This window comes from Panicum virgatum, chromosome 8N, assembly GCF_016808335.1.
Source record: "Panicum virgatum strain AP13 chromosome 8N, P.virgatum_v5, whole genome shotgun sequence".
NCBI lineage: Eukaryota > Viridiplantae > Streptophyta > Magnoliopsida > Poales > Poaceae > Panicum > Panicum virgatum.
Genome location: NC_053152.1, coordinates 2,966,290 through 3,027,237, shown reverse-complemented (window position 1 = coordinate 3,027,237; position 60,948 = coordinate 2,966,290). Strand labels below are relative to the sequence as shown.

At 45.5% G+C, this 60,948-nt stretch overlaps 1 protein-coding gene and 2 long non-coding RNA genes across 7 annotated transcripts; 1 reads left to right on the top strand and 2 right to left on the bottom strand.

The window, feature by feature from the left end:
- Positions 1–297: 297 nt before the first annotated feature.
- Positions 298–2,541, bottom strand: LOC120686332. Its single transcript, XR_005680141.1, has 2 exons — positions 800–2,541; positions 298–684 (listed from the first exon to the last, which is right to left on the bottom strand). It is a non-coding gene; the product is annotated as an uncharacterized LOC120686332 (long non-coding RNA).
- A 1,061-nt stretch (positions 2,542–3,602) lies between these two features.
- On the top strand, positions 3,603–9,139 carry LOC120686331. Its single transcript, XR_005680140.1, has 2 exons — positions 3,603–5,806; positions 7,701–9,139. It is a non-coding gene; the product is annotated as an uncharacterized LOC120686331 (long non-coding RNA).
- Positions 9,140–28,996: 19,857 nt separating this feature from the next.
- Positions 28,997–46,983, bottom strand: LOC120686425. Of its 5 annotated transcripts, none has more exons than XR_005680171.1 (5): positions 46,790–46,983; positions 35,985–36,427; positions 34,683–35,894; positions 33,841–34,591; positions 31,837–32,287 (listed from the first exon to the last, which is right to left on the bottom strand). XR_005680171.1 is itself a non-coding variant. In XM_039968630.1 (4 exons), exons 2-4 carry the CDS (start codon positions 32,279–32,281, stop codon positions 29,423–29,425), a joined length of 2,640 nt encoding a protein of 879 aa, XP_039824564.1. In that variant the 5' UTR covers positions 32,282–32,287; positions 33,841–34,036; the 3' UTR covers positions 28,997–29,422. The 5 variants fall into 5 exon arrangements, 3 of the variants coding, with proteins under 3 accessions (XP_039824564.1, XP_039824563.1, XP_039824561.1); XR_005680170.1 differs by having other exon boundaries at positions 35,985–36,424; positions 46,790–46,982; XM_039968630.1 differs by lacking the exons at positions 34,683–35,894; positions 35,985–36,427; positions 46,790–46,983 and adding exons at positions 28,997–30,478; positions 30,606–31,256 and having other exon boundaries at positions 31,349–32,287; positions 33,841–34,036.
- Between the last annotated feature and the right edge of the window lie 13,965 nt (positions 46,984–60,948).

Below are 60,948 nucleotides of genomic sequence, written 5' to 3'. Positions count from 1 at the left end.
TCATGTTGGTTTTCTACTTCAGCTTTATAGATCTTAAAGTAATGTAACGCCTCATCTTTCATTTTTAACAAATATACATAGCAAAATCTAGTACAATCATCTATAAAAGTCATGAAGTATCTTTTGCCGCCTCTAGTCAAATCGCCATTCATCTCGCATAAATCGGTATGAACAAGTTCTAATGCCGCTAAGTTCCTCGCCTCCGCAGCCTTGTGAGGCTTGCGGGGTTGCTTAGATTGCACACACGCATGACATTTAAAACCTTTGACTAGATTAAATTTAGGGATTAAATTCAGATTTGCTAACCGCGACATACAACCGAAATTTACATGACAAAGCCGTGAATGCCAAATATTCGACTCATTCGAAATTAAAACATTGTTCGCCACATTATTACAGCCATCATCATGCAAAGAAAAGCAGAACAAGCCTCCGCACACATAGCTTTTTGCAACAAATGTCCCATACTTAGAAAGTACACATTTATTTCGACTCAAGAACTATTTTAAAACCATCTCTACACAGTAGAGAGCCGCTAACTAGATTTTTCTTGATGGAGGGGATATGCTGTATGTTCTTCAGCTGCACGGTCTTCCCCGAAGCAAACTTCAGATTTACCATACCAACACCAAGAACACACGCATGCGATCCGTTCCCCATCAACAAATCTCCTGTCACGCCGGCCTGGTAAGAAGAAAACAAGAAAATATCAGAACACACATGTACATTAGCCCCAGTATCCATCCACCACTCAGGTGAATGACAGACTGAAAGAACAGTAGGTAAAAAATTACCATACCCCTATGTTCCTGCAGCCTCGCTAATCACCATGTTTGCTGATTTCTTTGGCTGAACATATTTGCCTGGGCACGCACTTGCCCACTGCTCAGTGCTCCCGCAAACAAAACAGCCCTCATTCTTTTTCTTGCCCTTTTACTTCTTGAACATGGTTGTTTGCTTTGGCTTATCTTTCTTCTCCTGCTTCTTCCTTTTATTATGAGATGCATTGGAATTTTTCTTCTGCACCACATTGGCACTAAAAGACTCGACGCCTTTCCCGCGCGTATCCTTTGCTCTCGCCCTCTCCTCAACATCAAGAGTCCCAATGAGATCAGCCACGCTGAACTCTTGCCTCTTGTGCTTTAGAGAAGTAGCAAAATCCTTCCAAGAAGGTGGCAGCTTAGCGATGATACCGCCAGCCACAAACTTGTCAGGCAACGCGCATGGACGGGTCTTGTCCATTTGTTCGAGTTCCTTTGCCAGAACTTGTATCTCATGAGCTTGTTCAACAACAGGACGGTCCCCTACCATCTTCTAGTCGTAAAGCTGCTCCATGAGATACAACTCACTCCCAGCATTAGAAACACCAAATTTTTCATCCAATGCATCCCATAATTCCTTCCTAGTTTTAAAAGAGAGGTAGGAATCAACATATTTTTCAGCAAGAGCGCTTATCACACCGCCTCGAAATAGGTTATCGGCTGCCTCGAACCGACTCTCCTCCTCAGGAGTGTACTGTTCAGGCTTCCCCTGTGCAACCTGGTAGCAGTTCATCGCTATCAACCACAGTATCATCCGAGACCTCCACCTCTTATAAAACGAGCCATCAAACGGTTCCAGTTTCAACGCAGCAGCAAAACCACTAACAGAAAAATGCCGATCAGGTTTTTGGATTGTTAGAAATTTAGGCATATTCATGTTAAATTTAATCCATATTAATCGGGAAAATAGCAGCAAATATGTGATGATAGTTTTCGCATTTTCTACGTTACCAGTTAACATCACAAGAAAACCGATAAATAGAAATAGGATCAGAATGTACCCTGCGGAGGGACCAGTGCCGAAGGCACCGGCGGCTCCATTCGCACCAGTTGCCATGGTACGTTGCTTGAAGTCGTCGTACAAATTCGGTGCAGGACGAGGTTCGCAGTGCAGTCCCTCGTACGAACACGCAACCAATGCAGGAATGCGTGCAGCCGATGCAGGAGGAACGCGCAGCCGATTGCTGTCGTAGATCAGGCGCGCGAAGAGGAGTCGATGAAGATCGCGATCGCCGGGAAAGAGCGAGCAGTCGCGCCGTGATACGCTCCCCAAAAACCTGATCGCTCGGCACACCCGAGCAGGTGTCACAGGCCCGGGCGTGGTTCCGGAGGCCTGCTCTCCCGATCCTCTGTGTGCGCAGAGGTCCGGGACGGGAAGAACTCAGAAGGCAATTCAACAGGGAAGGCTGAGATGCGTTCGTACTCGTGTATATGGCTGAAAAAGGACTCCTTCTTATAGCCTATGGAAGGTGAAGTGTAGAGGATGAACCTGGACGACATAAGTGTCCATTATTCACTAGTAACCTCTGCCTTTAGCATGGGGGTTACTGGTAACCGCAACCATAATGTAACTGTTACTAGTTCAGTCATCAAATACATTCAGACCACCATTTTATTGCACCTAGCAATTTATATAGCCTTTGAATTTATATGATTTAATTGAAAATAATATGGGCATAACCCACATTAATTCCAACAGCCCGTTCCCTGGTCAAAGTGCTGACGGATGGGCCCAGGAGCAATACAGGAAGAAAGAAAAATACATGGCCTGGCAGGTGGGTCCATCTACGCGGGAGATGTACAGAATGGCTTGGCTGTGGTAGATGAAGAATTATAATGGTGTTTTTCTAATTACATGAATTCCAGTGGCGTATTTCCAAACTTGAAGATTTGTAATGGCCTCTTTCCAATTCTCCCTTATTAGTAGTAGTGTTGGCCATAGATCTAGCTGAATCACGCTGGCGTCTCTCACCGGATCAGAATTTATCTTCAAATAAATTAACTAAGTAAGAATTTGAAAGAAAAGAATAGTTATCATGTATAAGAATCAAACGAGTAATTTTTGAAGTGTTTTGGAACGCCCCCTCATTTACCTCCCTCTCTCTCTCAACGGCGTTCTCAGGAGATTATTTTCATCCTCCACCACCTGAGATATATCATGGTTCTGATTTTCCACCATGTTAAAATTATTATCGTCTGGTGGTCCAAATAACCCCTTGTATTAATTTGTGATATATACTTCTATTCAGCATCATCCACTATTTAATCCCTCCTCTTGTTCTAATTTGAAGTCGCGTTGATTTGTATGTTTACCATTAGCGACCGAATGAAAATATTGACAATACATCTAATTAATATCTAATCCTGGTACAGCCGGCCAGAGAGCGATAGGGCAACCACCACTTGATCGCATCTTCGATTAGGAACTAATGCAGCCAAGAGACAGCGTCCATACCACGTCACGAGCCTGACCATGCAACAGTAGTAGGCACTATCGGTGTCACCTTGGGCCTCAATTCTACATTGAGGGCGACATTTCTACTGGGACATAGCTGCTAGGGCCTTGTTTCGGCCACTATCTATAGTACAAGGCCAACACATTTATTTACACGGCAAGTGCGCAGAAATTCCACCGGAGTGCACTGTCCTGTGGTTCCTTTCACGCGAGAGACGCCCGCGGCGCGGTGTGCAGGGATCAACTTGTCTGCAGCACTTGCTATCCATTCAAGTCAATTAAGGTGGAAACAAACCCCAGCTTACGACGGTTCATGTCTGCGTCTAGGTTTTGCCTGTTAAGAGTCAGTCAGTCCACAATGGCTGCAGTTGAGACTTGAGAAAGAGCAAAACAGTGGTGGAGACGATCAGGACATCACGAAAGCATGCCTTGCCCGTAGTTTGTCAATGTCCTTTAAAAATTAAGATCTTTATGCAATACTTTTTGAGGGGAGTGGTTTCAACAAAAGATAATTGCAAAACGCAATTAACAAGAGAGCAAAAAAATGCTGCTTTTGTCACAAAGATGAAATAATTAAACACCTTATCTTCAAATGCCGGTTTGCTGACGTTGTGTGGTCCGTTGTTTACGGCGTTGGGTCTTTCTCAGCCTCGTAGCGTGTCAAATATTTCTGGAAACTAGCAAATTACTACTACAGAATAACTCATTGCAAACGCCTCATCACCGTCGGTTCCAAAGAGGTATCACCGCCGGGTCATAATACGACCCGTTGGTGATGTGTTTGATGGACATCACCGCTGGGTTGTAATACGAACCGGCAGTGAAAGTGGTCATCATGGCCGGGTCGTAATACGAACTGGCGGTGATGCTCATCACCCTAATTTTTTCCATCTCCCTCCTCCACCTCTCATTTTTCCTCTCCCATCTTCTCTCTCCCGCGCCGCACCTGTTCTCCCGCTGCCTCCCTTCTCTCCTTTGTCGCCTCCTCTCCTCCCTCTTTCCCCGTAGCGCCCTCCCCTCCCTTTCTTCTCCCGCTGTTCCTCCATTCAATTCTTTCCATGTCACCGCTCCTCCCCCGCTGCTCTCTCCCTTCCGTCGCCACCTTCCCTCCCTCTTCCCGTGGCTCTCCTCCCTCCAACCCTCCCTACTGCCACCTCCGCTGCTCCTCCCCTCCAATCCTGCGGCGACCGACGCACAGGGCAGCCAGCATAGGGGAGCAGTCGTGGTCGGCGCGCGGGAGCCGCGGCCGGTGCGAGGCAGCAGTGGCAGCCACCGGGAGAGAGCAGGCATGGGGGAGCAGTGGCGGTCGGTGAGTGGGAACAGGTGTGGGGGAGCAGGGGTGGTCGGCGCGCGGGAGCAGATCCGGGGAGCAATGGCAGTCGGCGCATGCGAGCAGACAATGAAGGCGTGTGTGGCTACAGCGGCGCGTGGCTACTGGCGGGCAGAGACGCGGGCAGCGACAGGCATGTGGCAGCACGCACGGCAGCGGAGGCGTGCATGGCTACGGCAGCATGGCAGGGATGGCGGCGCGCAACTGCCGACCAGTGTGGCCGTGGCGGGGCGCGGGGTAGTAGCAGGCATGCTGGTGCTTTTTCTCTCTTTTTTTTAACGGACTGGTGGTGATGCCCCACCCTATCACGGTCGAGTTAAATCCAACAGGTAGCCAAACCATTGGTGATGCACATTTTGAACCGGCAGTAATGAAGGGTCCTGGAGTAGTGTAAGAGGTATTGATAATGAGTTAAAACTGTTAGTTTTGCTAGGAGCGAGTGGCGACTACATGTTCGGCCTTATAGGCAAAAAGATGTAATCTTCGAAAAAATATAACGATTATCCATTGCAGGTTATTTTTTAATTATATATTGACTTTGTAGGTGGATTATCTTATAAGTGCCTGCAGTTGACGGTTCTTAAGTGCAAAATATAGCCGTCAACTATACTCAATAATAAACGAAAACTATATATCTTACTCACATATTTGTATCACTAACCTAGTACCACAGTTGTTTTGTTCATCTAGCCATTTTAGGGATACAAGTCTGGAATAAGATGAAAGCATCATGCGACAAAAATACACAGAAGATTCTATCATGCGTAATACTTACAAAGAGGGCTCACCTGGCAGAGCAAACGGGTGCACCAAGAAATGTACCTGAGAGGATCAACACTAGAGCCCACATGTGAGCGAACCAGGGGAAGCAGAATTGGGGAGTGCCACCTGGGCATCGACCGACCCCCAAGGTCGGCCGAACCTGGACTGATTCCAGTCCAGGTGCATCTTGACATGGTGTGCCCCCTACTCATCCTCATCCCCGTGGATAACGTTTTCATGCTTAGAGATGGCGGGAACCGAGCCTCCAAGCTATAAAAGGGGCCTCACCCCGCCCCGCTTCACAACACACACCATCACATCAAGCCTCTCTCCCTCTCTCTTGCTACCTATAATCCTTAGGCTAGTGGAGCTAGGCTATAACTTTTTCTTAGTGAGTGCAAGTCATTCTCGAGGTCGGAGAGCAATCCTTGACATTTGGTATGGCTTTGTACTCAACCTGTCAGTAATCTATTCACAATATAGAGTCTATCCATAGTTGCTATGCTATCTCGATAGTTTATCAATCCATGCTTAGTTTTATCATGAGTTATGCAAAGTATATAGTTAGGCCAGAAAATCTCGATATGAATATCGGTTCTTTGTGCCTTTGGGCTTACCTTAGTGGTTTACTTGTCCATCCAAAGGGTGGGACGCTAGAGTAGTGACCTCATACACGGACATGGTGCTCGTGTATGCGGGATCCCTCAGATATAACTATGCTCCACGGTGTGACACAGGTAGACGACAAGTGTAGCGGCAGCCATGTCCGTCTGCCATGACAGCTTTGTCGTGGTTAGTGCACTCCCCGATGTTCGGGTACGGTGTAGGAGTTCTAAAATATGTAATGATCCTAACAGTACCCGGGTTGGGACATTCTCCCTTATATTCCTATTTTCTTAGCACCTGTAGCCCTAACCATGTGCGTAGTGTAGCCCTTGCTAACACGAATAGATACCTTAGGGCCTTGTTCTTTGCCTATGCTCCTGTAACCTTAGTGTTATTCTTTTATTCTTTATTTATTTTTTCTCCTTGAGAGTTGGCTGTGTGTGTCACATTACCCTGTTATCATTGTTTATGACTTAACCTTGTATGAGTTGCATCTATAGATTATTCACAACGACATGATTATGTACCAAGTAAAGTAACTTTACCACATGCCATCCTTTGGGAAAATATAAATAATGATACCCAAATACTCTCCAGGTGAAATGCTACAATGGTATATCTATGTGCTTGCGGATCCTTCTATAAACATTAAGACATACTGGGCACAAGCATTTTCTGGCGCCGTTGCTATGGACTAACAATCCTAGTGATGACGCTAAGAAATGCCAACACCGGCTTAACAGAACTTGGTTGTTGCGGTATCACAAGCTAAAATTAAGGACTGTTATGAGACCACATCATCACCATTGTATGAGTTGTTGTCATCATGCTACTCACATGGTACTCCTATAAGACAACAAAAAATACAATCCACTGTAAAGTTTGTAAGTCATCTCAAACTGATTTGTCATTGCATAAGACCGTCTATTAGATGGCTCTAATGTACTTGCCCATATATGGTGACTTGAAATGTATCCATAATTGAAAAATAGTTAGACACATGAAGGTCCAAATATATGAAAAATAAAAATATAATAAAAAGTGAAGATAGCCATGTCCTAAAAAACATTTCAAAAGGGAGACAGATTATATAAAGAGGAGTTTCCATACCTCTTCCATCCACATATTTTCCACACACTTGCACATCTTGATTAGAGTGTATGATTTGCTTCTCCTTGGGTCCAGTTTTTGACTTCACAACATATGCAATGCAAGTATGTTTCCTTTTCATCTCCTACCCTGAGCTCCACAAAAGGCGTTACTAGAAGTAGGGAAAGAAGAGGCCAATTAGTGCCTTGTTAAACCATACACATTGATTGATTTGAGAGAATCATTCAAGGAGAAAGTCTAAGTCTGTTCTGAAAATCTTTAGAAAACCCAATATATCTGAGCAACAGAAGTAAAGGTGGCTTGATTCTAATCCCTTCTATTCCTCAACTACCCAAGACTGCATGGTAGACACTTCAAAATTCATAAGTAAAAAGGGTAAGGCTTAGAATAACTTATATACATGCACCATACCACTTAAGGAGATGGCCCACATTAGTCCTCAAATCTTTACTCGAGGACGAGCAAAAGACCAAGTGTGGGGTGGTTGTTGGTAGTCCTGAAGTGTCATATCTGACCGTCAACTCCTATAAAAAATAGTGACAAAACAAACACCAAACTAGAAATAAGAGTTTAATTCTAATCATTTTCATGAGTTTTGGTGAATCACTATTTACAGGAGACCGTGTCTGCATACGGAGGAAAACCATACTCAAACAGAGGGAAAAGTAAATTTTAGAGCAATCTATGCATGCACGAGAATTGGAAGGGTCACACACCGAAGCAATTCAACCCAAGAGGCCAAGAAATGCTGGCGCATGGATTCAAGGGCCCATAAACAGGAGGAAACTGCCTACTTAACGCCAACCACCCCGTACCCACTTGAGGACTCACCTGGCAGTGTCCCAGATGAAAGGCGGCGCGAGAGGCAACATCCAGGGTTCAGCCAAACCTGATCCTTGACAGCTTCCCGTCTCGCTCATATTTGGTGGGAAGAACCCCCGCACTTCCCCCAAGATGGTTCATAATATTTCCATGTGTAACTCAGCCATGAACCAACCTTAGAGGAGTATATAAGGAGGAGAACCCCCATTCAAACACAACATAAGAGAAGAGCTCCACTCCAAGGCGAAGCCCTGCCTCCGTAGTGGCTAGGAAATAAGGAGAGAATGAGGGGTAGTTCGGGGGAGGTGCCAGCCTGTCAGTACTCGTCCTCGATCTTGTACCTCAAGGGATGCTTCCTTTCTAAGTGAGGATTCGAGATCTCCTATGGTGGTGACTCTTTTGGTTAAGTTCTATTCTTTACTTGCTTTCGGGATCATCGTCCGTTTTTATAACGGATGCTCTAGTAGAGGGCCCCTGATAGAGATGGGTAACCCTGATTGACGCTAGAGCCGCAATCGACAGCATAGATGTAGTATCTAGACTCCAGGAGGCTAGATTACCTTTGTTTGCCTCATGCCCATAGTATTGAGGGGTAGGCGTCAGGTGGTGACAGCCTTGTCTGTGCCTTGTACTCCCCCCTATTCGGGTATGGCGTAGAGCTATTGGTCGGAGGGTCCTAGCAAACCGGGGTCAAACTGCCGCCCGAAGTAAGAAAGTAGAGGTTGAACCTATCTTTACCAGAAATTCTTAACCTTAGAAATCCTCTCTATCCTCGCCTACCTTACTCATGTCTGTCCGTGGATGAATCAGCTAGAAGCTTAGTACACACATTCCTTGTGGATACGATATTCTTGAATACTCACGAGTGAAAGCTACAACAATATATCTGTATGCTTGCGGATTTACTCGTGAATGTTAAAAAATACCAACATTGGCCCTCATCAATGGCAACCTGGGAAGATCTTGTGGACCTTTTTCCACATGCACCAGCTTGGGGGCAATTGGTGTTTCAAGAGGGGGAGACTGTTAGCAGGCTATCGTCGATAATGGACCGTATCGCAGAACAAGAACAAAGAAGCCCAATGCGGCTGTGTCCGGGCTTGAGTGGCTCAGCATGTAAACTGGCCCAAAACATGAGATAGTATATGAGACTTGGAGAGCAGAGGGGAGAGGCAACAATTATTGTAAACATCAACTTATTCCTCAAGACTAATCTATCCTCTACTCTTCATCCTCGTGCTTGCACACTCCTGTCCCTGTTCCATTCCTTCCGATCTCTTCTTCCCCCGCTACCTGCTTCCCTCACAGAAGATGAATGAATTAATCCATAATCGATTTCGAGAATTTTAGAAAACCCTAAGTGAAGAATAAATTTGGGGAATCATAAAATTCATGACACTTTAGTAGGGGATTTGCTTGGGAGTCACCATTGTCATGCTCACAGATGTTCTAGCATGGATTCCCCCAAAAAAATTTGCCTGAAATCCCACGAAAAAATTACGGGAAAAAGTCACCCGAAGCCCAATAAAACTAGTAAATAAAGGGACGAACTAGTGTTCCAGGCCATGCGTATGCATGATGATGATCAACCAGCAATGCACGACATGATTTGTCACAAGAAAACAATTAAAGGGAAATAAATAATAACATCACTTGGCCAAGCAATATGCACACTGGCCTGGTGGGACGGTATTTATGTCATCAGACATGAAGTAGTCAAGGATGCGCAAGTCTTGCATGTCTATGGCCCTGTTTGGAGAAATAGCCGAGAATTATTTTGAGGGCTAAAGTTTAGCTTAAGAAAATAGCTCTTCAATAAAATAGCTCTTGACTTGTTTGTATCCAAAGGCTATTTGGCTCATAAATCACTTTTCCAATCATTAGACTGCTACTTTTACGAGAGAGAGAGTGAGAGATTCAATGGGCCCACACAAAATAGGCCCAAATAGCACCCCTTGGGGGATATTTTTTTGGTAGGCTATTTGCAAATAGTTCAAAAATAGCCCTCCTATTTGGCTCTCTTTGGGCTATTTGGGACTATTTGGGCGTGGACTAAGAAATAACCCATGGATCCAAACAAGACCTATGTTAGGACTGTGAATGCTCCCGTGGCCGCCATTTGAAGTTTGATGCGAACATAGCTATTCGTCCCCAGGCAGGTGAGCACTGCATGTTGCCGGGTGAATGAGAGATTTGGGTCTTCGTGTCCATCCACGATATCCTCACCCTTGCGGTTCGGGTGGTCGGCGAGAATGCGACGAAGAGTCATTATGAACCCAGTATATGACATCCCTTCATCTCCTATGGTGTACATTAATTCATGTAGGTACCAATTCCTCATCTGCAGCATGGGACTTTAATTATTAGAAGAAGGGGCCAGAAATGATAAATGTCCTCAACGTCTGGTGCAAGCGAATAGGTAGTTCTGTACAATCTCTTAATTATTTTGTTACTTCCTCCACCCTAAAAACAGTCATTTTAGAAAAATTCAGACACATTACCCATCCTAAGAAATGACCTTGTTACCTCTAATTACTTTAGCAGTTGTGATTGGAAGCTGTGTTGTTTATTTAATTTTTAAACTTTTAGATCATCAATAACGACATGTATGCACTGGAACTAGAAAAGTAGAAACTACCATGCAAGGTATTGCTTTAATTAGATGGATCTTAACACAAATTAAGCTAAATAAACACTTCAACTTCGCCACCATCAAAGTTTTTTAGAACGAAGAGATTACCTGTGGGATAGGTGGGTACTAGATGACGCTCATTTCAACTTTGCCACCATCAACCACATGAAATTGACTTGAGATTCCGTTGGCTATATAGAGTTCGGCTTCTAAATGCTTCATCCCCTGATGTGAATCTCTAGATCCACCTTTATGTGAATCTCCTTACCACAAGGCCCAGTAACCACACTCATAGCCAGTTGAAGAAGGAACCGTGAGTTGTTGACATGGGAGAAGCACTGCACCATCCCCTGTGCATTGTTGAAGAGAACTTTCCTGACTCCAATGTCATCGATGAGCGTGGCCTCGAAGGTGTTGGACATCATCGCATATGTGATCTCTGCTAACTTGTTGGCACCTGGAGTTAAAATGGTCTCATGGGCAAGTTTGTCAACTTGGTAAGCATATATGGGGTCACAACAATCCCATTCCCATTTAACAAGATCAGCGGCTGGGATGTCAATTCTGATGGCGAAGCATCCGTATGCTGAGATGGTTGTGGGCGTAGGGGCACACGCCCTCTTCATCCACCGCCATGCCTGCCACCATCGCCGGCCACCACCCACCAGTTGTCCCACCCCGCGCGACCATAAGCGTACCCATTTAACGGGATCAATGGCTGGGATGTCAATTTTGATAGCGAAGCATACGTACGCAGAGATAACTGTGGAGGGTCAACAAGTTGCGGATGCTTTACCATCTCGGCTGACCGGACGCTCCACAGCCATCTCACGTACGGATGCTTCACCATCAAAATTGACATCCCAGACACTGATCCTGTTAAATGGGAATATGATTATTATGACTCTAAGTATGCTACCGGCCGGGCTGGGTGGGATAGCTGATGGGTGGTGGCCGGCGTGGCAGCGGATGAAGAGGGGCATGTGCCCCTACGCTCATTAAATTCGTATTGGTGACATGGGCTTCCTCGAGCTCGCGGTGATCGTCTTTATCCTCCAGCTCTGGTTCAACTCTCCTCCTCGCCTACTCCTCCTCTCTCCGGCCTTCGAGTTCGTGGTTTATACCTCGGGGTCTAAGGTTCGTCACCCTTATGCGGTGAGACAGGTGTTGGATCGGAGGTGCCTTTTGCCATTCAGTTGGAACAAGAAAGCGAGTAGCGGAGAGGAGCGCCGGTGGAGTAGTCAAGTTTGGTAAGTGGACAGTGAATTGCAGGACTGGTGAACTGGCATTTGTCCTCGCCCAACTAAAGCAGGGGTAGCATCAGAACCACCCGACGACTGAAGCGATCATGCATAGGGCATAGGCCGCATAACTATCGTCGACCGCACTGTCGGCTAGCATGCGAGCGAACGAGAGTCTACGCGAGAACGGCGCTGATACAGCTGCGATCCCATCAATTTTTCTTAATGTAATGGCAGGGGCTCTGCCTTACAATTAAGAGATAAAGAGAATAGTTTAAGGGACAATGCGCGACACCTCGGCTGCGAATAGAAAAGAGGATCAACGTGAAACAGGGAACAGCCCCTATGCCCCTTCTCAGAAACTAAGACTAAAAAGTTGTGTTACTAAACGCATCCGTACACAGAGATAGCTGTCGGCATAGGGGCACACGCCTCCCTTCATCTGCCTCCACGCCTACCACCGTCGCTGGCCACCACCCACCTGCTGTCTCACCCTACCCGACCGTCAACGTACTTGGGGTCATAGCAATCCTACTCCCATTTAACGGGATTAGTGGCTGCAATGTCAATTTTGATGGCAAAGCATACGTACACCGAGATAGCTGTGAAGGGTCTACAAGTTGCGGATCTCGTCTGATTGGACCCTCCATAGCTGTCTCATTGTATGGATGCTTCACCATCAAAATTAAATTCCCAGCCACTAATTTTGTTAAATAGGAATGAGATTGCTATAACCCCAAGTACGCTACCGGCCGGGCAGGGTGCGACAGCCAGTGGGTGGTGGCCAGCGGCGGTGGCAGGTGTGGTGGCGGATGAAGGGGGGCATGTGCCCCTATAAGCTCATTAAATCCGAATTAGCAGCATGGGCTTCCTTGAGCTTGCGGTGACCATCTTCGTCCTCCTCCTAGCTCTAGTTCAGCTCGCCTCCTTGCATACTCCTCCTCACTCTGGCCTCCGGGTTTGTCGATTATAGCTTGGGGTCCAGGGTTCATCGCCTTCTTCCTCCTTTATTTCTCTTCCTTCCCTTCTCTCATTGGCTCTTTCACTCCTTTAGGTTGGTGTGGCGGCGCGGAGGGAAAAATAAATCCCCAGTGCATGGAGCGTCTTGGGCTAGCAGAGCACAGGCATCAGATCGGAGGCGTCTTTCTCCACTCAGCTGGAACTGGAAAGTGAGTAGCGGAGGGGAGTGCCGGTGGGGTCAGGTTCGGCGAGTGAACAGTGAGTTGCAGGACTGGTGAACTTGCGTTCGTCCTCGCCTAGCTAAAGCAAGGGCAGCATGGAAACTTCACCCGACGACAGAAGCAACCATGCATAGGGCATAGGCTGCATAGCCATCGTTGATCATGCTGTCAGCTAGCAAGCGAGTGAACAAGTTTGCGCAAGAACGACGTTGATATAGCTGCGGTCCCACCTATTTTTTTGAACGTAATGGCAGGAGCTCTGCCTTACAATTAAGAGAGAAAGAAAAGAGTTTAAGGTGCAACGCGCGGCACCCCGGTCGCGAACAGAAAAGAGGATCGACGTGAAACAGGAACAACCCCTATGCCCTTTCTCAGAAAACTAACACTAAAAGGTTGTGTTACTAAACACTGTTGGATTGCACAAGATCCTCTTTTATCTTTTTCGTCTTGTGCCGATTGGAGTATGTTTTCTAAAATGCGCCGATTCCGCTCTTTCCACAAATTCCACATAATGTATATCACCAGACCGTTGAAATTACAGTTCATTGAAATCGTGACGCTGGTTCTTATGCACAGTCTTTGCTGTTGCATCCCACCAATTACTGATGCAATCAAAATTTGCCGGATGGGTCTGTTGGGGAAGAGTCCAGCGCTCCCAAGATAGGACGACCTGGATCCAAACTGCCTTGGCAATAGGATAAAGTAAGCAGAGGAGCTGGCCAGTCTCCATAGGTCCATTGTAGGGAGCACAGGAAGCTTGATATGCCATCCCGGAGGCGTGAATTGTCGGCCGTTAGGATTTTGTTTTGAATGCGAATCTATAATACACTATATACTATAAAAGTTGAAGTGAAATCTTTCTCATCAAAATTAGGTCCACCCCTTATAGAGGTTCCACTTGTCAGGCCAAAAGGTTTGACGAAAGAGGGTGGAGGCCCATTTTTTGATAGAAAGAAAATGTTTCTACCAAAAAAATAAAGTTTTTTCTCCAAAGCTTCTGCATACCCATACGATATACCCACACTTTCCATTCCATTGTAACAAGCCATCGGACCCCTGAATTTTGGAAGCAACCAAGTGCTCTTTTTGGAAGTCGCCGCAATTTATTTTCTAAAGGTCCATGCGCACTGTTTTTATGGAAATATGGAAAGCAAATTGATTGGCCGGATGGCTACCTTCCCTCGTGCCTGGCGTTATGGCAAGGATTAGCTTCTTTAGAGTGGCACACGTCTCTCCCTGCCACAACCCGCCCTTGTCCACCTCAGGGTTTTTTTCCCGACCGGTTTACCCAAACCGGCGCCCTCCGGTTCCGGTAAACCGGACCGGTTTGACCGGTTACCGGTAGAAACCGGTCAAATTCAAATTTGAATTCAAAAAACTCAGTTCAATCGGTTCGTACCGGTATACCGACCGGTTAGACCGGTTTACCGGTCGGTTTGACCAGTTTACCGGCCGGTTTGACCGGTTTGAATTCAAATCCAAATTTAAAATCGCATGAGTAACCGGTTTGGACCGGTATACCGGCGACCGGTTTACCGGCCGGTTTGACCGGTTTACCAAGTGGGCCTTAATGAGCCGTCTTATTTTTTTTCCTTTTCTTTTTTGTTTTAACTTTAAATCCCCGAAAAGTATGTTAAACGAACGAATTTTTAAGAAAAATTGACACCATTAGATTCGTCGCACCTTAAAGTATTTTTAGAAATTTTTTAGAAATTTTTAATTTTTTTGAATTCAAATTTGAATTTTGAATTTGGGCCGGTTTGGTACCGGCCCAAACCGGAACGGACCGTTCGCACCGGTAAGGGAACCTGCGTGCACTGTTCTCCTGTCCACCGGTGCCCCTGTTCTCCTGTCCACCGGCGCCCCACGTTGTTTTTGTCGTTGCTCGCTGCTAGAGCCTAGAGGTAACGTTAATCCAGACTCCTTGTAGCCTCTTTGCAGCAGCCGGATAAGTATAAGTTGCTTCAAGAATTTCTGCAGTTGCGAAACCGTTGGTAGTTACAAAGCCAAATTTAAGCGCATCATACTGCAAAGCAGCAATCCCGCGTGCGGTCAGGATGCTGAACCTTCTCACGGTGCGAATCCCCGACGCGCCTTGCCCCCTTCCTGTTCTCGCGACGCCTGGGCCGCCTGGCGGGGCTGCGCTAGCGGTGTTCTTGCTAGAAAAGACGGGTTGACGGTTGCTTTTGCTCGGACGATCGACGTCGTCAGAGTTTTCAGTTCCGGAGGTTCTTTTTCCGGTTGTGGATTTTATGAATCATGATGTGATCGGCCTTGATCAGCTCTTGCATTTATTTCGACATGAGCTTTGGCGTGAGTATTTGTTTCCTGGTGTAGTTTCCCGTGTGCGGCAGTACTGTAGTTGAAAATAATTTTTTTTAGATAAAAGAATATTAAACAATATTCCGGCCTCTATATCAAAGAGTTATATCCGGCCTTTATTACAAACTTTAATAACTAAACAGAAAGCAAATTACAAGTCACAAAGTCTATTACTAAACTGCCACCCGTTCCGCGCAAAGATGTCCATCGCCGTCACTTTCAAGGCGCGACATGCATCTACAATCAAGTCTTTGTCCTCCACCTTTTGCAAAATCGTCCAAGTCCTGATAAGATAGGTAGCTTGAAAAGAATCTGGACAGTTTGTTTTTTTAGTATTATGAAAAACTATATAATTTCTGGATAATCAGATTGACCAGAGAAGCGCACATAGGCCCGTGAACATAACTTTTTTCTTTTCCCATATAAAACCCTGCAGCCATGACCCGAATAAATGCACAATATTATTGGGTTTTGTAAGACCGAAGGTGATGAAAATTATCCTCCAAAGTAACCTAGCCATATGACATTCGAAAAAGAGATGCACAATTATTTCATCATTCATACAAAAACAACATTGTTTGCTCCCCTTCCAATTACGCTTGGCTAAATTATCCTTTGTCATGATAACCCCACGGTGGAGTAGCCAAATAAAATTTTTTACTTTCAAAGGAATTTTCAATTTCCATACGGGCTTATTTATGGGTAGAGCTCGAACATCCAATAGAGCTGAGTACATAGAACGAACTGAAAATTGGCCACTTTTGTGAAGTTGCCAGATTCCTATGTCGTTATTATCTCCCAGCTGGATGTTAGCAACATGAAGTCCCAAATCCATCCAGTCCATCAGGTTATTTCCCGTAAGGTGTCTCCTAAACGAGACATTCAAAGAGTCACCATTAAGAACTGTATAAACGGTAACATGTTTGCGATGAACCAGATTAAACAAATTGGGATATTGATCTTTAAGGGCCGAGTTCCCCAGCCACTTGTCTTCCCAAAATCTGGTTTGTTTCCCATTTTGTACTTTAAACGTCATCCAATTAAAAAAATCTTGTTTTACTGACATAAGCCCTGATCAAAACTGTGAATCACCAGGTTTTTTCTCAACCTGAGTTAGGGCTTTGGATTTAAGGTATTTATTCCTGAGTATCTGCTGCCAAATGCCATCTTCATTAGTAAGTATGAACAACCATTTACTTAAGAGGCATTTGTTTTGGACTTTTAAATCCATAATTCCTAGTCCACCTTGTTCTTTTGGTCTACATAGTATATCTCATTTAGATAATCTATATTTTCTTTTGTGACCATCTCCTTGCCAGAAGAATCTAGATCTATAAAAATTTAGTTTTTTGAGAACTTTTTTTGGGATTTCAAAGAAAGAAAGCATATAGACAGATAGATTGCTTAAAACTGAGTTTATGAGAGTAAGCCTGCCTCCATAGGAGAGCAACTTGCCTTTCCATGTACTCAGTTTATGTTCAAACCTATAGAAATCTTCCAGTCTTTATTACTTATTCTCTTATAGTGTAATGGTATTTCCAAATAAGTTAGAGGAGTTTCCGCTACCTGACATCCAAAAATATTCATGTAGTCAGATTCTACCTTCTTTGCTTCACAAGAGTTCACTCTTATGGTAATTTATTTTGAGGCCAGATAACTGCTCAAAGATAGTCAGTATGAGTTTCATGTTCCTAGCTTCATCGAAATTATGATTCATAAAGATAATAGTATCATCTGCATACTGTAAAATTGAAATACCATCACCTACAAGATGGGGCAAAAGACCCGAGATTTGTCCATCCTGCTTTGCTCTAGCAATCATAACCGCTAACATATCTGCAACAAGATTAAAGAGCAAAGGAGACAATGGATTGCCTTGTCTGAGTCCTTTTTTAGTCTGGAAAATTTTTCCTATGTCATCATTGACCTTGACCCCAACGCTTCTCTTAGACACAAAAGATTCAATCCATGAGCTCCACTTCTCGGGAAAACCTTTCATTTTCAGCGTTTGTTGGAGAAAAGACCACTTTACCTTGTCATAGGCTTTTTCGAATTCCAGTTTTAAGATTACCCCATTCATCTTATTTTTTTGAAGTTCATGTAATATTTCATGAAGAATTACAACCGCTTCCAAGATGTATCTCCCTGGCATGAAAGCAGATTGTGTTGGTCGGATGACCTTATCCGCCACTTGCGTCAGTCTGTTAACTGCCACTTTTGTGAAAATTTTGAAACTCACATTAAGGAGACAGATAGGACAGTTCTGTTGAATTTGTACTGCATTATCCTTCTTTGAAAGAAGGGTTATAATTCCAAAATTAAGACTATAGAGAGGAAGGGTCCCATTGTGGAATTCTACAAACATAGCCATTAAATCATTCTTGATTAGATCCCAGAAGGCTTGATAAAATTCAGCTGGGAAACCATCCGGACTAGGTGTCTTGTTGTGTTCCATTTGGAAAATAGCCTCTCTAATCTCATTATAAGAGAACTTCGCTATTAATTTCTCTTTGTCATCATCTGTCACCTGCGGTATATCCTCCCTTCTACCCTCATCCATGGTCAAAGGAGAGATGTCAAAAGGGCCAAATAGACCGTGATAGTAATCAGTGATGTATTTCTTAAGTTGTTCATCCCCTTTAATGATTTTTCCATCATCTTCTAGCTAGAAAATTCTCGTTTTCATATGTTTCCCATTTGCAATAAGCTGAAAATATTTGGTGTTCATATCACCAAAAATTTGAGGGTCTGTTTTAGATCTATCTCCCATTGATTGAGTGTCTGGGTTTCTGCTTTTTTGTCCAACTTATCTAGTTTAGAGATGAGTTCTTTTTTCTCTTTTCTGTAGTGTCCACTTTTATTTTTGGCCCAACCTCTTAAGAATTGCCTTAGCCTTCTTATTTTTTTTTGCCACAAATCAATGGCCGTATTTCCTTCACAAACGGACGTCCACGATCTTTCTACTACTTCCCGGAAATCATCTCGAGTTAACCAACCTAATTCAAATCTGAAAATTGGTTGGCTTGCACCTCGTCTGTCACCAAAAGAGAGGAGTGGTGTATGATCCGAAGTAATTTCACGTGGTATGGCTTGAATGGTGGCCCGTGGAAATTTCAACTCCCATTCTGTGGAAACCAAAACTCTGTCTAACCTTTCAAAAGTAGGCTGAGGCAGAGAATTAGCCCAAGTGAATTTTTGGCCAGACAATTCAAGTTCTCTTAGATCTAGACTATTAATGACCGCATTGAACAAAGATGGCCATCTATCATCATATCGATCATTATTTTTCTCATTTGGACCTCTAATTATATTAAAATCACCCCCCATAAGGAATGGTAAAGACTCATTCTGACAACATTGGACTATCTCAGTCAAAAAGCTTTGTTTATGGTCATCTTGAGCTGCTCCATAGACTGCGATTAGATTCCATTGGAAATCAGCATTTTTATTTCTCAATCAAAATTTAATGTGGTAGTCACCTTGTGAAATAAAACCAATGTCAAAGATGGATGGATTAATACCCAACAGGATTCCATCGGAATGTCCCTTGGGGTCAATCCAGCTCCACAAAAAAATTTTACCACCACAAATATTATTTAATTCTGTATCCATAAAATTCTTTCTACAAGTTTCCAGAAGAGCAATGAAATCAAGGTTCTGCTTATTAGTAATATCAGACAAAAATCCAAATTTAGCCAAGTTCCGAAGACCTCTGCTATTCCAAAAAATGCCTTTCATTTAGGAACTTTATATTTAATTTTAATTTTTTGTCCCTTTCTTATGAACTGGGACCTCCAATATTTTTTTTCTTTGCTGGTCTTGGATTTTGGTGTCAACTTAGAGAGACAAATATCATCTAATTGACTATTGCTCTATGTCGGACCATCCACCAGTTTATCACAATTAAAATCCTTCAAACCGACATGGTCAAGACCATCATCTTCCAGTGTATCTAATTCATCATGATCTTTCATAAGATCTTGTTTAACTTTGGAATTAGATATCGGCGAATTGGCTATCCTACCATGTTCGAAATCTCTAATCTCCCTAGTCACCTTTTTAATTGCAAGATCATTGTTACCCAAAATTACACCTAGGTTGGTAATATTTTTAATAATGCGATTATCTGAAAGGCAGAAGAAAGAGCCTGAGCAAGTACCTTGATCAAGGTTGCGTTTTGTAGTAAGCCGTTGTGCCCTTGCCAATGAGTGCTCGTCAAGAGATCCCGCCCTTCTCGCGCTAGAGTGGCAACTAGGTCCCTGGGCTTGCAAGGAAACGCCTTCACTGGCGTCACCAAAGCCTCCTCGCGACCATCCATCTCGACGACACCCAACGAAACAGCCTCTGCACAAGACTCAGTGGTAGAGTAGCCCTCCTGGTCAGCCCCACCCACCTTGTGTATATCAGCCGCATCCATGGCCATGTCACCCACCACGTCTGTGCTCCCAACGATAACGTCCAACTGCTGCAATTGTGTAGGTGTTGCTGCAGGCGCAACTTTGAAAGCTACCGCCTCGCCAGTAACTCCCTCACAAGTGGTTGCATCCCTGCTGCACACAAACTTGCCATCAGCACCCAACGACTCCATCACTGAGCCTTCATTGCCATCATTTTCAGCCATGACCCTATTCGCAATCTCCTCAAAAAGATCACCTGTAACCATATCTAAAATCTCATGTGCCATAAGTTTTTTTGTTGGAAACCAGAGGTTTGGTTACCTGGCTGCTCCGCATTGTTACGTGTGTCCATATCAACATCAGAATTGTTTTTGGGGCCCGAACTTGCATTATGCTGCCTGTCCGTGGTATTTCTCCCACCCATCAGATCATCATCTCCCAATAGATCATCATTTTCATCATCATTGTTATTGTCCTTTCCCCCCGGATCATTAGATATCTCAACATATGATTCAACCCCATGAATAATGCTATCTACCTCGATCGGGAACTCGAACCAGCGATCTCCAATGACAACACCCAGTTGCTCCGGTATCGCTTTCGAGTCTAACACAGTAACAAGCACTCTACCATATGGAGAATTTTTAGAAGTTACCATGTCAACCATCTATGTGGCTCCCACCATCGAACCAAGAGCCCACAAAACAGAGATTTCCCGCAGCTTGCTAGGCACCTTGAGAATACGAATCCAAATTTTTGGAAGTAGAAGCCCTTTCTGTTCTTCTGACCAAACCTCGAAATTCAAATGAATTTTCTTCTCGTTAATGAAAAAAAACCCATAGCGAATAACCCTTTCCAGTTCGTCAGCAGATGGGAGGGTTACAATGAAATCATTCTCCACCACATGAACATTCCAGTTCCAAGAACTCTGGCTAGGGATGCGCGCTTGAAGTTCTGCGATGAGCTGCTCAGTGCTCAGACTACCCCCCATCCAAAATAATCTTGGCTGTTGAAAATAAATTTGATGCCTGAAATACTTTAGGCCATAGTTTCAGTTTTGCATGATGTCTCTCTCTCTCTCTCTCTCTCTCTCTCTCTCTCTCTCTCTCTCGGGGAAGAACATCATGATTTGAAAATTTCAATCTTGATATATGAAAATGGCACCGTTCTACTAGACATCCAGTTGGCCGATGCTTTACATGAAGAATTTCTTGTCCATTGAGATATAAATCTAATCGAAGATTTTGATCTGTTGAATATTTCCTAGCGATGGATGGCCGTTGACCATTTGGAGACATCACAAACACGTTGGATTGTCGTAAGCGATAATTACATGTTGATGATGGTATTTTTTTCACGTATTCTTTTAGAAATATTTTTTTTCTAAACACATGCCTATGGCATGTGCATCTCCACTAGTCTATGCAAACACTATGCACTTGTTTTCAGTTCTCGCGCACTAGATAATGTCCATTTTGAAGGCCCGAAAGGATCCCATGAACTGAGCCCGATATGCTGACCATGCAGAATAGTGCCATCCAGTGTCCATTTCCAAGTGATGGAGTCCTCAATCTCTAAATTTAGGAGCACTCCTTGAACTGCGGTCCCATCGGTCAGTGAGGAGAAAAAGAGAGGAGCGCGGTAGCACTGATGCTGAGCCTGAAAACAGAACAAGGTCTTGAGCCAGGATAGCTAAGTTTATTAGCAGCCGGTTCTAGTTAGCAGGCCTCAACGCTTTTAGGTGGGTTTGGATCTGGGTAGGTTTTCGGTGCTGGCGGTTAGGTGAGTTAGCAGATCGGCTCTTGGTGAGCTCCCTTCAGATAGGGTCGAGCCACCTAGGGGTTTAGATTTAGTTTGAAACCGACACAGAAACCAAATGGAAATCTTGGATTTTTCATGGCTCTACATGTATTAAATGATTTTAAAAAAAATCTTGGATTTTTTTTTCACAAAATAACATTATAGGAAATATGGGATATTGCACGGTCCATGTTACAAACTGCCCTAAAAATTGATTCTAAAAATTAGAGAGAAAAGAAAACAACACAAAAAATAAGATTTTTTTCTTTGTACCCAAGTGGCCACCAACCATTGCAAGGTCATAGTTTGACCTTGGCATGAGGACTCCTATACACACCACACCACACAATCATTTGTATTAACTTTCTCTGAAACAATTCAATATTTAAGGTATCAATCTAATACACACACACACACACACACACACACACACACACACACACACACACACACACACACATATATATATATATATATATATATATATATATATATATATATATATATATATATATATATATGAGTGTTAAAAGAAGCCACCACGTTCGCTGAGAGGGTCGAGAAATTCTCACGTTAATCTAGAAAAGAGAAGATTTATACCGTTGGATTTAATGAAGATCTAATGGTCTAAATTGGCCAGAAGAGTCCATGTCCAATTTAATGAAGACACAATGTTCTAAACTACCCAAAAGAAGAGTCCATGTCCAATTTAATGAAGACACAATGTTCTAAACTACCCAAAAGTATCCGTATCCGATTAAAGTTAAATATAGAGTCCGCATGACATAGGAACTCACGTTTCCATCTATGTCTCACATTAACCTCCTCAAAGATAAAAAAATACAGCAGAGCGTAAGCGTTACAGCATGACAATAGTTGTATTTGCACTAGAGAAAGAGATACTTGCTTTCAAAAATGTTCAGAACGCCCTGCACTATGGCGCGACCATAGTCTTTGCCCGAGATTCCAAATCACAACTTTTCGAATCTCAATAACGTCCTGCACTACATGCAGCTGCATGAAGCACACTGGATTCTACTCAAAACCATTGCCAAACTCAACCAATCCATTTCTTCTGGAGCAACAAAATGTCAAGATTTTTAGATTAAGAGAAAATCCCAGTCTTGAACATTTATAGGTGAATGTCTAGGACGACAAAGGAATAGATTTGGCTACAAAACCAAAAGCTTATATGAGTACTTAGACTCCAAACCTCCAACTGAGGAACACAAAAGATAAAAAAATAAAGAAATAAGACAGAAAGCGAAAGACTAAGCTTTGGACTTTTTCTACATCCTTCCTTCAACGTCGCTTTAGTCCTCATGTAGAAACAAGAATCTCACATTAATTGTCTTCTTAGAAACTCTTGATGTAAGGACCGTCGACGCTCATGTACCTTCCGATCACCCTGTGATCTAGAAACCACGCTTAGTCGATCTCTACCACGCAAACAGATCAGACACTGCCATTACTCGAAGCTAACCATGGGGAAAAAATATTGCAATCAAGGACTCGAAGACGATGCCTCAAGAGGAGAGCAACATTAAGATGCTACCACAAACCGAACTAGTGAATCGGTTCTTTGGTTTTCACCTGGACTATCCTTGCATGTTGAGGTCCTCACGGTAACACTTTAAGGAAGGAAAATGATGCCCACAGCACCATCATCATCGACACAGCTAGGCTTTTGCCTGAGAACCTACACACTAAGAAGCAATGCATGACGACCGGCGATCCCGACAGCTCCACCAAACATCAAGATAGGGATGAAAACATAGTGACGATGCGCATAATTTCAGATATTGCAATCTATTGCAGCACCTTATGATTGTCAGTGCAGGTCAATGAATACGTAGCCCAATCAATGTGAGAGAAACATCCACTGAAGAACTAATGCTTTCTCCAAACATAGATTATCATAAGTGTTACATTCCTAAACGACTTCAGTTATATAGTTATACAAACTAATCTGATGATGGTCAACGGAGATTCACAATTCTGTAGGCATACAAATACTTCCATACAAATAATATTCGCTAGGATAAAGAGTAAAGCACCAAAATCTACAAATAAATGTGACTATTTATCAACTCAATCTAAATAGATGCATGGGGAAATTCAGAGACTTAATCGTGTGAGGAATCAAATAGCATAAATAATTCTTAACATTATTATCCCCATCTAATATTTTATAAGTAGATGAAAAAACACTAGAATGTGATCTCTATACCTCAAAAGAAGTATAGAAAAGGGGAATAGAAAAGGATAAAGAAGGAGCAAGGTTGAACGGATAAGTAAAGTAGAAAAAGGAGAATAGAAAAAGAAGGCAGGAAAAATGAGAAAATGAGGGGAAAAGGTAAGGAGAAAAAAGAAATTATTGGTTTTGTCTATAATTAATATCATTAATCACTACTATGTTATTTTATGTGAAATCATGTTATTACCAAATCACATTATAGATTATGGGAAAATATAAAATTATAGCTAGAGCACGTTGGACATTTGACATCTTCCATATATTCATGAAAAAATAGGAGAAGTTGTTCTACTGAACAGTTTCAAAACGGCTCTATATCCATAAAAAAAGTTGCTCCATCAGAGAAGCCACAGCTAGAGTTATTTTAGACACGGCTAGAGGCCTAGAGCCCTGCTAATCTATCCCTAAGTTGATTGCCTACAATACACAACAAATGATACAAACAAATGTTGCGGTCGCTCCTCTTCGCTCAGAAAAAACAAAAAATCATAAGGCACAATCTAAACTCAGCAACTGAGTCGAACTAAATAGGGAACTTCTCCATTAGATGCATCAGACGCGAAGCACACTAATCGATTTCAAATATATGTAGGAAGAAAATGGAAGACAGAGAAATCAGTAGAAATATCTAGAGAAAATGGAAGTTAAAGAAAAGAGTTAGAAACAACAGCAAAGATATATATGGAACTATCCATCACCGAGATGACATGTAGGCCAATTTATGCCGTCATATGAGCTAAAAACAAATAAAAAGTTATATAGTAACCAAAGTGGGAAAAATAATAATAGGTTCGGTTGAATAAAAAATTGCAATATATATGCATTAATATAGCACACATATATATAAGTTTTGCATAATATTTTTTACCAAAGTCAGCAGGAGGCCCCAATTTATTTTTTTAATATAACTTTTTTGTCTAATCCATGATCATTTTTAGTTCGCTCCAGTCAAATCTAGATCTGCTAGATGCTACCTAGGTGCTCTAACAACTACACTAGATATCCTTTCGCTAAATAATAATCAAAATATTGCAAGATACAAAACGATGTCCAACATCTAAGTTACAGATTTGTGGCAAACATCACTAACTCATACATAAATATATTTCATAACTACTTATAAAAAAACTTTGTATAAAGATAAACATGTACAGTATGCATCCATATTCAAGGTGACCTAATATTAAATTCAATCCTAAAATTTAGATTTTTCAAGTTAAAGTACTAAAATATGCAACTATAATATAGAACAAAGCAACATAAAAGTCTATGCTTAATATGAACTCCTATGCATAGAAAGCTGTAGATAGTATTCAGCAAGAGCAGATGAGAGGTAAATACATGTCTTCTGTCAATGTAAAAAAATCTAAAAAAATAAAAATAAAAAACTAGCTACCCACGCTATTAGCGTGGGCCACCTTGCTAGTTGATCTTAAGGGTGACTACCATTGTCCTCACATGTTCAGAAGAGACTTGGGTCTTTATGGGCATCCAAGATATCCACATGTTCTTGGTGGTCCACGGGAATGCAACTGTGACGTATATCCACTCTTATATGAATGTAATGAATGACTCTTTATCTCTGATGGCGTACACTACTTCACGTGGATGCCCAAGGATCATTTTTAGTATGGGAAATCAGTTTCGACTATTTTCTAGTGTAGTGTTTCATACTGCTGCATACCGCATCAATAAAATACAAATGAAATCATAGATAAAATTCATTGTATTATTTCATATTTGATCTTTCATATAGTCTCTCATTTCATTATTTCAACACGAGTTGAAAACCGTGTATATGTTGGACAGAAATCTGGATCAAAGGATATGTTATTTAATTAAAATCGGGATCCCAACGCTGAACCAAATACGGAGTTACGCTGATCCCAAGCCGGTATACTTTTGGTGGACCAATGACTCATTGTTGTGATCCCAACTCCTTAAACGCTGAACCAAATATGGAGTTTACATTTGTATTGTTACTGTAGGATTTACAAGTGCAAATCAAACACTAGCTTAAATAATGATCAAACACACACACAACGGATGATGTAAAAGAATTAAGGGATAAGGGTTGTAACTGATTCGATGGGCAAACATGTTGGGGCGCGGCGCAGCCTGGAACTACAACTTTCATCTTCGAGAAGACGAGAACGTTGCTGCACCAAATTAATTATGCAGAGTCGGTAAGCACGCGCCGCTGCCTCCCAACGTTGTGTACGAGGTGAACGACGTCTAGTGCATCTTTTGGGCTCTTGATCCCGATCCTCTCTAGCTCCTGATCTTTTATCCATCCTTGGTAGCGGTCATTATCCTTCCAGTCCAGTAGTGCGCTTGACATGCGTTCCCAATTCCAGCCACGTGCAACGCTGTCGTGCACAGGATTCAGCCTCAAGGAATCGCAGAACATGATGCTCAGGCCCACCAGCGCTAGCCTTGGGCAGCTGGGCTTATAGTTGCAGTATCATCCGCCACATCTGGGTAGCACGACAGCACGCGCACGGCGTCCTCCGCGAAGGTCTTGCCCAGCCTCGCAGTGTCCAGTCTAGCCACGACTTCCTCCGCGTCTCTGGCATCTAGTATACTCATGTAGCTGTTGCCCCAGTCTAGAAAATCGGTTGCTGTCCAGTCGTCTGTTGTTGGTGTGCTATCTCCGGTCCGGTAACAGTAATACTCATAATCTTTGTTGCTCTGGTTCGCGAAACCCTGGACTGACATGTTGTCACCCCGGATGAATAGGGTTATCCATGATGTGTCCTCGCCGCGCACTTGAAGACTGATCTCAAGCCACCTCGCCGGTTGCCCGATGGTATGCGGCTTGAGCAGTTGGTGTTCTCGGGTTTCAGAGAGATTCCCAAAGTAGTGGTTATCCAAGATATCCTCGCTGTCTAGGTGGAGGGCGAGAGTGTGACGTAGACTCATCATATCCGACATGAACGAAAATTCATCTTCAATGAAGAGCATTGCATGATGTGAATTCCAATCATCCATACTTAATACCTGCGTGCGGTACAGGAATTTAGTTAGTTAAAAGAAAAGGAAACTAAAGTGATGTTAAATGTCTTCAATTAATGTTTGGTGCAAGCAAATATATCGCGGTTCTCTTCACTAATATGGCCACATTTGGATCCCTTAAAGCTAACTATTCTCTACTAGTACCCCTAACATCCCCAAATATAGCTAACAATAGGTTTGTCATAAATCAAACTTTCTCAGGTTCGATCAAGTTCCGAATATTTTTTTCATTTGTAACTTATTTTTCAATTTTATTTTAAAATAATCCACCGGACAAATATTTACAGATCTAACCTTTTTGGTCATGCCGGTCCGCGTGACGCGACAAAAACACGCTGTCGCACCACATGCATTGGCGTGACAAGGTGTGCCACGTTGGCATGCTTCGGAGTGCTCAGAAGGGGTCTGCCAGTGCATATTTCACGTGTCAATCTTGTCACGTCACTCCCACCGGCGTGACAGTACAGCCTTGTCACGCCACCCCCGCTGGCGTGACAAGATCTGACCTTAGAAAAATCATATCTTTTTCATACGAGCTCGGATGGAGATGATTATATGAAAATTGTAGCTCTCAATGAGATCTATAACTTTGTAGTTTTGAGTTTTTTCATTTGAAGTTATTAAGATTCTTAAATAATTAATTTCAACTTTTGACAGTATATTAAGCTCTTGTACCTCTATTGAATCATCTCTATCTTGACATGCTTATCATGGGTACAAATTAAGTTCTATATAATGGTTGATATATGAAATAATATGGACTAATAGTTCTATAAAAAATACAATGAGAGATAGTAGTAACGGTTAGTGGACTAGCTAGTACTCACTGCTGGACAAGGAGCCATCACTGCTTACGACGTGCGGTCGGTGCCGGTGTCTTCATGCATGCTCAGGCTGCTACGTACGACGGCCGCCGCAACAAGCAACAATCTCCACGCCCGGGACGGTGTCTGCAAGCAATGGATGGAGGCCCTGCTGGGAAGGAAGCAGCCCGGCTGCCTGCATTGGGGAAGAAAGTGAATGGCGCGAAAGACTGGCAAATAAATACTGCATTGCATGGGCCGCTCTGTTGAAGTCCACAGCCCACAGATATATAAAACCCAACGGGACCTTGCAACGGACGCGGGGTCCGGCCTGCTAGCCCCGCCTGGGCTGGACCGCGCGTGGGCCTCTTGCCCCTGGCAGCAGGCTCACCCCCGCGATGCAGCGCTCGACCGCCGCCGCCACGTGCGCCGCCGCGCGCCGATCTCCCCGCTGCGGCATGAAGATAGCATAACTTCATTCAAAAATTTGAGACAAATAGTATCTCAAATGACTAATCCACACTATAAAGAACTAGATCTAGTGAGAGGCAAAGAGAGCTCCATTTGAGCCATAAATCTAACAAAAAAAAACCCTTACAAATGACAAGGATTAAATTTTAATACCTCCTAGAGCCCCCAACTCGATGAGAATCAAGTTGAAACCTCCCCTTTTTTCTTTATTTTCGGATATTGGGGGAGCTCCTCTCCCAAACCAACAATGAGGGGTCGGGAGGAGGAAGAAGATGCCCAGAAATTTGTATAAATATTTTTAGGAGTCGGTCGGGGGTGAACCGCCCCTAAAAAAATATTTGTAGGGACAGCTCACCTCCCAGCCGCCCTACAAATGGCTCCAGTTGTAGGGGTGGCTGGGGAGGGGGTGAGCCACCCCTAGAAACATCATTTGTAGGGGCGGGTCACCCCCCCTCTGGCCGCCCTTAAAAATGGACGCCATTTGTAGGGGCTGTTAGGGTGGTGTGTGTGTGGGGGGGGGCACCCCTACGAATGGTGTTTCTAGGGGCGGCTTAATTGCTACAGTACCGAGGATCATTTTTAGTAACTAGTTCAATTTGGTCCGCTCCTAAAAAAATAGAGCCGTTGCTACGAATCGTTTATATAGTATTGCCCTCTCTATGCAGTTTAGCGCAGCTAAACACCCCGAAAGCATTGCGTAGCGTTAGTTCTCTGCCACCTCTAAACCGGTCATATTTACAACTTGATCGTAGCTATCCAAGCCGTTGCCAACCTCTGATGGTTGATCGATCATCATATCGAACAGTTTCGACAACCATAACATCCACTGGCCTAGCTAGCTAGGTAGTCGCCGCGCGCGTTAGTTGCCGAGAATAATTAATCCTGCACTTGCTGAGATGAAGCTTACAAGCAAGTTTTGCTCGGGACCAAAAGATAACAAGCAGGTATTACTGCAACGTACAAGTAGGACGACAAAGATAACGAGCACTGGAGCAGCAGTATTATTGTTATCGCAAACCGTTACATTACATGCTGAAACAAAAAATACATACGGTTTACATTTGCATTGTTACGTACTGTCGGGTTTACAGGCCGGATCAAACCAAACACCCACCGGCCTTATTAAATGATCACACATATGCTAGCTCCACGGGACGGCATGCTCTATTTGATTTGTGAAAGAAGAATAAATAAAGACGAAAACGAAAGGGTAACGGATGGATTTGGCAACAAAAAACGCAGGGTGCACACGATCGATAATGCTGATTTGTCACAAGAAAAGGGGGGAAACAATTAAATAACCTGATTTGGCGCAGCGACCATGCACGGCGGCTCCACCCTGCTGCAGGTTCCTCCACCACGGCCCTAGAAGGAATCATACGTATACACGCTTCGTTCTAGTTCTTTCCCCCGGATTGGAACTCTGCACACGAGGAATCATACGTATACACGCTTCGTTCTAGTTCTTTCCCCCGGATTGGAACTCTGCACACGAGGTGAACGACGTCCAGTGCTTCTTCCGGGCTCTTGATTCCAATCCTCTCAAGCCGCTCATCTTTGATCCATGCTTCGTAGCTGTGATCCTTCCAGACCAGCAGAGCCCTTGATATTTCCTCCCAATTCTCTATGTAATCCAGCAGTTGCGTGGTGAATCTCGCCCCGGTTTCCCAGCCACCTGCAATGGCGTCGTGGAGACGGTTCATCCTCGCGGACTGGCAGACCATGACGCTCAGGCCCACTAGCGCCAGCCTGAGCGGATACAGCGGTGGGTCTGGGGAGGCTCGAGCCCCTCGAGTCACTGGGAATTCCATGGAGCCCCTTCTAAGCCTTCTCTGCAAATTTGAGAAGAAAGAACGAGGGAAGGGGAGGCAAGAGGAGGAGGAAGAAGAGGAGATCCCCTCCTGAAGCTCAATCCTGGCTCCGCCACTGCTGGGGTTGTCACCATCCGCCACAGCTGTGTAGTGCGACAGCACGCGCACGGCGTCCGCTGCGAAGGTCTTGCCCAGCCTCGCGGACTTCAGTATCTCCACGACTTCCTCCTTGTTTTCGGCCCCCAGTATTTCTGTGTAGTTGCTACTCTCTCTCAAACTTGTGCCCCAGTCTAGAAGTTGTGATTTGTAATTGCCTGGGAGCCTCCGCCTGTAGAGTTCGTACCAATTTCCTTTCTGGTTCATGAAGCCTATGACTTCCAAGCTGTCAGCCTGAACTGCTAGGGTTGTCGACGTCTCCTCGCCCTGCACTTGCAGCTTGATTTCAAGCCACCTTAGGCGTTCCTCGGAGATCATCACTGGATGGTCTCGTTTGGAGGGATCTAGGTTGTCTAAGACATCCTCGCGGCGTGATGGATGGTCCGCCACAGTGTTACGCAGCCCCTCGATGAATCTACTGAACCCTCCTTCATCCCCAATGATGTACGATACGTCAGGTCGTCGCTGAGGCATTATTTGGTGGGTCTGAAATATTATAATCAATCCATAAGCGACGTATGATCATTAGTAATAGAAAAGGAAAAGTCCATAAATTCTTCAATGTTTGGCACTCAGCAACTGGTGCTTGAGAATCTCTTAAATGTTAATTTACCTGCGCTTGCCGATCTGGATCTGCTGGATACCAGGTGACATTCACTTCAATTTCGTCGCCGTTAACAAGACTACGCCAATGATTTTGACCTGCTTCGAAGTAGAAATGAACTTTCAAAGGCTTGCACCCTTGGATGTTGGAAGTTTCAATCTGCAGGTCCACCTCTATGTGAAGCTCCCGACCACGTGGCACCCCAACAACAGACCGCGCTAGCTGAAGGAACCGGGAATCAGTGGGGGAGAAACGCTGACCCATCCCCTTTGTTCGCCTGAAGAGGACGACACTCCAGGCTTTAAAGTCAGCGATGTGTGGGCGTGGGCGTGCTTTGATGTTACCGTGAACGCTATGGCTGTGCTCATCTTTGAGCCGCAGCTTGACCTGCACAGTAGCCTCAAGAGCGTCAGGCATCACCGCATACGTGACCTCTACGTTGCGACCGGGGCCCGAAGAGCTGATGGTGCGGGTCACGGTTTTTGGTTTGTCGCCAACTTCAGCAGGGTCATAGCAATCCCATTCCCATTCGATGGGACCACCGGCATCACCTCTGCTGCTACCTGCAGTGGCGGTGCCTGGGATGTCAACTTTGATAGCAAAGCACCCAAGCGCTGAGATGCCTATGTTGGGTCCAGTCAACACCAAATCGACCATTTCCTACATGCATGCATTACTTGATTAATATTTTTCGAACGTGAAAAGATTTCATATAGATGGATATGAGACATTATTAGACATGATACATATACCTGCTTGCCTTGCTCCCTCTTCGTGTATATGACCTGGCCTCGTTTCCCATCGTAGACGATGATTTTCGTGCCGACGACTCCAAGGTCGGCACGCATGGTCAACAACTCTACCCGAGGTCGGCTGTTGCTGCCGTACTCACCCCCTAGACCTAGAGGTAGTCGGCTGTTGAGCACTAGGTAAATGGCTTTTAATGAACGGAGGGGCGCCGGCACTTCGGTGTAGTTTCTACTCTTCCACTTCCGCAGACCATATGACATCTCCACATATTTCCACACATCATCCAAGCGGAGATCCATTTTGTCCGACTCGCTCCATTTATCTGCAATGGAGTCATAGAAAGCATTCATCCTTGCACACTCGCAAACCATGAGGATCAGTCCCGCCAGCGCCACCCTGGGGTTCATACCACAGTCCGTCCAACATTCTGGGTAGTGTGAAAGCACGCTCACAGCGATAACCATGAAATTCCTTATGTCCAGCTGCCCAATGGATCCCAGTATTTTCACGGCCTTTTCATTGTCTGCGACATCCAGAATGGTTCTGTATTTGACACCCCAATGTAGGCGTTTAGAATTGTATTCACTTGGGAGCAATTTCTCACTGTCCCAATCGTCGAGAAGCTCATAGCAAACTCCTTGCTGGTTCATGAAGCCACAGATGTACAAGTTGTCATCCCGCATGAGTAGGGTTGTCGATGTTTCCTCCTTCACTTGCAGCTTGATGTGAAGCCACCTCGCGGGTTGTTCAGCACGCTGCTTGGGGAGCAATGGGTGTTCTCGGGTGGAGGAAAGATTTGAGTCGTAGTGGCGATCCAAGATATCCTCATGGTCTGGGTGGTTGGCGAGAATGCGTCGTAGCTCCATCATGAATGACATGAATGACAATTCATCTCCGATGGTGTACACTACTTCACATAGATGGCCAGGCATCATTTTGAGCTGCAGTACAGGAATTTTGTTTAGAGAAGAAGGAAAGTCATGATATAAATGTGTCTCCCTTGTTTGCTGCAAGCAGCTATTCTATCCATCCTGGAATATATGGGATTCTAGCTGCAACCTAAGCTAAATTATTCTAAGTTTGATTAATTTATAGAAAAAACAACAATAGTTACAGTCTCAAATGAGCATAACTAGATCCACTGAAATATCAACCTATGCTCAAGCATAGGGTAACATTCGAGAGACATAGGTATTATAAATTCATGGAAATGTAAAAAACATATGTTACTATTACAAATTGGAGGCTCTTTTGAAGCCTCCACGTCAAGCCACCTAGAATCCTAGGTGGACACTCTAAAAAATAGAGAAGCCATAGAAATTCTCACAAAAATCAGAAACATCTGGCCATCCATCTGACTACTTTAATCATAATAGTCACTAGATCTGTTATCTTTTCTAATAAATTACCCACCTCTACCATTAATAAAATAGACTAAAGTAACCTCTAAATATTTATCTAAATTACTCACCTCTGCCATTATAAAAAAAATCTAAAGTAACCCCTAATATTCGTATAAATTACTCACCTATGCCATTAAAACAATAATGCAAAATGACCCCAAAATTTGTATATAAATTATCCAATTATGTCTTTATTAAAAGTTAAAGTAACCCCTAATATGGATCCAAATTATATAATTATAATAAAATATTAAAGTATATCAATGTAAATTTTAAATTTCTATATCTATTATTATTATATAAAAATACTACCCATGATAAGTAACACTGTGTATTCTGTACGATGAAAGAGATAAGAACACTAATTCTTAAATAAATAGTTCAATTAAATATATATATATATATATATATATCAAAATGGGAGGTGTGGTAGAAAATAAAATCTATTGCAATTATATTATGATAACTATATATTTTATAGTACGTGCTCGAATATTTAATAGATGGAAGCGTGTGAGATAGATAATTATAGTTATTAATTATATAATTTATTTTTTAAAATAACTCTAATTAGCCCGTGAAGGAGCACGGGTTGATATGTTAGTATGTAATAATTCAAATTGCAATGCTCTTAGATATATTCGTTCCAAATTGTAGGTTATATTGGCTTTTATACGTACATAACTTTTGCAACGCACCTAGATATACATGTATGTCTAGATACATAGTTTATAGTTTATATTATGTATTTAGAAAAACAAAATAATCTATAATTTGGAATAGAGGGAGTATTACTCTATTCAGTTTTCATCCACACTCATAGGTTTTTCACTTTGCATCGCAATTCCATATGTATTTGACATGCGTGTTCAACTGAACCATTAGTTTGATCTATTCATTTAACATGGAAATTGGTATTCTCGTCACTTCCTGTATACATGGTGACACACATCGTGCATGTATGGTTAGTGTTTTCTATATCAACATAACAAAAAAATAGGTAATTTAGAATGATATACTGACATATTGATGTATTTTGGGATAGATCTTATAATAACTGATGTAGATATAATATGATCAATAATGCTTACCTTAGATAGGCGACTTTCTTCCTCGCCAATCCCAACACTGGTTTGTTCTGGTTCTGGCTGCTCGCCAGTCCCTTCAATACTTACCACATCTGTGCCACTTGGTCCTGCCGCAGTAGTAAATTCCTCCTTGTCAATCTCATCAATAATGCTTACCTCCGGGTACCAGGTGATTTCCACTTTAACTTCGTCGCCCTCGTCATTTTGTGTAAGGTTGAGTACAAATTCTTCCTTTGTCGTGGAAGTTGAGATTGGCTTTCAAATGCTTGGGCTCTTGATTATTGGGAGTTCTAATCTTCAGGTCCACCTCCATGCGAAGCACCCTATCACATGGCACCGCAACCACATTCCTTGCCAGTTGAAGAAGGAACCACGAGTCATCATCGGTAGGGGAGAAACAATGATCCGTCACCTCTGTACAATTGAAGAGGGTGCTCCTGGCATCAAAACCGTCGATGACCGTGGTGATTACACCGCTAACACCACCAGGGTTGTGCCCATCTTTGAGGCGCAGATTGACTTGCACAGTGGCCTCCAAGGCATTGGACATCACCGCATAGGTCACCTCTGCTACGTTGCCAATTTCTTGCTTCTTGCAGGTTAGTTCGTCCACTTGGGCAGCATACTTTGGGTCATAGCCATCCCATTGCCATTTGATGGGAGGGCTGTCTGGAATGTCAATTTTGATGGCAAAGGACCCATACGCTGAGATGCCTGTGTAGGGTCCGGTCAACACCAAATCCACCATTCCTCCCTACATGGATGCACTCATCGGTTAATATTGCTTGGATGTGAAAAAGATTCATATATGTATTGATACCGTACATTAGAGATGATATATGTACCTGTTTTCCTGCTTGCTCCTTGTGCCTGTAGATGATCTGGCCTCGTTTCCCGTCGAAGACGATGATTTTCGTGCCGACGACCCTAAGATTGGCACGCATGGCCAACAACTCCACCCTGGGTCGGCCATGGCCCTTGTCATAGCCCTGGGATTCGTCATCCTTCCTGGGTTGGCTAGGATCCTTGGAGTCGTCACCATTGCTGCCGTCGCTATGGTTCCTGTTGCCTTGGTTTTGATGGTTGCCATTGCTACCGTGGCTGTCAGCCTCATTGGGTTGGTTGCCACTGCTGCTGCTGCTACTGTCCTGGTTTTTCTGGCCGCCATTGCTGTGTTGTGAGTCATTGTGGTGGGTTTTGTTAAGGGCAGTCTTGTGTTGATGGTTGTTTTTTTCTTGTTTCCCAGCCTTAGTTGGAGGATTGTTGAGCACGAGGTAAATGTCTTGTAGCTCCTTAATGGGGTGTTGGGGTAGCCATACCGGTTTGTAATACTTTTGATGCTTCCACATCAGCAGCACTTTTGACTTGTCCCCATATTTCCACACGTAATCATTCATCAGTTGCTCCGTGAATCCCGTGCCGTTGCTCCACCCACCCGCAATGGCGTCGTGGAGAGGATTCATCCGTGCGGACTCGCAGACCATGACGATCAGTCCAGCCAGTGCCTCGTTGGGGTTCATATCGCTCTCCACATAAATTGGATGACGTGAAAGCACCCGCACGGCCTTCTTCGCGAAACTATGGCCCAGATGCGCGCCTGCCAGTTTATGCGCAGCTTGAGCATTACTGAAGTTGGTTCCCAGCATGGTTCTGTATTTGGTCGACCATTCTCGGCGTTTGGCCTTATATCGACCTGGGAGCATCAGGACGGACCTGTTATCAACAAGCCCGTACACATCTCCTTGCTGGTTCTTGAAGCCAAGGACGTACAAGTTGTCATCCCGCATGAGTAGGGTTGTCCAAAATGTTTCCTCGCCCTCCACCACTTGCAGCTTGATGTGAAGCCACCTCCCGGGTTGTTCAGCATCCTGCACCTTGGGAAGCACGGGGTGTTCTCGGGTGAAGGAGAGATTTAAGTAATCGTGGCCATCCAAGATATCCTCGCGATCTGGGTGGCCGGCGAGGATGCCACGTAGAGCCATTATGAATTCAGTGAATGACATTTCATCTCCGACGGTGTACACTACAGCTATATCGTTCACGGATATCATTTTCACCTGCATTATGGTACTTTAGTTAAAAGAAGAAGGAAATTGATAATACGATGTCTTTGGTGTTTGGAGCTACAACTTCAATGCTATTTTTACCTCCACTAGGGGCCGATATGGTTGTCGATCCGGACGAGCTATAATAAATTCCGGCTCAGTCCCTTCATCAATTTCCTCCTCCTCGCCCCAGGTGATTTTCACCTGAACTTCGTGCTCGCAAATTTTGTCACTTCCAGCCAGAGTTCCTTTGACAAATTTGAGAACTTGCAAATGTTTGACCCGTTGGCTGTTGGAAGAAGTACTTTCGATCTGCCAGTCCACTTCTATGCTCAGCACACTACCACATGGCACCGCAACCACATATGTTGGCTGCCGATGCACACTCTCTGCACTGATGATGCTGATCTCCTCGTTCATCACTGGCATCTCACCTATGCGCGTGGTGATTTTACCACTATAATAGCCATGGCTGTGCCGCATCGTGACTTCCACAGTGGCCTTTGATATCTTGAGCCGCATCTCCGGAATCAGCAAGGAGACTGCTAGAATGGATGGATATGATTCAATGGTGACTTGTAGTTAGCGGTGGAAAAATCACTAAATATGTTATATACAGACAGAAAAAGCAACAGTCAATATCATCCGAAGAGTATAAAGAGACCATTTCCACCAAATTCTATGTGTTCGCTTGGCTGTGGCTGATGGCTGGTGCTGATTTGTTATGAGAGAACAGTACTGCTGACTGGCTGGTAGCTGGTGGCTGGTGCTGATTTAGTATGAGAGAACAGTACTACTGGCTGATTAGCTGAGAAGCCAAGCGAACACAGACCTAAAGCTAGAGCCAATGAGTCAGCCAAACAAGTGGAGCTCCTCCATGATTTTTCTAGAGCATATATCAAGGTGGAGCTGCTACTGGATAGATAGAATTGGTGGAGTCAAGCTGTTTTTCCTGAGTGGACTGCTCTTAAACGGACCCTAGTAAGATTGAAACTCATAAGCTAAAATCTAGATTGTCAGCATCACATGGCTACAACAACAATTATACAACTTAAGCTAAGGTTTAAACTAAACACATATTGAAGAGACATAGAGGTATATGATGCAAAGGGGGGGAGGGGGGCTATTTATACGAATCAAAGTACTTATAGATCAAGTATTTATTTTTATCACACTTGAATAGGGATTTCAGATTATCCATATGAATATAGCGTTAGAAAATAAAAATGGAGAGAATAAATGCTTTTTATTAGTCATAGACACTAAATTTATCAATTAATCACTCCTTGATCCAGACAAGCTGTGTTAGAAAATTAGATATCCTTGAAATTGAAAACAATAATAAAAACATACGGCTATCATTAAGTTGGCGCTAATAATCATTGACACCAATGGCCGTTTGATCTATTTTATTTTTAAAAAATTATCTATCTCTCCTATTATTTAAATAATCTAAAGTAAGATTTAATATTGCTTTGTGAGACTTTTTTTTATTGCACGATTGCACTCTTCATCGGACAAAGATAGTATATTTTATCTAATTAACACAGTGATGTTAGCCATTAGGTCTGTTTAGAGCTGGAGGAATGAAAAAACACACAAAAAATGATAGAAATGGAGTGACAAAGAGAGGAACTGAGGAATATTGAGTACTCTATCCTGCCTGTGATGAGTGAATTGTCAAACGTGCGGTATGATCGTGCGCTTGGTCTTTGGATTGCAGGTACACGGGCGTCGAGTGTCGACGGAGAGTTGCCGTGGAGGAGCTCGGGCCGGGCGGCAGCTGTGGCGTCCATTCCTGGATCGAGGGCGCAAGCGGTGATGGAAGGTGGGTTTCTTGGTTTGCGCCACAAAACCAAGGAGGCTGACGGCGGTTGAAGACGCCAAGTCGTGGAGGCACGGGCGTCGGTCTTGGGACTAGCGGAGGCGACGGGCGTTGACGGCGTCTAGGGCCTCGCTGCGGGCGAGGAGGTGACGGGCATCGGGCGGCGTCTAGGGCCGTCAGAAGGCCGAGGCGGGAACGGCGTCTAGGGCCACGGCGTGGAGGAGGGAATCTTCCCGCGCGAGGAGTTTTGGCGGTTTTCTCAAAACCGGCCACCTACCCGGGTTTCGCGGACCTTCCAAAACCGCGGACCAGATCTTCATCACGATGGCGGCATCGTGGAGAAGACTTTGTTCCGAAGAAAGAACCTCAGCCGTCAGATGAGATCGTGTACAAGGGGATACTGCAGACCAACCGGTCTGACCGGTCCCTGGCACCGGTCTGACCGGTCTAACCAACCGGTCTGACCGGTCCATGGAACCGGTCTGACCGGTCTCCGTGGATATAAATACACCTTCACTTGTATTAGGTCGTGTGGCTTTTGTAACTTGTCCGTGAATTGCTCTTTCTCCCAGGCCGCCGCCCTTGTGTCTCTCTCCCCCTGTTCTTCTCTTTAGAGTAGAATTAGTCCATGGATTTGTGAGACTTTGTGTTGGATTTGATTGGGAAAGGAGGCCCTATCCTCCTCGTGCCCTTTGGGATTTTGAATCAATCCAATTCCGTCCCTCTTGTGCTCTTTTGTGATGAATTTTTGTTTTGTTTTTGATGCACATGATCGAGACGGTTCTTCGAGCTCTTTGTAGTAATTCCCTTGCTTCTAGCCTCGTGCCCAGCCTTCTGGAATCACTAGCTTTTCAGAATTGAAGTTCTTGAGTTTTTGAGAAAACCCCAATCCTTTTTGATCTCCCTTCGAATTCTCAAGATTCTTTGATCTTTAGGACGAGATCTCTTGGGGATATGTTCACGGGGTAGGGGCGAAGCTATCCCCCAAGTTTCATCGATTTTCGTGGTCGTTTGGTCGAGATTCACCGTTTGAGTCAAAGTTTTCGGGGTTTTCTGGGTGCCACCGGTCAGACCGGTAGGCAAGACCGGTCTGCTCGCCTTTGGACAGACACGACTAGTCAGACCGGTCCAGTGCACCGGTCAGACCGGTCCAGGCAGAAAGGTCTGCTGTTTTCCCGATTCGCTTCCGACTTGCTTCGTGGTTTCGCTCACACGTTCGTGGCCTTTTGTGTTGGTTTAGCTTTTCCATAGCTATTCCAAACTTTGGTCAGAACGCTTGAGAGCTTAGGTGATTTTCGGGATATAGGCCGACGGTTTAAATTTCGAAAGAAATTTTGATCGGCTCCCATTCACCCCCCCTCTGGTCGCCGGCTTCGGTCCCTCAATTGGTATCAGAGCTTGGTTGAGGTTTTCAGTACCTTAACCGGTTCGAAAACCACTTGGCGACCATGGCGAGTCTTGGGAAGATCCCAGTGTTTTTCGGCGAGGACTATGCCTACTGGATGGTTCGCATGAGAGCCTTCTTGCAGAGCATGGGAGCCGAGGTCTGGGATATTACTAAGAACCAGGCTTACGTGGTGCTTGCCGCTCGGGTCACTCCTCTTCAAGTGACCGAGCACGAGGCTAACGCCAAGACTGTCAATGCCTTGTTCGCTGGCGTTTCTCGTGCGGAGTTCTCACGCGTCCAGGGTTTTCAGGAAGCCCACAAGATTTGGACGTGCCTTGAGAACTACCACGAGGGCACACCTCAAGTGAAGGCCAGACTGTTCGAGACTCACTGGCGTGAATATGAGAACTTCACAGAGGAGTTGGGTGAGAGCATTGACTTGATGTTCAGTTGTTTTTAGTCGATTGTGAACAAAGTCAATGCGAACAGATCTACTGATGCCTTTGAGTACACAGAGCACGAGAAGGCCCTCAAGTTGCTCTACGCACTTGACCGCTCTGTGTGGGATCTCAAGGTGAACACCATCATTGAGTCTGCTGGCTATGAGACTCTGACGGTGAACGAATTTTTCAGCAAGCTCAAGGCCACAGAGGTGGATAACCAGACACGAGCCAAGCTCAATGGTGCCCCTCCTTCCAAGAGCATCACTCTTGTAACTGGCCCTGGTGGATCGAGCTCTAACTCTAACTCTGCTATTGGCTTTTCTCTTGCCTCTTTGCCTTCTATTACAGATGAGCAGCTGGAGACGCTGGGCGACGATGACTTGTGCCTCCTCATTAGTAAGTTCCAGCGTGTCTACCACAACAGGCAGAGGAAGAAGAACCCCGGGTGCTACAACTGCGGCGATTTGAACCACTTCATCGCCGATTGCCCCAAAAAGTCCAGCGGGGGCCAGACCAACCACTTCGACTACTACCGCCACCGCGACCGCGATGAGGGAGGCTCCAACAAGGAGCGTCGGCGCCAGAAGCACCGCAGTCGTGACCGGGGAGGACGCTTCGACAAGGAGTCGCTCAAGAAGCGCTTCCAGTACAAGGCCAAGAAGCGGGAGAAGGCCTTCCTGGCGCAGCTCAGCGACCTCGACAAGAGCTCCGACACCGACCGCTCTTCTTCACCGACCTCCGACGACGACGACAAGAAGAAGAAGAAGCGGGACAAGGAAGCCACCGGCTTCATCGGCCTTTGCTTGGCGGCCGGTCGGCGCAAGAGCTTCTGCACCATGGCGGGTGAAGCCAATGGTGCTCGTGCGTCTTCGGGTGGACATACTACACCGACTCTTCTCCTGGATCCGAGAGTGATTCAGAGGTAAACTCCACGATCGACCTGCTAGATACAGAGGTTAGGGAGTTGTACGCCGCTCTCGACAACCAGAAAAGGCTGCTTAAGGAAGCAGCTAGAGAGCGTAGAAAGCTTAGGGCTGAGCTGGCTTGTGCTAGGGAGAAATGTAGTGAGGATGAGTGCGCTGGCTGCATATCTCACATGAATAATCTTATTGCTCTCCGTGCCAAGCATGATGAGAACGTCGCAAACTTAGATGTTGCTAAGACTTCGCTTGCTGACGTGTCTCATGAGCTCGCTAAGGCCAAGCATGAACTAGAACTGGCTAAGGACGCTCCTATTGTTAGTGATGTGCTTGAATGTGATGAGTGTCCTATCTTTAAGTCCGATCTAACTTTGTTGCAGTCCAAGTTTGCTACTGTTGTGTGCGAGCTAGAGGAGATGAAGTCTAGGCCAGTTTTGCTTGGTGTTTGTAAGATTTGTCTCACGCTTAGGTCGGAGCTAGATGAGAAGAACACTTTGATCAAGTCTTTTGGGAAGGCTAAGGTCGTAGAGTCTAGCCCACCTATTGACTGCTCTGTTTGCGCTGGTTTGATTGCTGATCTGGATAGTCTTGCGATAGAGAAAGCCAACTTGGAGAATGAGAATACCTATCTTAGGGCGATTCTGAGTTGGGTTTCTAGTAGTGAGCCGCAGTTGGGCATGATGATTAAGCAGTTCAAGCATGGTGATGGGTTTGGGGTCGGTTACACATACACGAAGTCAGACTTTGACAAGTTGTATGGTAAGATTGGCAAGGCTGCTGGAAATACTGCTAGCACGAGCATGCAGCCTTCGCTTGTTGACCCCGTGGATGGTGTGCTTAAAGAACCACCTAAAGCACCTCCGCAGAAGCAGGTTTGGGTTCCAAAGCCTAATGGGCTGAGGAATCCCCTTGACACGCTCCCTGCTGCCACAGCCCAGGTTGCCCAGAAGAAGGGGGCTGCTCCTCCCCGTCCGCAGACTAGGCCTCCACCTCCCAAGCGTGAGGTGAAGTACCACTGCGAGTTCTGTGACAGGGAAGGTCACCTGGAGGAGTTTTGCTTCAGGAGGAAGCGGGTTGTGAGGTGAGAGCAGGAGAGACGGAACGCGGACATGTACTCTGCTCGGGTGCATGGTCCTTCTCGGCGTGGTGGTAGGCAAGATGCTAGGGCGCGCCGTGTTGGTGGAGGTCAGGGAGACGGTGGTGATTACCGGGCTCCAGCGGGTGGTCGCTTTTCCGGTCGTGCTCCTGGTCGTTTTCAGTACGGCTATGGACCACGGGACCGAGGCTTTGGAGGAGGTTTCGAGGCACCACGCTTTCCTCGCGGTGGTGTTCGTCAGTCACGCAGTAGACGGGATGAGGGATACGCTTTGCCTAGTTTTGCTAACCCTTCTGTAGAGCAAATGGCTCGACACTGGTTTGCTTCTCACTTTGCTAACCCCAGTGTTGAGACATTTGCTCACCCTTTGTCTCACTACTGATGTGCAGGTCGGAGGCTTGGAGAACAGGTGGATCATGGACTCCGGTTGTTCGCGCCATATGACCGGGAATGACAAATGGTTCTCCAGCCTCACCCCGATGCGCTCAAAGGAGTACTTTGTGTTCGGGGATAATGGAAGAGGAAAGGTACGTGGACTTGGCGTTGTTCGAGTTTCTGATCGCTTTATCCTGAGAGAGGTTGCTTTGGTTTCGAACCTTGGGTTCAATTTGCCCTTCTCTGGAACTCCTCTTGGCCCTTCTCGTTGCTTGTTGGCTGGTCCTTCTTCTGATTTGTGGAAATGGCATAGGAGACTTGGACATTTGAGCTTCGATTTGTTGTCGAGACTGACCTCACTTGGCATGATCCGAGGATTGCCCAAATTGAAGTTTGAAAAGGACCTTGTTTGCCATCCGTGTCGCCACGGGAAGATGATTGCCGCTTCTCATCCGCCTGTTAATCAGGTGATGACCGCTCACCCTGGAGAATTACTACACATGGACACAGTAGGTCCTTCTCGGGTGATGTCTGTTGGTGGGAAGTGGTACGTTCTTGTGATTGTGGACGACTTTTCTCGCTATTCTTGGGTCTTTTTCATGAGAACCAAGGATGAGGCTTTCGAGTTTGTTCGAGACTTGATCTTGAGGTTGAAAAACGAGCTACCCCAGGCCATGCGAGCGATTCGCAGCGATAATGGCACAGAATTCAAAAACGCTCGTTTTGACGCCTTTTGCAGTGATCTAGGGCTTGAACACCAGTACTCTTCTCCATACACTCCACAGCAGAATGGAGTTATAGAGCGGAAGAATCGGACGCTGGTTGAGATGACGAGGACGATGCTCGATGAGCATAGGACTCCTCGCAAATACTGGGCTGAGGCGGTTAACACCGCTTGTTACGTGTCCAACCGTATTTTCTTGCGTGCTTTCATGCACAGGACTTCTTATGAGTTGCGATGTGGACGCCAACCCCGTGTTGACCATCTCAGAGTTTTTGGTTGCCGGTGCTTTGTGCTGAAAGATGGAAATCTTTATAAGTTTGAGTCTCGCTCGTCTGACGGCATTTTTCTCGGTTATGCTTCTCACTCTAGAGTTTACCGTGTGCTCATTATTGATACTAACATCGTCAGAGAGACTTGTGAAGTCACTTTCGACGAGACTGCACCGTGCAATTCTTCTGTCTTTGAAGTTGCAGGAGATGAAGAGCTCGGCACCTCCATGTTTGAAGATGAGGAGGAAGAAGCTGCGGAGGGTGAAGCTGAGGCTACCACGCGTGCTGTGGGCCCAGTTGCCTCCGCCACGAGCTCGGACGATGATGACGGCCCCGTTCCGACTACGTCTACTTCACAGGGGGCGATCGAGGAGGTGACTCAGGCTTCACCAGCTGCACCTGAGGAGACACCAGATTTGGTTGAGGAGGAGGCGACTTCGACAAGGGAAGCACCACGACACATTCAGCGTCGTCATCCACCTCAACAGATGCTAGGTGATCTCAACGAGCGAGTCACCAGGTCCAAGGTAACGAGTATCGCTGGCTTTGCTCATTCAGCGTTTGTTGCCTCTTTTGAGCCCAAGGATATTGGACACGCTCTTTCTGATTCTAATTGGGTCAATGTCATGCATGAGGAACTTGAAAATTTTGAAAGAAACCAAGTTTGGGTTTTAGTCGAGCCTCCACCTGCTTGTAATCCCATCGGAACGAAGTGGGTTGTCAAAAACAAGCAGGGTGAGGATGGTTTGGTTGTTAGAAACAAGGCTCGTCTTGTTGCCCAGGGGTTTTGCCAAAAAGAGGGTATTGATTTTGAGGAGACTTTTGCCCCAGTTGCTCGTTTGGAAGCGATTCCGATTTTTCTTGCATTTGCTGCTTCCAAGGGTTTTAAAGTTTTCCAAATGGATGTCAAATCTGCATTCTTGAATGGTTTTATCGAAGAAGGGGTTTATGTGAAGCAACCCCTGGTTTCGAAAATCCCAAGTTTCCAAACCGTGTTTATAAACTTCAAAAAGTTCTTTACGGTTTGAAACAAGCACCTAGAGCTTTGTATGATAGTTTGAAAACCTTTTTGCTGGCTCAGGGCTTTAAAATGGGATGTGTGGATAAAACTTTGTTCCTCATGCGGTCTGGCAATGACTTTCTATTAGTTCAGATATACGTGGATGATATTATCTTTGGTGGCTCTTCTCACGCTCTTGTCTCCAAGTTTTCTGAGCAGATGTCCAGAGAGTTCGAGATGGGCATGATGGGTGAGCTGCAGTTCTTCCTCGGGCTGCAGATCAAGCAAACTCCTCAGGGCATGTTCGTCCATCAAGCCAAGTACACCAAGGACTTGCTACGGAAGTTCGACATGAGTGACTTGTCTCCTCAGCCGACTCCGATCAGCACTTCGACAGCGTTTGATGAGGACTTGGACGGCGAGGCGGTGGACCAGAAGGAAAACAGGAGCATGAACGGCTCGCACCTGTACCTGACGGCGACCCGGCCGGACATTCAGTTCGGGGTCGGCCTCTGTGCACGGTAACAGGCTTTTCCGCGCACCTCCCACAGATAGGTGGTGAAACGCATCTTCAGGTATCTAAAATTCACCCCTGAATCGTCTCCGGGATCGAGGGCGCAAACGGCGACGGAAGGCGCGTTTCTTGGTTTGCGCCACAAAACCAAGGAGGCTGACGGCGGTTGAAGACGCCAAGTCGTGGAAGCACGGGCGTCGGTCTCGGGACTGGCGGAGGCGACGGGCGTCGACGGCGTCTAGGGCCTCACTGCGGGCGAGGAGGTGACGGGCGTCGGGCGGCATCTAGGGCCGTCAGAAGGCCGAGGTGGGAACGGCGTCTAGGGCCACGGCGTGGAGGCGGGAATCTTCCCGCGCGAGGAGTTTTGGTGGTTTTCTCAAAACCGGCCACCTACCTGGGTTTCGCGGACTTTTCAAAACCGCGGACCGGATCTTCATCAAGATGGCGGCATCGTGGAGAAGACTTCGTTCCGACGAAAGAACCTCAGCCGTCAGATGGGATCGTGTACAGGGGGATACTGCAGACCAACCGGTCTGACCAGTCCTTGGCACCGGTCTGACCGGTCTCCACGGGTATAAATACCCCTTCACTTGTATTAGGTCTTGTGGCTTTTGTAACTTGTCCGTGAATTGCTCTTTCTCCCAGGGCGCCGCCCCTGTGTCTCTCTCCCCCTGTTCTTCTCTTTAGAATAGAATTAGTCCATGGATTTGTGAGACTTTGTGTTGGATTTGATTGGGAAAGGAGGCCCTATCCTCCTCGTGCCCTCTGGGCTTTTGAATCAATCCAATTCCGTCCCTCTTGTGCTCTTTTGTGATGGATTTTCGTTTCGCTTTTGATGCACATGATCGAGATGATTCTTTGAGCTCTTTGTAGTAATTCCCGTGCTTCTAGCCTCGTGCCCAATCTTCTGGAATCACTAGCTTTTCAGAATTGAAGTTCTTGAGTTTTTGAGAAAACCCAATCCTTTTTTATCTCCCCTCGAATTCTCAAGATTCTTTGATCTTTAGGACGAGATCTCTTGGGGATATATTCACGGAGTAGGGGCGAAGCTATCCCCCAAGTTTCATCGATTTTCGTGGTCGTTTGGTTGAGATTCACCGTTTGAGTCAAAGTTTTCGGGGTTTTCTAGGTGCCACCGGTCAGACCGGTAGGCAAGACCGGTCAGACCGATCTACTCGCCTTTGGACAGACACGACCGGTCAGACCGGTCCAGGCAGAAAGGTCTGCTGTTTTTCCGATTCGCTTCCGACTTGCTTCGTGGTTTCGCTCGCACGTTCGTGGCCTTTTGTGTTGGTTTAGCTTTTCCATAGCTATTCCAAACTTTGGTCTGAACGTTTGAGGGCTTGGTGATTTTCGGGATATAGGCCGATGGTTTGAATTTCGGAAGAAATTTTGATCGGCTCCTATTCACCCCCCTCTGGTCGCCGGCTTCGGTCCCTCAGGAACATAAAAAACACAGGAAATTAAACCTTGTTTGCAACAAAGGAAAGAGTGACAGAAGGAGCATAAACCGGAGGAAAATCTTGTTTCGAGCGAAGCAGTTGAAATCATAGGAAACCTGAGGTCCCCCAAAAAAGGGAAAAAAAAACATGCATCCATCAACCATATCCACAGGTTTCGCCGCTCAGATAGCACACACGCTTCCCATTGGCGTGTTGAACTGTCGACGCATGCTGTCCCACTGTCAGTGAGTGTAAATGAAAAACAGAACGCTCTTGTTGATCGAATCTTATCCCTCTCTCCCCTCGTTCTCATCCATTCTGTCTTTACTCAGATCGAATCGTTCTTCATCTAGTTGATCTTAGCAAACAAGAAAGGAAGCTTCTGGCGGTACGGTGATGGAGCAGCTCGCGGCAGAAGGCGGAGTGGTCGACACTGGACAGGCTCGCTGTGGGGCAGCGGAAGCAATACGAGCCGGAGCAACGAACAGCCGTGAGCCATCGACGAACCAGGTTCTTCATGCGGCGCACCGGCTTAGCTCTCCTCTTTCTCCCGCAAGCGCACTACCAAGAGATCGGAGTGAAGTTTCTGTTTCCCGTGAAAAGCATCTACCTACAGTATTCCACAGGAAATTAAAGGAACGAGCGTTTCTTCCATATGCCAAACAGCCCTTCCTTCCTCCGGTTTCCGATTCCTTTTATTTTCCTTTGGGATTCTTTTGGTCCAACAAATGGGACGTAAACGATCGAGCCGGCATCTTTTTATTAGTCATATATATGTTGGACTTTCTTTAAAATACCTTAATTAATTAAGGAATAATAAATAACTATCCATCAACCATTTAAGCTTATATTACTCAAGCAAACATTAGCGCAAGCAAGATCGAAGATAAGAGGGAAAAGGAGGCGGATTACCTTCTACGAACGAATGGCCTATTGAGGCTTGAGGTAGGAATGGAGCACAAGGAGAGGCCGGTGAGCGCAGCCGCCCCTCATCCGCGACACGGCTCCTCCTGATAAAGTAGGATGCGGATGCGACTCTGAGCTTGAGGACACTACACTAGCGCGCCGCTCAGCCATGTGTTTCCGGAGGGATCAGGATAAAGCTCGCGCAGACGTATAACGCGCGACCCCAGCTTCTTTCCGCTTTGCTTCATATCCATGTACAACTGGTCTGCATAGGTTATTTTTAGCATGAACTTTCTTCATAAAAAATATTTTATCTCCACCGTACTATCTCCGTTTTGAATACCGATTGTCTCGTTGTGTTCTACATAACGAGACGAACAAAAATAGATCCCACTTGCATATATTTTGAAGAGATTTTGCGATGGTAGTAAGTTGCTGTTTATTATTTATATAAGGTGCCATAAAACGAAAGCTTTTATACACATATATTGCTACACATATAAGATAAAAGTTGCCAGAAAAATAAGTCTGTTTCCATACTCATAAGTCATATAAAATATATTTCTAAAATAAAAATTTTCACATATGTATAACAAAAAATTGCCATAAAAACAGAATCTATTATACATATGAGTTGTCACATATGTAAAATATAAGTTGACACACATATAAGATGAATGTTTTCACAAAAATATATTTATAAGTTGTCCTAGAAACAAAATTACCACAAAATAATAATTTGTTATAAACATAAGTTGTCACAAAAATAGAATATGTTATACGCATAAATTGTCACAAGCACAAGATGTCACACACGTAAGTAGTAAAGAATGACTAAGTTGTCATACACATAAATTTATATACAAGTTGCACACATATAAAATAGAATCTGTTATACACATAAGTTGCTACACATATAAGATATTAGTTACTACAACAAAATCTATCAAACACTCATAAACATAAATTGACACAAAACAAAAATTTCTATGCGCATAAGTTATCGCCACAGGAAACCAATATACACATAAGTTGCTACGAGAAAGAGAGGATGTAATCACATAAGTTGGTAGTAATGCAAAATATCGTCAAAATATATGCAAGTGTGGTCTAGTTTTGTTCATCTCGCCATGTAGAACACAATGGTGTAATCGATTCTCAAAATGGAGATAATATGAAGGAGATAGAACATTTATTGGACAAGCAATATTAAAAAAAAGAAGCATGCAAGGGAGGGAGGAAGGCGAGCCAGGGGAGGTGGGAGGCATGTCACGCGTGGGCTGCATGCACATCAGCCCGTGGCAGGGGAGGTGGGAGGCATGTCACGCGTGGGCTGCATGCACATCAGCCCGTGGCCAATTAATTTGCTGGGTCAGCACGACATTGCGCGGGTCGCGCAATAAGTAGTCAGCGCGACTGATCATTCGTTAGATTTTTCCTTTCCGGAGTGCGAACAGGTCTATGATGATCCATTTGTATCACACCCCGGGTGGCGGATGTGTGTGTGGAGGTGGTTTTGGGTTTGGGCTTTCATCCTTACTCTATTTAGAAAACAATTCACTTTACTCTATTTTAAAAGTGTATGTGCATGTAAGAATCAACTACTATCGGATATAGATAATAAATAAGGGCAAATATTATTATTTTACTTTTTTATTAATCTATTTTAAATTTTTAGAATGACTACTTGTATTTTAGGATGGAGAGAGTATGATCATATATTTTTAATGCAAGTTGCAGGTGACCTAAAAGTACCAATAATTGAAACTGTCAATTTGCTCAAAACTTCATATCACCCACTAGGACGAACAGTTGACAGGCGCACTAGAACGAACAGTTGACAGGCGGCAGTGAGCATACAGCGACCACCGACAGGCGTGAGTTAGACAATTTCTTAGAACTAGGCGTATAGCCCGCGCATTTGCGCGGCTAGTATTGAAAATTCAAAAATTGGCATGTCGTTGTATCCTTACATAAAGATTAATTATACTATTTTTACCATACACTAACCTGTTCATTATCGTAAATTATGTCTTATTATTAGTTAAAACAATTCAAATATGATCTACCTATAATAACAATTTGATTTGTTGAGCTTTGGTAATATTATGCATATAATTATTTTTATTTTCATTTTATTTTAATTGATTGTTGTTAGCTTTAGTTTTTATTAACAGTATATGTTTGTAACTGATACATAGCTGTTATCGCCATAAATTAACAGGGTTAATTTATGGGCCGAAATCAAGATGGGCTTAAAGCAAAAGATGAGGAAGGCTTGTAAATCGGCTCCTGCGTGAGCATATGGGCCACATTGGCCCTGTATCCTTAGATTCAGTTTAAGATTAGAGATAGAGTCCAATCGGGACAAGATTAGTTTAGATTGTTTCCCAAGTCTCCGGACTATAAATATGTACCCTTTGTTATTCATGAAGAAGAGCGTCATCACGACTCGCAAACAACAACTCTCGGCGCATCGCCACCCCTAATCCTAGGGTTTCATCCAAATAAGTGCCATGTTGCCCTGATCGCTTCTTGCGATCAGGGCAGTATTGTTCTTGCTTTTACCTTGGTATTACTCGTACTGAAGCATTTTTTATGGCGAGTAGTGCTAGTTATCCTGATGTTCGTAGCATGTCTTTTAGTAGATTCATCATGCTTTCGTTGCTTATCATCTACGAATATCATGTTGTCTCTGTGCGATCACGTTCCAATCTCATGCTAGTTCTTATCGCATAGAATTAGTCGCACAGGGACAACACCCTGCTTCTTCCATGTTTAGTAGATTCGATCCGTTATGGTTTGCTCTTATCTTAAGAGTTGGCATAATATCTGCTAGGTTAGGCCTTGCAAACGGATTGGATGATCCGGTGGCGTAGTAGATGCTTTATCTTAGCCTTGATAGGGATTGTTCCGGGAATCGGCTCTTGCTAGTTCTTAGGCCTCTCTTTTAAGTTGTGGTTTAGTTTTTTGTTACGTTCGCTAGGCCCAGTCACGTGTAGGATGTTCCGATCTAGCAGTGAAGCTGTTACCATCGTGGATTAAGATCAATTAGATTTGATTGAAGCAGTTTTATAGTGATTTGCTCTATTTATCATATCCAGATACAATCAGATCCCGTCTGACACCGGGACTCGATCGGCTCTTCAAAGCCGATGCAAGAGTCGTCCCGGGGAGCCAACCACGGCTCGGACTTATGTTTACACTTGTCTTTGTGTGCAGGAAACTGTTTGGAGCACGTCTGCACCCTCCTGATCGGGTATAGGTCAGGTGGCACGCTCGGTTTTCACACCTCCTCCGGGTGCGTGACGGAAATTGCGGGCCGTCGACGAGGGAGCAGTGCCTCTAGCGCCCTAGCATCCTCCCGGCTCTTCGTGTTGCCCGTCGTTGCTCGCCGGTGGGTTTCGGTCGACAACACATTCTGGCACGCCCGGTGGGACTCTCGGCAACAACATCCACCGCAATGATGACCGGAGCTCAAGATCAAGAACCCGCTCCCAAGCCCGTCACGTATGAAGAGCTCTCTCCTGAACACAAGAAGAAATATGATGAGATCAAAGCTCAGCTGGAAGCCGATCTCATCGGCTCTTTCGAGAGGACCCGCAACCATGGCATTAGGTGGAAGGGGTTCTCACCAGAAGGCGCTCTGGACAATGTAGACTTGTCTGTACCATCTGAAGAACGCACCAGAGCTCTGCGTCAGGAGATGAACTACATGGTGGCCCATGCGCTCCATCGGCACTCTCAGAGCTTGATGAACGAACTCGAGCGCATGGCGCATGGCGCATCGCGTCATCCAGGAGATAATCAAGAACCAGTAGTCTCCATCGGGGCCAACCCTGGGGAGTCACACAGAGGAAGCTGCACTGCATTCTAGGCCGCAACTGCCATTCTCATTTGCAGCTCCCAGACCACAGAGCTCGCCGATCTACGTTGTCCACAAGATCGGCGGTGATCCTGGAGAAGGCCAATTCCTCACCGAGCCACCCAAGGATATTCCGCACGGCTACACGTGCGCCTACATCCCAGACAGCGTCAGTCCAGCACGCTCGGTGCAGATGGTGAACCCAGGAGCTCTTGGAGCAGACGCAGAAAAACAAGCGTGGTTGGCAAAGTACGCTACTGGGCCGAGTGCTGAGCCATCGGCCCTAGGAGTTCTTAGTGTGGAGCAGGTCAGTGCAATACTCAGAGACCAGTTCGGCATACTGCCCAAGAGGAAAGCGATCGGCTATTCCAAGCCGTATCCAAGCGACTATGACTTGATCCCACTGCCACCCAAGTATCGGCTTCCTGAGTTCACCAAGTTCAACGGGTCAGAGGGAGCCAGCTCCATCGAGCATGTGAGCCGATACTTAACGCAGCTTGGGATGATCTCAGTGTCGGATCCATTGAGGGTCCGGTTCTTCGGCCAATCCCTTACATGTCCAGCCTTTGGATGGTACGCGTCGCTAGCTCCAGACTCGATTCGGACTTGGAGGCAGCTTGAAGATCAATTCCATACCCAGTACCACTCGGAAGCTGCAGAAGCCGGAATTGCCGACCTCGCCCAAGTCAGGCAGAAGCGAGGAGAGACCGTGTCAGAGTACATACAGCGCTTCAGGGAGGTCAAGAACCGATGCTACTCGTCACGCATCACAGAGAAAGAGGCAGTCAATCTGGCTGTCCTGGGACTTGCTAAGCCGATCAAGGATGCGGCTTTCCAGTTGGAGTTCACATCTCTGGCTCACCTGGTGCAGAAGCTTACAGCGTACGAACATTACCATCCTGAGCTATACCAGGACAAGTTCAAGCGCCATGTAACATGGCCCAGGCGGATGAATCTGACGACTCTGGCGAGGAGCAAGAAGTAGCCGTGGCAGAGTGGACCCGGGGGGCAAATCCTGTCCCATGCAAGTGGATCAAGCAGCAGGGGCTTGTGAAGGGCAGATATTCGACCTGATCCTCAAAGAAAAACAGCTGAAGCTCCCAGAAAATCACAAGCTGCCAACGGCACAAGAGTTGCAGGGAAGGCTATACTGCAAGTGGCACCACTCGTTTACTCATGCCACTGGTGAATGCAAGCAGCTGCGTTCCCAGATCCAATCGGCTATCGAGCAAGGCCGATTAATCCTGGCTCAGCACACTATGAAGGTGGACACGAAGCCCTTCCCACAAGCAAACGTGGTGGAACTGTCAGAATTCAGGTCCAAGGGCCAGGACTTGGCATTCCACATCAACATGGTGGGACCTATGCGCCACCATGACAAGCAAAGGAGAGAGGCCGCTTCTGGCAAGCGGCCGCAGAATGAACACGAGTTGGAACAGCAGCATGTGACTAAAGAGCAAGTACGTCACATCCGCAATCAGCTTCCAGCTTCTAATCGGCTCCTGGAAAAATATCAGTACCAGTACAACCTGCGCCGCCAACGCGAATCGGAAGAAGACGAGTACAAGCACCGCACGGGAAGGACGTTGGGAAGGCGCCAGGCTACACGCGACCACTGGCATTGCCCGTTCTTCAGGTACTGTTGGAATTCCGGCATGAGCCGATTACCTACTATAGATGATTGCTTGGAGTGCAGGCCTCGAGGGCACCAACAGGACAAGACATCGGTGTTCCGGCGTTTGGGGCCCAGGACACGTCAGGACGACCATGTGGGGCGCCCATCCGGAGGTGATTCAGAGCTAGAGGAAGAAGACAGGTACCATCGCCCACGGTGGTGTCCTGACGGGCACAATCGGTCGCAGAAGCGCAGAGTACAGCGCTTACGCAACCTCGAAGACGTAGAAGCAAAGTATCTTGACGTGCTGAGGAAAGCACGTCCGGATCTCGCGGAGCAAGTTAGGCAACCACAGAGGGAAGAGAGGCGCCCCCTGAGGATGGAGTGGCGCCCCAAGCAGACAAAAGCCGATGAGAAGCCATCGGCTGACGTGAACATGGTGTTCGTGCTCCCGTCGGAGTTTCGAGCACCCCAACCGGAGGAATTGGCCGTCGCGCAGCTGGATCTCGGCCCACGGCCAATCGTTTTCGAGAAGCCCAAGGAGAAGAGCTACAAACACTTGAAGGGGTTATATCTCAAGGGCTTCATTGACAGCAAACCTGTGAACAGGATGTTGGTCGACACTGGTGCTGCAGTTAACCTGATGCCATATTCTGTGCTGCGCCGATTGGGTCATTCTTCTGCCGATTTGATCAAGACCAATGTGATGCTCAATGACTTTAATGGACAGCCATCAAAGGCGATGGGAGTTCATAATGTGGAACTGACAGTGGGCCGCAAGACTGTACCGACATCGTTCTTCATCGTTAACAGCAAGAGCACGTACACGGTGCTGCTTGGAAGAGACTGGATTCATGCCAACTGTTGTATCCCTTCCACAATGCACCAGTACCTCGTCCAATGGGATGGCGATGAAGTGGAGGTGGTCCCTGCAGATGATTCTTGCGAGGTCTCGGTCGCAGATATGAACGCTTGGGACGCGGAAGGACAAGAGCCGATTTCCGGGATCGCCCTGGAAGACTGTGATCGGATTGAGGCGACAAAAAACGGACTGAGGCTGGTCTTATCCACTGGCCTCACAGAATAGATGCACCTTGGCTAGCTACGGGGTGTAAGGAAAATAGAGAGGCCGATCCCGGCGATCGGCCCCGAAAAATAGAAAAATTCTGTTTTTGGTCGGAATTGTTACATCATGTACATATGATGGCCTCCTCTAGCAGTTGGCTATCTATTGACTATTTGGCTCTGAGAAATGATAGAAGTATAGAAGTGGCCAGCCTGTGCGGTTGGCCAAATAATTTTTCTTGTCATCTCCCTGTGTTTGCTGCTGACATTGTGGATAGAGAAGACTCGCTCGCATTCGCGGTCGATTTTTTAGATGACGGCAAACTCGGATACGGATTCACATCAGCTGATGATTTGGAAGAGGTTGACATCGGTCCTAGGGATAAGCCACGGCCGACATTTATCAGCAGTAAGTTGGATCCGGCTTTGCGAGAGGAGATGATCACACTGCTAAAAGAATACCGGGATTGCTTTGCATGGAACTACACGGAGATGCTTGGATTGGATAGAAGCATAGTCGAGCATCGGCTCCCGCTCAAGACAGGGTTTCGGCCGTTCCAGCAACGAGCACGTCAGATGAAGGCCGAAGTCCTAGAAGAAGTTAAGAAAGAGGTGGAAAAGATGCTGGATGCTGGGTTCATCAGGCCGTGCCGGTATGCAGAATGGATCTCCAGTGTGGTGCCAGTACAAAAGAAAGATGGCCGATGGCGTGTCTGCGTCGATTTTAGAGATCTCAACAGAGCAACTCCAAAGGATGAATACCCAATGCCTGTTGCAGAGACGTTGATCAACGCCGCTGCTGGCCACAAAATGATGAGTTTTATGGATGGCAACGCCAGCTACAACCAGATCTTCATGGCCCCAGAGGACGTGAACAAAACTGCGTTCAAAGTACCAGGTGCAGTTGGCTTATTTGAGTACTTGGTTATGACCTTCGGACTGAAAAATGCCGGAGCAACGTACCAATGTGCTATGAATTACATTTTCCATGATCTCATCGGCAAGCTGGTAGAGATTTATATTGATGACGTTGTGGTCAAGTCCAAGTCAGTTGCGGGGCATTTAGAAGATCTGCGTCAAGTTATGGAGCGGACTCGAAGGTTTGGGCTCAAAATGAACCCAAAGAAGTGTGCCTTCGGGGTATCGGCCGGTCAATTTCTGGGATTCCTAGTGCATGAAAGGGGAATCGAGATCGGCCTAAAAAGTCAAGAAGCCGTGAAAATGATGAAGCCGCCTACTACAAAGAAGGAGTTACAGAAACTCATCGGTAAAATTAACTTTGTCAGGCGATTTATTTCTAATCTGTCCGGACGCATTGAGCCGTTTATGGGTTTAGTAAAGATCAAATCCGACGATGAGTTCCGCTGGGGGGCAGAACAGCAGCAAGCTTTCGATGAAATCAAAGAATATTTGTCAAAGCCTCCAGTCTTGGTTCCTCCTCAGCAAGATAGGCCGTTCTATGTGTACCTATCTGTCGGTGACACTTCTATTGCTTCGGTGCTAGTCCAGAAGCATGACGGCCAAGAAAGGGTGGTTTTTTACCTCAGCAGACGCATGTTAGATGCCGAGATCAGGTATCCTGAAATCGAAAAGCTTTGTCTTTGCTTATACTTTACATGTACAAAGCTTCGCCATATTTTGCTCTCGGCGGAAACAATTGTCATATGCAAATCAGATGTCATAAAACATATGCTGTCGGCCCCTGTCCTTAAAGGCCGGCTCGGAAAATGGATGTTTGCATTGTCAGAGTTCGATATCTGATACCAGCCTGCGAAAGCAGTCAAGGGACAAGCACTGACAGATCTTGTTGCGGATAGGATCAGCATTGATATTGCTGCGTTATTTATTCGTGCTTGGGCTATGTTCGTTGACGGATCGGCTTGTGATGATGGATGCGGTGTGGGAATTCTGTTGGTGTCGCCTCGAGGGGCGACTTATTCCTTCTCCATCAGAATGACTGCACCGTGCACCAATAATCTGGTGGAATATGAAGCCGTTCGCAAAGGGATGGAGTTGCTTCTCGAAGCCGGTGCAGAAGCAGTGGAAATTTTTGGAGATTCGAAGCTGGTGATTTCTCAGCTCACGGAGGAATATAGGTGTGAGAGCGAGGCTCTTTTCCCGATATGGATGCAGTGCCGTGAGTTGATGTCACGATTCGGGTACATCAATTTCCACTGGATACGCAGGACTCTGAACAATGAAGCCAATGATTTGGCACAGATGGCTTCTGGCTACAAGGAGACAGCCGATGGAGTCGAGGTAGAGGTCCAGTTTCTAGAACCCGAAGACTGGAGAGCCGATATCTTCAATTACTTGAAGGATTCGGCTCGGGGGGCACCCAGAAGGATAAAACTCAAGGCCATGAAGTATGTTCTGATAGGGGACGATATGTTCTACAGGACCTTGGAATGACTATTACTTAAATGCCTGGGACCTTCAGAGTCAAATCGGCTCTTGCATGAGGTACATGAAGGAGCCTGCGGTACTCATCAGTCGGCTCATAAGATGAAATGGCTGATTAGGCGATCGGGTTATTACTGGCCCACTATGCTTGAAGATTGTTTCAAATATTACAAGGGATGTCAAGCATGTCAGAGGTTTGGCAAAATTCAGATAGTGCCAGCATCAGTGATGAATCCTATCATCAAACCCTGGCCATTCAGAGGATGGGGCATGGACATGATTGGACAGATCAACCCGTTGTCTAGCAAGGGTCACCAATGGGTCTTAGCTGCCACGGATTATTTCACAAAGTGGGTAGAGGCAGTGCCCATGAGGTCAGTAGCATCGAGAGATGTGATCAGCTTTGTCAAAGAACACATCATTCATAGATTTGGGATCCCTCAGACCATTACGACCGATGGAGGATTGGTCTTTATATCAGAGGAGTTCAGAAAGTTTGCCGATGACATGGGGATTAAGCTGATCAGATCATCTCCGTATTATGCCCAAGCTAATGGACAAGCTGAAGCATCCAATCAGAGCCTTGTCAAGCTCATAAAGAGAAAGATTGATGAATACCCTAGGCGCTGGCATGAGGTGTTATCAGAAGCTTTGTGGGCATATCGTATTTTGTGTCATGGGTCCACCAAGACGTCGTCGTACCATCTAGTCTACGGCCAGGATGCTGTGCTACCATGGGAAATCACGGCTGGATCAAGGCATGTTGAGTTTCAGAATGATCTATCTGCTGAACAGTATGCAGCCTTGATGAACGATAATGTGGAGGACTGACAGAGCTAAGGGTTTGGTCGCTGGAAAAAATCAAAGAGAACAAAGCTAAATTTGCCCGTGCATACAACAAGAAGGTTAAGCCTAAAGATTTCCGAGTTGGAGATTTGGTTTGGGAGGCGGTATTGCCATTGGGAAGTAAAGACAAAAAGTTTGGTAAATGGTCTCCGACTTGGCATGGGCCATATAAGGTTGATCAGGTTTTGCCTGGGAATGCATACATGCTCGAAGAATTGGACGGCGTCAAGTTTCCTGTTGCTGTCAATGGCCAGCATCTCAAGAAGTATTTCCCGAGCATGTGGGAAGGCGAGTAATGAAAAGCCGATGAGATCCATCTGGCTGCAGTATAATAGGCCAACACGTTGAGTTGGCCGCGCAAAAAAAAAGGAGAGTCATGAAAGGCCAACACGTTGAGTTGGCCAGTAAAAAAAATCATCATGACAGGCCAACACTTTGAGTTGGCTAGTGAAATATATGAAAAGTGAACAGCCGATGTGTGACCATCGACTTAAGATGTTTTTAAAGGACAGTTACAAATCTCAAGTTAACAGGCGGTACTAATTCTATCTTGAGCCTATCTACTGGTTCAGGAATTCTTCTATGGCATGGATGGCTTCAGTACGGACGGCATCTGCTCGTGCTATAATTGCTTCGTCATCCTTGTCATCGCCTGTGACTATCTGCCGACTCAAGGTGCTGATTTCTGCAAACTCTGCTTGTATCTGCTTGGCTATTTTCTGGGTTTCTTGTTTGGAGTTTGCAATGGAGATTTCCTCGGTTTGGATGAGCTCTTTGGTGGTGCGGACCTTTTCTTCGAGTTCCGCCAGTTCTTTCTTCAGGAGGTTGAGTCGGTTCGTGTTGGCAGACACGTCAGCTTTGATATCTAGAGTTGCTTTCTTCTGGTTGAGAGCCTTGCATTTTTGGGTGATGTCAGCTTTCAGAGAAGCTTGAGAGCGACGTGCTTCCATCCTTTGTTGTGCTTTACTGACTTCTATCCGAAAGAATGGGAGGTTGCTGGCTGAACAGAGCTTGATTTGCAATGGCTCCGGGAGTTGGGGTTCTATTTGTTCAAAGATGTTCTTTATGTTGCTGGAATCATCAACCAGAGCGGTGATTGGAGCAGATAGAAAATCCCTTATGAGTCGAAGCTGATGTGACAAGTTAGCCGATTGCTGCGGAGGTAATGCTTCTGTTCCAGGGACAATCAGACCCATTGATTCCGGGTCGAAGGAGAGTAAACCTGAAATGTCAAAGCTCTATGGACATCTCTGGAGTTAGAACAATATACATTTATGAAGTTATCGGCTGATTCAGAATTGGTTTTATGATGTTACCTGTTCTGAAGAAGAAGTGTTGGTCGGTTCGGGAGTAATCGTCCTATTAGAGCTCGTGTTAGCGTCAAGAGCCTCGACTGTATCAGTTTGTTCTTCGCTTGTATCCATCAGTGCATCGGGAGTTGCAGCCGTCTCATGTTGATTCAGGCCTTCTACGTTGGAGGTTTCTTCAGCTGCATCCTGGAGATGGAATTATAGTCAACCAGAGCATATATGTCTAAAATAAAGAAAAAGGTTTTGAAATATGAGTTACCTGGTTGGTGTTGGACTCTGATGGACTCGGAGATGCTGGTGCTGGTTTCTTGATTACTCGCCTTGTGATCATCTTCCTTTTCTTGGTCAAGACTCGGGGGGCAACTACTACAGAGGCTTGTCTTCGCTTGGAAGCCGACTGAAGTAAGTCTGGCTGAACAGACATTATCACTTTCTTCATTGGTGGTGATCCTTTACAGAAAAGTACATCAGGAGCAGTTGGAAGAAAGTGAAATGGTTCCCCAGTACTGGTCGTGGGTTCTGGACCATCTTGTTACTGCTGACAGGATGAGCAGATTAAGCCAAGAGAAAGGAGTAGAGGATTTATAAAAAAAGATGGATGCATAAAATCAGTACCTCTTCCTCGGGGATTACATATTCAGGATCGATTTGCTGCAGTCGAGGACCTAGAGCTTTTCTGAAGACATGTGTTTTCCACATGTTCCACCAAGTATCAAAGCCGATTGATGAGGAGGTGAAAGACAAATCGGTTGGTATTGAAATGTGGAGATTGTCAAACATGCTGTAGCATCTCGAGCTGGTGAGACCATCAGGCAGATCGGCTCTGCTCTCCACCAAGTGGTAAATATGGAAGTGGGGAGGGACCTATCCTATGCCAAATTGCCGAGCTGCTATGACTGGCTGGTAAGATTCATAGCCTGGCTTGATAATTCTGTTAGAAGTGCTGATGCCAACGGGGAGGAAACCAGGTCGAATCATTAAAGAATACAGATGCCGAGTGCTGTCGTCATCGGTAAAGCTATCTAGTCTGAAGGCAGTTGGGTTCTCAAAGGATTCAGATTCAGTGAACGGAAGGTAGAGAGGATTATCTAGTCCTTTGTAGAAGACTCTGAACCAGTTTGCTGCATCTGCTGAATTCAGTTTACTGCCAGGGAGACTGAATAAAGCTTGGCCATAACTAGTACATCTGATTGGTTTGCCATTTTCATCAGGAAAGGAGTTCTTGGTTAGGATTTGGAAGTTGGGAATATGGTGCTGGAAGTACAGTTGTGCCCACAATTGGATAAACCACCAAGGGCCTCCAGTTCTCAGTTTCTTGTGGTTGAGCAAGTTAGATGTCATCAGATGGAGATATCTATATGTTTCTCCAAGAAAAAGTTTGCCTAGGCCGGTGTGATTACCATGGGCCAGGTGATAGGCCAAGGGGAGATAGTTCTTAGTTGGAGCTAAAGAAGGACCACAGAAGATGAAGTGTTCTAGCCAAAGATTTAAGAAGGCTGTGTGTTCCTTCTCAGTCACTGGACCTTTTGTTTTCATGTGCTGACTCATGTAAGAACCCCAGTTTGTGCAGTTAACCTTGGAAGAAAGTTTGAAGGGGACTTCTGCCATTTTGTGAGCAGCAGGATTTGGGGAGCTAATGTCTAGTCCAGTGATCATGATAACATCTAGCAGAGTAGGAGTCATGGGTCCATGACCAAAGAGGAAACAATTCAGAGCATCAGACCAGAAATAGCCGATGGTTTTCAGAAGATTTTCATCTTTGTCAAGGGGTGACAGTGATAGGCTAAGTGCATCGGCTATGTTCAAATCCTGCCATAAGGGCATGTGAGCTTTTGCTACTCTGTTGTACCATGTAGTCCAGCTCTCAGGTGGATTAGGCCAGGCTCTTAAGCAGTCGGCCCAGAGGTTCAAATCGATGTTTTGACTCACGAAAGGAATCCTATTTGCCTCACAAGAGATCAAATCTATGGGGTTTTCATGGGTTTGTGGGCCAAGACAGAAAGATTTTGGATTAGAAGGATGCGGCAAGAGGATGTCTGACACCTGAAGTTCAGAAGTATGCGTATGGTGTCATGTTTCAGAGTTTCAGTTTCAGAAACTTAGTAAGCTGAAGAAAATTAAAAGGTTTGGGCCGAATATTACCTTCAGGCTGCAGATTGCCGTATCATCGATTGCAGAGCTTGTCGTCCGAGTTGCAGAATCTGCCATGGTACAGATCTATTGACTTAGGGTTTGATTGCTGGAGATTCTGGTTCGAATTCTGGCTGCTTGAAGAATTCTTGCTCGGATTTGTAGAGCTTGGTTTCCGAATTGCACTCGAATTTGAGGGTTCGTCGAGTTCGGTTCAGAATGGAAGTATTATTCTTCTGTGGGTTGTTTCTAGTTTGAATTTCGTCGGCTCTTGGATATTTATGGAAGCATGATGCGTTGCCATCGGCTTTTTTGGAAAGTAAACGAAGACACACAAAATTGAAGAAATTCGATTTATTAAAGGAAAGTTCATTACAAGGAAAGCCGATTTTACAAAGGAATCAATCCTTCGGCTTTGAGGTCCTATTCCTACGATGCTACCTACATCTACCAGTCGTAGGTGTCTGAACACCTACAGCGCTTCGGGCTTCGCGACGGTGCGTCTCCACCATCGTCGTTGTCATCATTGTCGTCGTCGCCGCTGCTGCTGCCATCGTCCTCGGTGCTGCTGCTGCTTCGCCCGCCGCTACTGCTGCTTCCCTCTTCGCTTCCCTCCATGGGGGCTTTGAGGAACTGAAGGGGGTTTCCCCCTGCCGCCGTATCGTCGCTGGAAGAAGAGCCGATCTCTTCGGAGGAGTCGGCTCCTTCCCAGGAGAAGGCGTCATCTTCACTGCTCTCCAGTTCCTCTTGGAAGAGGAACTGGAGGTCTTCCTCTCCATCAGTCATGGGCTCGTCCTCCTCGGAGGCGACCCCGAAATCGAACTCCTCTGCATCCCAGTGCAGAGGAGCCAGCGCCTCATAGGCTGCTGTCAGGTCCCACTCGGGGGTCGGCTCTCGGCTCTCTGGGATAGAGTCGATGGAGGAGGCAGAG

What these genes read in the sequence shown, in the direction of transcription:
- LOC120686425 (XM_039968630.1), bottom strand. Translation starts at nt 32,281, where the DNA reads ATGATGCCTGGCCATCTATGTGAAGTAGTGTACACCATCGGAGATGAA. An exon ending in AGAGGGAGCAAGGCAAGCAG is followed by an intron (nt 31,257 to 31,348) that starts GTATATGTATCA and finishes GCATGCATGTAG; the next exon opens with GAAATGGTCGATTTGGTGTT. An exon ending in ATCCAGATCGGCAAGCGCAG is followed by an intron (nt 30,479 to 30,605) that starts GTAAATTAACAT and finishes ATAATATTTCAG; the next exon opens with ACCCACCAAATAATGCCTCA.